General features: G+C 40.7%; 1 protein-coding gene and 1 long non-coding RNA gene across 3 annotated transcripts; both read left to right on the forward strand.

Moving 5' to 3' along the window:
• The first annotated feature begins 271 nt into the window (after window positions 1-271).
• LOC140739282 (pterin-4-alpha-carbinolamine dehydratase 2-like) lies at window positions 272-43,059 on the forward strand. 2 transcript variants are annotated; one of them, XM_073067434.1, is made up of 4 exons: window positions 277-441; window positions 12,917-13,048; window positions 39,661-39,741; window positions 42,394-43,059. In XM_073067434.1, exons 1-4 carry the CDS (start codon window positions 340-342, stop codon window positions 42,490-42,492), a joined length of 414 nt encoding a protein of 137 aa, XP_072923535.1. In that variant the 5' UTR covers window positions 277-339; the 3' UTR covers window positions 42,493-43,059. The 2 variants fall into 2 exon arrangements, with proteins under 2 accessions (XP_072923536.1, XP_072923535.1); XM_073067435.1 differs by lacking the exon at window positions 12,917-13,048 and having other exon boundaries at window positions 272-441.
• Window positions 43,060-44,290: 1,231 nt separating this feature from the next.
• On the forward strand, window positions 44,291-51,660 carry LOC140739285 (uncharacterized). Its single transcript, XR_012101593.1, has 3 exons — window positions 44,291-44,412; window positions 44,985-45,021; window positions 51,379-51,660. It is a non-coding gene; the product is annotated as an uncharacterized lncRNA (long non-coding RNA).
• The last annotated feature ends 1,880 nt before the right edge of the window (window positions 51,661-53,540 follow it).

Consider the following 53,540-nt stretch of genomic DNA (forward strand, 5'->3'; position numbering starts at 1 on the left):
CCGATTACCCAGTTTACTTTTGGACTGCTGATGTACGCTGGAGATTCTCGGTTTGTTACAGGTGGAATTTAAAGTGCAATTTAAGCGTTCCACGCTTGGCTAAGGGACGAAATGTACGTTCCAATTATTCTTTGCACAGGGACGAAAATATGGCACATCGCACTTATAAAATTAAATCGGGTTTCAACTTTTAACGCACTCTTACGCGCAATGGTAAATATAGGCTGGTTTTATGCTCTTGCAGAAGGAATTGAGCGTTCCGGCCCGTGACGGGACTTTGCTCGGTAGAGGCGGTAAGCGGAAGGAGTAACCCAGAGGCCGTAGGTTATTTCGGGAGCGATGAGTTGGTTAATGTTCAGTCGCTCGGCGGGGCCCAAGGTGTTTCCTGCTCTCTTCTCCGTGCACCCTTATATTGTCGTCCTTACGCCGTCTTCAAATATGGTACGTACCATAATAAACCGAAGTGCACGCACAATGAAAGCGGGGAGTGGAGCCCAGCACTGGAAAAGCTAGTAAGGGCCTCACATTTACAGACTGTTGCAAATGAACTTTAGAAGGAAATGTCCGTGTAGATCGGTGAAAATGTCACAACAGCGTCCTCTCTGTTTTTCCTTTGTAGCCTTGATTTTACTCGTAATTCGGACTGCAGAGCCACATTGCATTCAGCCGCCGGGTGAACGTAACGAGCGTTAGAGGGCCCTTTAGACGCTTCTGTGGCTGGTATCCTTAAGACATTGAGCGAGAGAGTTCAGGGAAAGTGTCGGGTTTGATTCCCCTTCCAGTCAGCTGATCGATCAGAGAAGGGCTGGAATCGGGCAATTACAACTCCTGGTTATGTGACCACTGATGCCAGGCAGAGAATCTCTGAGGAGCATTGATAATGGCTGTGGTCGCTCGTCTTGTTAAGACACTGCCCAGAAGAAGGAAATGACAAACCACTTTTGTAGAAAAAATTGCCAAGAACAATCATGTTCATGGAGAGACCACGATCGCCGACACCATACGACAGGACACATAACAAACGAATGAATTTCACCTGACTCCTTGGTGCTTCCAAGGCTGTTCATAGCTTTTGCTGTCTTTTTGCCTAGAGCTGAATTTAATTTCTGTCTTCATATTGCTATAATGTGGGCTGCAGAGCTGATGGAACATCCTGCTTTTGCCCCTTCCAGACTATACTGCTATACACTTCCATTGTAGCCTCTTATTTACAACGACGTTCTGTATCTCTCTGCTTATCGAGTGACTGCTCTTCCCAAACTACAAACCCCATTTCCAGAAAAGTTGGGATATTTTCCAAAATGCAATAAGAACAAAAATCTGTGATATGTTAATTCACGTGAACCTTTATTTAACTGACAAAAGTACAAAGAAAAGATTTTCAATAGTTTTACTGACCAACTTAATTGTATTTTGTAAATATACACAAATTTAGAATTTGATGGCTGCAACACACTCAACAAAAGTTGGGACAGAGGCATGTTTACCATTGTGTTACATCACCTTTCCTTGTAATAACACTTTTTAATCATTTTGGAACTGAGGATACTAATTGTAGTAGATTTGCAATTGGAAATTTTGTCCATTCTTGCTTGATATAAGACTTCAGCTGCTCAACAGTCCGTGGTCTCCGTTGTCTGATTCTCCTCTTCATGATGCGCCATACATTTTCAATAGGAGATAGATCTGGACTGGCAGCAGGCCAGTCAAGCACACGCACTCTGTGTTACAAAGCCACGCTGTTGTAGCCCGTGCAGAATATGGTCTGGCATTGTCCTGCTGAAATAAGCATGGACGTCCCGGGAAGAGATGTCACCTTGATGGCAACATATGTCTCTCTAAAATCCTAATATACGCCCCAGAGTCAATGGTACCTTCACATACATGCAACTCACCCATGCCGTGGGCACTGATGCACCCCCATACCACCACACCACCACAGACGCTGGCTTTCGCAACTTTCGCTGATAACAATCAGGATGGTCATTTTCATCTTTGGCACGGAGAACTCGACGCCTGTTTTTTTCTGAAAACTAGCTGAAATGTGGACTCATCTGACCACAGCACACGGTTCCACAGTCTTTCGGTCCATCTGAGATGAGCTCGGGCCCAGAGAACTCGCCGGCATTTCTGCATAGAGTTGATGTATGGCTTCCTCCTTGCGTAATACAGTTTCAAGTTGCATTTCTGGATGCAGTGACGGACTGTGCTAAGTGACAATGGTTTTCCGAAGTACTCCCGAGCCCAGTTGGCTATAATTGTCACAGTAGCATGATGGTTTCTTAGGCAGTGCTGCCCGAGGGCTCGAAGATCACACACATTCAACAGTGGTTTCCGACCTTGCCCTTTACGCACTGAGATGTCTCTGAATTCTCCGAATCTTTTCACAATATTATGTACTGTAGGTGTTGAAAGACCTAAATTCTCTGCAATCTTGCATTGGGAAATGTTCCTTTTGAACTGACTAACAATTGTCTCACGAATTTTGGCACAAAGGGGTGAGCCACGACTCATCCTTGCTTGCAAAGACTGAGCCTTTGTTGGAGCTACTTTTATACCCAGTCATGATACCCCATCTGCTACCAATAAGCCTGCTTAATGTGGAGTCTTCCAAACCGGTGTTACTTGAATATTCTGTGCACTTTTCAATCTTATTTTAACTCCGTCCCAACTTTTGTTGAGTGTGTTGCAGCCATCAAATTCTAAATTTGTGTATATTTACAAAATACAATTAAGTTGGTCAGTAAAACTATTGAAAATCTTTTCTTTGTACTTTTGTCAGTTAAATAAGGGTTCACGTGAATTAACATATCACAGATTTTTGTTTTTATTGCATTTTGGAAAATATCCCAACTTTTCTGGAAATGGGGTTTGTAGTTTCTGATCCTCTAAGGCAGGAGTTCTCAGACCCCTTGGTTAGTGGTAAGGGTCTGTGCCAGGTTGGGAATACCTGCTCTAAGGTCATGCATTTACAATTTTCATCTCACTTCTAATCTTCACCTTGCCAACTATTTTTGCACTCTGATAGCTTGGACATCACCAGTTGCTCCTTTTGTTCCAAAAAGATTGTTGTGGTTATGGATCCCTGAAACCCTTGCTCTCGAATTACCACAACAATCCTTTTTATGGTATATTTGCCAAGTGCATCTTCAACCTAATCTTAAATCTGCCAGCTTTCAGTATTTTCTTTTGACGATGCCTTTGAAGGTGGGTTCCAATAATTACTGTAGGAGCAGATTAGCTGCTATTAGCATCTTCCCTCCAGCAGTTTGCTTATTTGAAATTTGAGGTCATAGGGAGAGGACAGGGAAGTTGGAAGTGGATCATTCACTTCTCAGTGAGATCCAGAAGTATTTCAGAAGCTTGCCTTTTCAGTGTATATTGCTTTAGATACTGGATTTGTGTATCTAAAGGCTTGCCAAATAATTCAGATTGTAGAATTCTGTTTCAAAGATTATATTGGAAATGATTTACACAATAATCAGATTGTACAATGTACTTTTGTAGTATCATTGCAGCCATTTATATTTATGAAATACTTGATTAATTCAAAAGTAGTTTTTAAGCTTACATTGAATTGTTATAAACATGTAATCATTACATTTCGTAATCAGTTCCTATGTTTTGCTTTGCACATCTTTTGCTCGATTAGCACTGCGACGACAATTGGAGTCCAAGTGTATAATTTTAGATGGCATGTGTATTGTTTACTATGCTTGAAGATGAAACTGGAGAAGCAAAAAGAGTGTTGAGTTCCCTGTCTTCCTTTCATTTATGCCCCACAAATTAAAAAAAAAAGACCCAAAATGCTTTAATTATCCGCTGGAGCAAATTTATTTTGCAATTCAATATGGAAGTCTGGAGCTTGCTAGTGTCATACTGGGTGCACCTGATTGGTTTAATAAAGATTACGGTAAGCATAATCTTTAACTGGAATCATCTTTTATTTGGAATTGATTTTAGATTTCTTTCCCATTAATAATGCAGACTGTATTCTTCTGTAAATGTCCTATAATATTTGGTATTGATATGGCTTGACGTCAGAAATTTCCTGAAGTTTAGTAGAATTAGTCGTTCCAGCACATAGAATTTGCACCCTACCTACTTTCATTTCCGTCATATCTTGCTAAATGGACAGAGCAGAATATGCTATTCTTGTATATAGATATTTATCAAAACAAAGACTAGTTTGAAACAGTGGTTTTCTTCTTAAATGTAATATACATTATGGACAATAAAGCACATCCTCTCCGTGGCCTACTGAATAAGCAGCAGAACACCCTTTTGAACAAACTCATTCAGCTCCACTATCACAAGGATCATTACAGGAAATCTTTCCTACCAAATGCAATAAGCATATACCAGGGGTGATTGATAAGTTCATGGCCTAAGGTGGAGGGAGTCAGATTTAGAAAACGCAGCACATTTATTTTTCAACATAGTCCCCCCCCTACATTTACACACTTAGTCCAGCGGTCGTGGAGCGTATGGATCTTGGACCTCCAGAAAGTGTCCACAGATGGGTGATTTATAGGTTTGTGGCCTACGGTAGAAGGAGATGAGTTATACAGCTCTGGTTACATGCACATGCAGTTCAACCCTTTGAGTGATTATGCAGAAAGTTTGAAGTTAATGCATCTCTTTATACATTAGGCCACAAACTTATCAATCACTCAGATGAGTTATTAACTTAAAACTTTCTGTATAATCACTGTAAGAGTTGAACTGCATGTGCATGTAACAAGAGCTGTATAATTCATCTCCGTCTACCTTAGGCCATGAACTTATCAATCACCCCTCAACAACAGTTCATCTCTGTGTGACAGGAGAACACAGAATAGTACAATAGTGAACACGAGGAAATCTGCAGATGCTGGAAATTCAAACAACAACACACACAAAATGCTGGTGGAACACAGCAGGCCAGGCAGCATCTATAGGGAGAAGCGCTGTCAACGTTTCAGGCCAAGACCCTTCGTCAGGACTAACCGAAAGGAAAGATAGTAAGAGATTTGAAAGTAGTGGGGGGAGGAGGAAATGCAAAATGATAGGAGAAGACCGGAGGGGGTGGGATGAAGCTAAGAGCTGGAAAGGTGATTGGTGAAAGTGATACAGAGCTGGAGAAGGGAAAGGATCATGGGACGGGAGGCCTCAGGAGAAAGAAAGGAGGGGGGGTGGGGGAAGCACCAGAGGGAGATGGAGAACAGGCAAACAACTAAATATGTCAGGGATGGGTCAGGATCTCCCAGTGGCTACACATTTTAATTCCACATCCCATTCCCATTCTGATATGTCTATCCATGGCCTCCTCTATTGTCAAAATGAATCCAAACTCAGGTTGGAGGAACAACACCTTATATACCGGCTGGGTAGCCTCCAACCTGATGGCATGAACATTGACTTCTCTAACTTCCGTTAATGCCCCTCCTCCCCTTCTTACCCCATCCCTGACATATTTAGTTGTTTCCCTGTTCTCCATCTCCCTCTGGTGCTTCCCCCCCACCTTTCTTTCTCCCGAGGCCTCCCGTCCCATGATCCTTTCCCTTCTCCAGCTCTGTATCACTTTCGCCAATCACCTTTCCAGCTCTTAGCTTCATCCCCCCCCCTCCGGTCTTCTCCTATCATTTTGCATTTCCCCTTACCCCCACTACTTTCAAATCTCTTACTATCTTTCCTTCCGGTTAGTCCTGACGAAGGGTCTTGGCCCAAAATGTTAACAGTGCTTCTCCCTATCGATGCTGCCTGGCCTGCTGTGTTCTACCAGCATTTTGTGTGTGTTGTTGATAGTACAATAGTCTCTGTTTTATTATTTTGTACGTTATTATTGTACATCATTGCATATTGGTAAATTATTGTGTATATTATTCTGTACTTTATTAGTTAATATTATTATATTTATTATTGCTAAGTCTGTTTTTAAATGTTGCTGCTGTAATGAAATAATTTCCCAGTCAGAATCAATAAAGTACTTATTATATACTGTGAAGTCATTGTAGTTTTATGCAGTGGCTAACAACAGCGTTTCCCAGCACCCCATAACTTAAAACTCCTTTGAGGATATCTCATATCAAGGAATATTGAAATAGGTTGTTAGATGTAAATGTCAGAGTAGTATTTGCATATACTTGGTAAATAAACCGGTGACTTTGTAATTGGCGAAAACCTACATAGTTCACAGCCACTGACACTGAGTTGGGGTTCACTTTATGAGTCTGGTCTGACATAGTGATGTAATTACATCCAGTTTGGTTACCACGCTTTGTGCTCAGGTTTTGGAGTACAATAAATGAATTGTTAGGGTTTTTCTTAAACATAAAACGCCTCATATCTTTTTATTTGCGAAAACCTACAGTGGAGTCTTTGTTCTGCTGCCGCACTGCTCTCAGGATTTGATCCAAAACTCGGAGTCTGCACTCAGTTGCTCAAGGACAGTTCTCCACCCCTCTGTTATAAGACTATTGACTGGTTCTCTAGTACAATAAGCTGTACTCTTGACCTCACAATCTTGTTATGTTCTTGTGCCTCTTTGTTTATCTGCACTGCACTTTATTCTGCATTGTGATTGCTTTACCTAGTTCTACCTCAATGCACTGTGTAAGGATTTGATTTGTATGGACAGTTTGTAAGACAGGCTTTTCACTGTTACCTCATCAGATGAGACAATAATATTCCAATTCCAATTGCAATTCCTAATTCTGCCACATTGCAGACATGTTGGGAGTTAATAGGTGGGTGGCAGGAGCACTTGAAAGGGGTGGGAGGTGGATAAAAGCAGGAAATTAGCACCTGAGAGATCTAAAAAATAGGTTGTAGGGAAATAAACATAGGCGTGTTTGGGGAGATTTGTTGGGAATGCTCTGAGAGCTGATAAATTGTCACTGGACTGAATGGGCTCATTCTGTTGTAAGAGGGCCTTATGGCTGATGAAGTTGCTTGATAAAGCAATCATTTTAACTTCTTTGAAATATAAAACCAATCTCTGCCCAGAGACAAAAATAGCAAAGCAATCATTCACTATGAAAGGTATTTTTTAGAGCAATCGCAGAAATAGGAAGCTGTAACTAACCATAATTTTGTAAGACTAGGACCAATAACTCAAATAATTTTCGTTTCCTGTAGTTTCAAGAAGATAATAACAAACCATTTGAGCTGTTTTAAGGCGATGAGGAAGGAAGCCTCTTTCAGTGGCTGTTGTGGTTAAAATGATGAACTTGCTTATATCAAAATAAAATAATTAATTGCATCTGCTAGTTTCATCCACATTGGAGGAATTATATCCAGATTGGGTGACTGCTGAGTGGCATACTAGTGTTCAATGCATGGGGTAGACCTGATCTCCTAGTTGTCTTGAGTTTTCAATTCCTGCCTGTAAAGCAACTTGGATCTGCTCCAATTTGTGTACCAGAGTAACAGGCTGACAGCAGATGCCATTTTATTGGCTCTTCACTCAACCGTGGAACAGCTGGACAGCCAAGATGCATACGCCAGGATGAACTTCGTCGATTACAGCTCAGCATTCAATAGCATCATCTCCTCAAAGCCAATCAATATGTTTCACGGCCTTGGCCCAATACCTCCTTGTGCAGATAGGTCCTCAATTTCCTCACCTGCAGACCGCGGTCAGTTCAGATTGGCCGCAACGTCTCCTCCACGATCTCTGTCAGCACAGGCGCACCACGAGGATATGTGTTTACCAAGCCCCCTGCCCACCATTCTATTGGCTTTACACATACAACTGTATAGCTAAGCACCACCCCAACACCATATTCAAGTTTGCTGATGACACCGCTGTCATGGGCCGAATCAAAGGTGGTGAATCAGCATATCGGAGGGAGATTGAAAATCTGGCTGAGGGGTACCACAACAACAAACGGCAGCAAGGCCAAGGAGCTGATTATTGACTTCAGGAGGAGGAAACCAGAGGTCCTGATGGAGGATCAGAGGTGGTGAGGATCATCAACTTAAAATTCCTCGGTACTATCAATTCAGAGGACCTGCTGTGGGCCCAGCAGGTAAGTGCAATTACAGAGAATGCATGGCAGTGCCTCTACTTCCTTAGAAGTTTGTGAAAGTTAGGCATGACATCTTGAATTGCTATAGATGTGTAGTGGAGAGTTTATTGACTGGCTGTATCACAGCCTGGTATGGAAACACCAATGCCCTTGAACAGAAAGTCTGACAAAAAGTAGTGGATATGGCCCAGTCCATAATGGGTGAAGCCTTCCCCACCACTGAGCACATCTACATGGAGCGTTGTAGCAGGAAAGCAGCATCCATCGTCAGGGTCGCCCGCTACCCAGGTCACGCCTACTTGCTGCTGCCATTAGAGAGAAGGTACAGGAGTCTCAGGACTCACTCCATATTCAGGACAGTTATTAGCCCTCAACCATCAGGTTCTTGAACCAGAGTGGATAGCTTCACTTGTCTCATCACTGAAATGTTCCCACAACCTATGGACTCCCTTTCAAGCACTCTTCATCTCATGTTCTTTATCACTACTGCCTGTTACGCCGCTGGTGTTTAGGACAGCAGTGAAGGTCCTTCATCCTGTCAGTAGCTCGTTTTCCCCTATTGTTCAGTCAGGTAAGTTCCGGGCAGAGGCCCAGAAATACCATTGCACTCAGACGTGGAAGGAGTCTTCATTGCTGTTTCTGTAGCAGTTTTGTTTTACCAGTCAGGGTTGTTAGCCCTGAGCTGAACCCCCTGAATCTGGAGGATTGGTGGACCACTCTTGGTCTGTTCTCTACCATTTGATCTGTTTGGCATGTGTGACCTTACCAAGAGTGAAAGCACAAAGCCCTGACTTCAGCCAACGTAGCGCTCTGGATTATTGAAACATGCAGACTTATAAATCCTACGACAAGGCTGTCATCCTCTTGGAGGCCATGTTCTTGATATTTATTGTTTGTTTGTTTATTATTTCTTTCTTATTTTGTATTTGCGCAGTTTGTTGTCTTTTGCACATGGGTTGAATGCCCAAGTTGGTGTGGTCTCTTACTGATTCTATTGTGCTTATTATTCCATTATGGGTTTATTGAGTATGTCTGCAAGAAAATGAATCTCAGGTTTGTTTATGGTGATGTATGTGTACTTTGATAATCAATTTACTTTGAACTTTCAACTGCCCACCCCGACCTTTATTGTCCTCCCCTATACTGTTCCAACAAGACCCCACGTAAGCCTAAGGTATAGCACCATGTCTCTGGTCTGGGCTTATTGCAGCCACTGAACTTCAGTGCAGGACCTCCTCAGGTTACGGCAGGACTTGGTTCCTGTGAGCTGTCTATAATCTGAATAGTTTCCATTGGAAATGCAACTGCAGTGCTCCCACACGGCAGAAGATGCCTGCAGTAGCCAGCAAACCCATCCCACCAGTCTCCCAAATATCCATTTGTATGTATAAGCCCTCATTATGTCAAGCTGTGGGGAGGACCTGTATTGGATCAATTATCTTAAGGGCTTCACTTCTGTATTTATATCCAGCCTATTATTATATTATATTATATCCAGCCTATCCAGTCTCTGCTTACAACTTGGCCAACAGTCCTGGTGACGTACTTTGCTGCGCCCTCTGTAGCTCAGTCACAGCCTTCATGTAGCTGACCAGAGCTTCACACAATACTCTTAAGCGTGATCTCAGCAATCCCTTGACAGCTGCACCTTGATAACCCAAATCATGTATCCCAGCATGCTATAGGCTTTCTTCCCAACTTCTGGGAAACTTTGTACCTGTCTCCAGGGTCTTGCTATTCAATAATATTCTCCAGGGGCCCTGTCATCCTCTACATGTCCTGGCCTGTTTTAACTTTCCAAAACACATCACTTCACACTTGTCTGAGTTAAATTCCCTCTGCTATTCCTTTGCTCACTTTCTCGATTGATCTAGATAACTTTAGTCATCTCTTTCACAAACCCACTAGACTAGTAATTTTGGTGATTTGCATTCTTATCCAAATCATGAATATAATCATTAGTGCAGCAAAAAGTAACATAATAATGACTAGGGTTATTCTAAACAGTGGAAGTTTGATTGGAGAAAGTGTTCTAAGAAAGATTGTTAAAAGGTGAAACAGACTGGAGGAAGTGCTTTATCATTGAATGTAATCTATCACTAGTGTAGTTTTAAATGTTAGTACTTAGGGTGAAGCTAGCCCTTTTGATTCAAGAGCCCGATGGTTGAGGGGTAATAACTGTTCCTGAACCTGGTGGTATAAGTCCTGGGGCTCTTGTGCCACCTTCCTGATGGCAGCGTGACCTGGGTGGGGTGAGGGGTTGGTGGCGGGTTGGTAGTCGCTGATGGCGGATGCTGCTTTTCAGCAACAATGCTACGTGTAGATATGCTCAGTGGCGTGGAGGGCTTTACCTGTGATGGACTGGGCTGCATCCACTGCTTTTTGTAGGATTTTCCATCCAAAGGCACTGGTGTTTCCAAACCAGGCTGTGACACAGACAATCAATATACTCCACCACACATCTATAGAAGCTTATGCCAAACCTTCACAAACTCCTAAGGAAGTAGAGGCACTGCTGTACTTTTCTCGTAATTACATTTACATTCTGCGTCCAGGACAGGTCCTTCGAAATGTTAACACCGAGGCATTTCAACTACACACATGTATACGGCTAAACGAAATGCCGCTTCTCTGGGACCAAGGTGAAAATCACAATGCATATATCACATAAAGCACATAATAAAAAATATTCTGTACATGTCCAAGGTGACAAATTACATAACAACATATAGTTAAATAAACAACAGTATACAGCTACTGGCACTTTCATAAATAATGTATACTGTGTGGTAGCAGGGTGTTCAGAAATCTCACAGCCTGGGGCAAGAAACCTTACCCAGCCGAACACTCCTTGTTCTTGTACTGAGATACCTTCTGCCTGATGGTAGGAGATTAAAGACATTTTGGGATGGCTGGGAGGAATCCTTGAAATGCAGTGGGCTCAGGCTCTGTGAATGCAATGCCTCTGGTTTATGTCATGGATGGGGGGTGGGTTTGAGAGAGACTCTGATGACTCCCTCAGCAGCCCTCACAATCTGTCACAGGGTCTTGTGGCCAGTTGCCTTGCAATTCGCATACCAGACAGTGATGGAGCTTGTCAGAATACTCTTGATGGTGTTTTGGCTTAAGAGTGGGTGAGGTATTAAAGTAGGTCTCGCAAGTCCTTTACGCTTGTCTGCATTAAATTCTGTTTTCGAGCTTAACATTTTTTCCAACTTACCTTCATGTAGGTCACCGTATCCTTTGTTGTTACAGAATTCGATGCTCCAACATGGTAGCACTATGATGTATCTTGAGTAAAATCTAGTTCTCTACATTAACTCTATTATCTACTTAACACACTCACCAAATTCCCTTCCAGATGATGTGATTATCTATCACTGTAGGCTTTGCCAAATATGCATGTAATAAACTATATTTCCAAAGCTGGGCGATTATAGAAAAAATAACATTAGTAGGTAATCATAAAGGAAATAATATTTTGAGCCTACTTGATATTTTCAAATATACAAAGGTGTTATCCAAAGTTAAAGCAATAGATTATGGAGATTTAAAAAAAAACTGAACTTAAATGTGGCTGAATTCTGATTTGAAATGATTTGCCATCTTGTGGTGAAGTTAAGAAATTGTAAGAAGAAAGATCTGCTGCTGGAGCAGTTGAAAATTGATCAAGCCTTCAATGACAAAGTGCAAATAAATTTGTAACTTTAACTGTTCAGGTACAAACATATTTGTATGTTTTCCTGATGGAACGTGGGTAACCTGAAACACTTTATTGTAAGTAGTTCTTTCTTGAGCACTGTCGGCTTGCTACCCTAGTAAATTATTTGCTCTTCTCCAGTTTTATGTTTTAAAAAGTCTGGAGTACTGTATATTGCTATTTCCCAAGTACATTCCCAGCTTTCCTACTAAAAGTTGTTTAAATATCTCTGACAGGATTCTGATTCCTGTCATCGCACAGAAATTACCCAAATTATTTGATGTTCTCGGTAATCGTGTGATTGTGGTGCGTTATTACCTTCTCTGCTGTATAATAGGGGTACAGTACGTTACATACCTATCTCCAACCCCCAAAACATATAAACTGTACCTTTGTCAAAATGAACTGTAGTCCAAGCACAGCTGGACTACAGATTTTTCAGTTGTCTCGATACTGTTTGATTACTTGTCCCTGCTTTACACACAATTTTTTTCAGTTAAACGTGGGGAGAATCAACCTATTATTCCTCAGCTTCCATTAGCAACTCCACAAGACACACATGTTAGATGGTGACGGTTAGGCCAGTTTGTAATGAGGGTGTGTGATTCGACATGAGTTTAAATCCCTATCCTTTTATCACAAAGGTTGCCTGTTCTTCTTGAGTGATACCATGGGGTTGAAGCTGATCACTGGGTTATGAAGGAGTTGATAAGGCCAAGATGGGGCTAGTATACTCTGCATGGGTGTAACAGGAGGTTCTTGACAGGGCAGGCTTGTGCGCAGTTTGGGAGGTGGCGCACTCGTCCCGCCACTTATGCTGGGCCTCTCTATGCACCTTCCAAAGGGACTCTGGATTCTCTGTGATTCTGTTAAGTTGGTAGAAATGTTACACACTTCACATTCTAGTCTGCACACAATGGAACGGTTGTGGAGGCTTTGGAGAAAGTGCGGAAGAGGTTCATCAGGATGTTGCCTGGACTGGCTGGCTATAAACTATAAGGAGATGTTGCACAAACTTGAATTGTTTTCTCTTGCATGTTGGGCACTGAGAGGGCAACCTGATATAAAATATGAAGGAATAATTATGTGGAAAATTATTATAAGATAGATGGTCAGGGTCTTTTTCCATGGTGGAAAATATTTTTGAACTTGTCAATGAACCGTTCCCAACTTCATGATAGTCTTGTACCTTGTCTTGTTCTAGGCTTCACAGAGCCATTGGTTAACTCCAGAAGAAAGGGAACAACTTCTGCCCGAATTAAAAGCAGCAGGTTGGGAAGATGTTGAAGACAGAGATGCACTTTGTAAAGAATTTTCATTCAAGAATTTTAACCAGGTACATTTTTTAGTATCACATAATAGTTATGTGGTTTGGCAGTCATCATTCCCACATACATTTTGGTTTTTTCCCCATAGTTGCAAAGCTCATATAAACAGGGCTTTTAAAGATGCTTTCTTTAAAAAGAAAGCCATATCCACAACTTGGCTAGTGGGCTGTGAAATAACAATTGGTTAAAAACAAATAAAGGCTTGTGTCTGAAATTACTCCAGATAACTTTATGGAATGAAAGCAAATTGAAAGTGCCTTATTTTCTACCAAAGGGGGACAAGAGTGTCAGAGTTGGATGGATGCATGTTCATTTCCCATTTAATTCGACCATAAGACATAGGAGTAGAATTAGGCCATTCGGCCCATTGAGTCTTCTCTGCCATTTGATCGTGGCTGATCCATTTCCCTCTCAACCTTACTCTCCTGCCTTCACACCTTAACTTACCAAGAACCTAGCAACTTCTGCCTGAAATACATTCAATGATCTGGCCTCCACAGCCAACTGTGGCAGCGAATTCCATAGATTCACCACCCTCTGCTGAAGAAAATTCCTCTTTAGCTCCGTTCTAAATGGATTTCCAATTAGTGTGTTCTGTTAGAATAAGAATCTGATTCATTGTGTTTCCTATCGATTCTCTGGATCTGAGACATACTTGGGGGTATGTTTGTGTTAGTTGATCTCACCAGTGGCTTTATTTTCCTCAGTGTTTGTTATGCTGGAGATTAGTAACAGCAGAGTCCTGCACCTGACTTATGCTTCATAATGTAAAGAGGAACATTTGCAGAGGATTAAATTTTATATAATAATTCTATGGCACAGGGAAGATTACTTGATTCCACAGGAAAACTGGGCAAAGTATTCGAGGGTTGTTCCTGTCCATGGGACCGCAACCTTTCAGATGAAATTGGAAGCTTCTTTTTAAAATATTGAAATAAATTTAAGTAAATCTTAGCTAGCAATTATGTGGCACGCGACATAAAATCTTGTCTCTTGCTAACAGCGTGCTGTAGTTGGATATCGATCACTTAAAGAATTAGAGGTTTTAAAGGTACATTTAAAGTCAGAGAAATGTGTACAATATACATCCTGAAACGCTTTTTCTTCGCAGCCATCCACAAAAACAGAGGAGTGCCCCCAAAGAATGAATGACAGTTAAATGTTAGAACCTCAAAGTCCCCCCAGCTCCCCCCTCCCACACATAAGCGGCAGCAAAGCTCCGACCCCTCCCTCCACCAGCAAAAAAAAAGCATCGGCACCCACCACTGACTCAAGCCTGAGTAAACAACAGCAAAGACGCAGACTTGCGGTTACCTCAGAGATGGCTTGTTCACCTGATAATTCGACATTTCACAGGCTCTCAGGGAGAAAGAGGTGTCTCCATTTCACAGTGAGACGCACAACAAACAACTCGCTGGTTTACGATGTTGAAAGTCCATTGCATCGCCTTTTCCGAGCTCTATGCCCAAAGCTCTCGGGTCTCTGGGCCCACAGCCAGAGATCTTCCAACTCCCACGACACAACGATTTCCTGCCAGGACCCCGAACTTTGATCCGCCCATCTCCAGAGCCACGAGATCCCGCGCCTCCGAAGGTGAGCTGATCTCTTGGGCCGCAACCTTGGCACGTCGGATAAAGTGCAGTCGCGAAACCCCGAGAGCAGGTCCCATTCCCGCAAAGAACTGTGGTCAGCGTGCAACTCCAGGTCAGGGTCTTCAAAAGAACCCTGAAAAGGAAAAATAGAGATATTAAAGATGGAAATAGAGCTGTTTCTGAAGATGCAAGCAAAGGAGTCGTCGTTCAGTGCCATCTTAACTAAGCTCCGCCCTCTTTTTCAATATCTTATGAGACCATAAGACGTAGGAGCAGACTTAGACCATTTTTCCCATTGCATCTGCTTCATTTCTTCATGGCGGATCCATTTTTGCTCTTGGCCCGAGTCTCCTGCCTTTTCCCGCATCCCTTCATGCCCTGACCAATCAAGAATCTATCAACCTCTGCATTAAATATACATAAAGACCCGGCCTCCACAGCTGCCTTTGGTAAAGAATTCCACAGATTCACTGCTCTCTGGCTAAAGAAAATCCTCCTCATCTCCTTTCCAAAAGGACGCCCCTCTATTCTGAGGCTGTGGCTTCTGGTCTTATACTCTCTACATGCACTTTATCAAGGCCTTTCACCATTCAATAGGTCACCTCTCATTCTTCTGAGTTCCAGTGAATACAGGCACAGAGCCATTAAACACTGTTTATGTAACAAGTTGTTTAATCCTGAAATAATTTTCATGAACCTCTTTTGAACCCTCTCCAGTTCAGCACATCCTTTCTAAGATAAAGGGTCCAAAACTGCTCACAATACCCCAAGTGAGGCCTCACCAGTGCTTTATAAAGCCTCAACATTACATCCTTGCTTTTATATGCTAGTCATCTTTAAATGAGTGCAAACATTGCATTTACATTCCTCGGCAAAGACTCAACCTGCAAATTACCCTTCAGGGAATCCTGCACAAGAGCTTCCAAGTCCCTTTGCACCTCAGATTTTTGTGTTTTCTCTCCATTTAGAAAATAGTCAACTCTTTCATTTCTTCCACCAAGGTGCATGACCAGACACTTCCCAACACTGTATTCCACCTGCCACTTCAAAGCCCATTCTCCAAATCTGTCAAAGTCCCCCTGTAGCCTCTCCATTTCCTTAATACTACTCCCCCCCACCTAGCTTCATATCATTTGCAAACTTTTCAACAAAGCCATCAATTCCATCATCCAAATCATTGATATCTAACATTAAAAAAAATTGGACCCAATACAGTCCACTGTGGAACTCCACTAGTCACTGGCAGCCAACCAGAAAAGGCTCCCTTTATTCCCACTCTTTGCTTCCTGCCAATCAGCCACTGTTTTATCCATGCTAGAATCTTTCCTGTAATACCATAGGCTTGTAGCTTGTTAAGCAACCTTATGTGTGGCATCTTGTCAACGGCCTTCTGAAAATCCAAGTACACAATATCCACCGATTTCCCCTTTGTCTATCCTGCTCGTTATTTCCTCAAAGAATTCCAACAGATTTGTCAGGCAAGATTTTCCCTTGAGGAAACCATGCTGATTATGGCCTATTTTATCAGGTGCCTCCAAGTACCCTGAAACCCACATCCTTAACAATCGACTCCCAACATCTTTCCAACTACTGAGGTCAGACTAACTGGTCTATAGTTTCCTTTCTTTTACTTCTCTCCCTTCCTGAATAGTGGGTGACATCTGCAATTTTCTGGTCTTCCAGAACCATTCCAGAATCTTGTGGTTATTGAAAGATCATTACTAATGCCTCCACAGTCTCTTCAGCCACCTCTTTCAGAACTCTGGGGTGTAAACCATCTGGTCCAGGTGATGCATCTACCTTCAGACCTTTCCGTTTCCTAAGAATCTTCTCCCTAGTAATAGTAACTTCACACACTTCATGACCCCCGACACCTGGAGTTCCACCATACTGCTCGTGCCTTCCACAGTGAAGACTGATGCAAAACACTTGATCAGTTCATCCACCATTTCCTTGTCCCCTATTACTACCTCTCTAGCATTGCTTTTCAGTGATCCGTTATCAATTCTTGCCTCTCTTTTGCACCCCATGTATCTGAAGAAGCACCATGGAGCTCTGGCCCTTTGAACTTGTGACATCCTTCATCAAGTTTATGGTTGATCTTCCATCTCGGCACCATTTTCCTACAGCTTCCCCACGCACCCGATTCTATTCATGTCTCAAAGTCCGCTGATTTCTGTTTTGAATTAACTGGGTGCTTTGAGCCCTTGTATCTCTCCATTTCAGAAAATCCCGAAGATTAACCCAAAGGTTTCGGTCTTAAATAGCAGCTCTTTATTCTGAGACCATGAGCCCTGTTCTTGACTCAGCCAAGCATTCTCCTAACAGCCACCCATTCAAGCCCTCTTTTTATTTAAAAAAAAGAAAGGAAAAATTAAGTTTCAGTGAGGTAACTTCTCATTTTTCTTGATGCTGGCAAGTACTTGCTTTATCTACTCAATCTCACTTAACACAGCAGCCCTCCCATCCTCGGAACAAATCTGGAAAATCATTTAGATTAGGAGACTGAAACTGTACACAGTACTTTAAGGGTGGTCCTATTATTATGGGCTGAGTCATTTTTACTCCGGTGATCAAATTCTCGTACAGTCAAAACTAACATTGGATTTGTCTTTATGAGTGATTGCTGCAGCCACTTGTTCACTTTCAGAGATTTGTATACAGAGGTATGTTAAAACTTCAATGTTTTTCAGCCTTTCACTATTTAAGATGTAATCTGCTTTTCTGCTTAGTGTATATTGTTGCCCACTGATTCAGCTGGTCCATATTCCCTTCTGTCTGTTTTCTATCCTCCTCTCCACTCCGAGTGCCCAAGCACTGATCCCTGTAATACCCCATTAGTGTCAGTTTGCCAGCCTGTGAAATAACTGCTCTTTGCTTTAAATTTGCAATCGATACCATTTGTACATTACCTCCAATCCCACGTATTCTGAGCTTAGTGACCATTTTCCTGCATGGAACCTTCAGTAGAAATCCTCTTGTCTACTCTACTAGTTACATCCTCGAAGAACTGTGGTACATTAGTAAATGTGTTTTCATCCATGTTGATTCTTCTCAATCCCATTATTCTTTTTGAGGTAATCCTTTGTTACAACTTTCTTCATAAATTCCAGCATCTTGTTTACCACTCATATTATTTTTACAGGACAATAATTACATTCTCTGTCTCTCTCTCCCCGTGTGTGTGTGTGTGTGTCTCTCTCTCTCTCCCCCTCTGTGTCTCTCTCTGTCTCTGTCTCTCTATGTCTCTGTGTGTTTTTCTCTCCCATCTTCTCAAATGATGGAGTCACATTTGCTACCAGCTATTTTGCAGAAAACCTGCTTTTTATTGTCAGCTCAGAAGAATGTAAAGTAGCATAAATCAGTTGATTTAAGATAAGCAACTCCATTGCAAGGTATCCTCTTTATAATATTACAGAAAGACATGACATAACCAGTGGTTCTGTACGACTGGAGCTACAGTACTTACATTCTTTCAAGCTCCGGAAAGAAACCCTCATTGTAATATTACCCCAACAATCTATATCTCTTGCATCTGGGGGAAAAGCATAACAAGAGGGACAGTGGAGGGAGGTGAAGAATTAGAGCATTGGCAGTTCCATGGCGCAGCTATTTTTCATATTACCTGCGAATATGGAATTATTATTTTGCCATGGTAGCGTAGCAGTTAGTGTAACACTGTTACAGCTCGGAATGTCGGAGCTCCGAGCTCAATTCCAACACCGCCTGCAAGGAATTTGTAAGTTCTCCCTGTGACAGCATGGGTTTCCTCGGGGTGCTCTGGTTTCCTCCCACAGTCCAAAGGTGTAGGTTAATTGGTCATTGTAAAAATTTGTCCTGTGATTAGGCTAGGGTTACTGGGTGTGCTCGTTGGGTCAGACGGGCCTGCTACGTGTTATCTCTAAAAAATAAACAAATAAATATTTCACTATAATCGCAAAACAAACATAATGGTTGGCTCACAAGCAAGAGAAAATCTGCATATGCTAGAAATCCTGCTAAAGGGTTTTGGCCTAAAATGTCAACTATACTTTTTTCCTTAGATGCTGCCTGGCCTGCTGATTTCCTCCAGGATTTCGTGTGTAATGGCTAGTAATCATAATCATTGAATATTATTTTTGAGGAAGATGGAAGTAAATTTATTGCAAAGAAGTACAAATAAACTGATCAGATAAACATTATGAAATAAAAGTTAGGTATAAATTAACAGAAGTTCTTTTAAATTTCTACTTGTAATTACTTTCCAATGATGTGATGCACCAGCTAGTGCACTGTCCAGGTAAATGTGATTTTGTTTTCTTGTAAGTGTCCGTGATTATTTAACATGGCAGCTTTATAAAATTAAATGAAGATCGTAAACTGTATTAACTCAAAGACTGATAATGATGGAGTATGTATCATTAGCCTGACCAAACAAAAGGTAGCCAGTGCACAATAATTAGGCCAGGACTCTATAGTCGTGAATGATCCATGAAAATATGTTGGAATTTGCTGGATCAGATGAATCAGATTGCACAGATGTACACATTACTGTAAGTTAATTCTATCAAGTTTTCACTTCCTTCTGCCTTCTTGTCCTTCACATAAGTTTTCATTTTGGTTCGGATTTGTACATTTGCCACCCCTCAGTTCGTTGGAACGTGTGAGATTTTTTACAGCCACCTGGGACTCCCAATTTTCTTAACATGGTGCTTGTCTTTTGGAGTACAATGTGTACACATTCATGTATATACCACTGCTTCGATCAATGTATCATAAGCAAATGCTTTTTGCGGGCAAATATTATGCAAACCGTAAAGTTACCGTGAAGGTCTACTGTTCTATCAACACTGTTTTCTATGCATTAGTATGGCTGATTATAATTGCACTCTACCACTGAATCTTAGCTAAAATCTATTATAATTCTTTGAGAAAAGGCAGATTATTAGTGAAGGGGTTGAAGATACTCTGAATTAAAAAAGCTAAAAGTCTACTCTGACAATTTCTAATGGTTGCAAGATTCCAAAGTATCAATTATCATTTAAAGGCTTCTCTTAAGATGTTTATTTCTCACCTTTAAAACATGACAATTCTGATTTTCATATTTTGGCCTTTAGCTCTCATATAGCTAGGAGGGTGCTTTTGTTTAAATGGAAAGATGTTTTTCCTCTACTCATGATCAATGGTTATGTGACGTTATGTCATGCTTAGATTTAGAGAAGATTCGTTGTTCAATTTCTGAATCTCGTCAAGACTTTCAAACATTGTGGGGACCTTTTCTGAATTATTTTCGAAAGCTTCAACTCGTTTAAGCTCAGATGTTGGCTATTATTAATTTTTTATTATATGAGAAGGTATTTTACCTTTTTTTTCTCCTTAATAAACAGCTTTGGTCTTGGTAGGGGTTAGATTGTTTTCTTTATAATAAATTAGTATATTTCAATATAACTATTGATTAACTTACATGAATACAGGGTAATGAGATTGTTATTATGAACAGATATAATGTAGTTGGTAGTTTTTAAAATCTTTTTTGACCTTTTATATATACTTGTACTATGTATTCTTCTATGTAGAAGCTAATAAAAATATTGGAAAGAAACACAGGAGACAATCAGCCATGGAGTATAAAAACCCAAGAACATTCAACCCTGTGAAAGGTCATGCTTGCAGAATAGCTACTCGGTCTTCTTTGTCAGAGGTTCCAGAAAGGGAAGCCATAGGTATAACTTTATCATACCTATGTTGTAATGATTATTGTACTCCAGCAGAAGGGAAGATCTAACCTATTGCTCCCTGTACTAGAACCATCGTCAAAGGAGAGAGAATCAGGTATTTTGCAAGTACGGGCGTTCAGAAGGATTAACGTCCTGGAGTTTTATCCCCATGGCAAATTGTTTCAGGTTTTAGCGATGGGAAATTATGCCTGCAGGATATCACAAATACACTTTCAGCCTCCATAGTAGAAAGCTTGCAATAGTGTGATGGTGTCAGTGAATAAATGACAAAGTTGCACATCTGTGAAACTCATTGGTTTCTAATGATGTGAAAATTTGAGTTTGTTTTGTGAGTTTTTGATCTCCAGCTGGACATGTGGCAAGAAAAAAATAATTTCTACGCTGCCTTATTATAAAAATGTAACAAGTAGGCGTCCTTCTCAGTGCCTGTTTCAGCGTTCAGTAAGATCATGACTAATCCTACCCCAGTCCCAGTGTCCCAGAACTCTAAATATACTTGATGACTGACTGTACACAGCCCTCAGGCAGAGAAGCAATAATGTTTCACCCACTGATTGTTCTTAAACTGTGGTTATAGCGGTTGGTGCTGAAGATACAGAATTTACAAGGACCCCAGTTCCAGAATGGAACTCCCTACATGCTGATTCACCATACTTACTGATATGGGATGCTGAGGCAAATGAAGTCTGGAGTTGCTCTCCTCCCAAAGAAGGAATAACATCTGTGTCGGTGATGAGGGAATTGTACAGCGCATAACTTTTCAAAGCTAACAACTCTTGATTGTTTAGTGAGGCTAAGCACTACACACAGGAAAAAGTGTATGGATTTGGATAAAGTTTGCTTATTGCTACCTTGGCCTGTATATCAAGTGCTGATCATTAATTTTAACCCAACAAAGCCATCCATAGGTTGCCTTCATCCAGCAGACAACAGCTAATGTTATTTGGTTCTGAACCATACAAAATTGGAAGTGCTAAGTTGGGTCCTTGGCTTGTGTTGAATTACCTGGAAGAAGGTTGCTGCGTTATTGCCTCTAGCAATACTAATGAGCTTTCCTGTAATTGCTAGCTAGTAATTTGTGCTTAAAATTAATCTACACATGCCTCAGTGACTTGTCTGCTGTCCATCATTCAGCTGAACAGCTGCCTGTGTGGAATATCAGAGGCTATTTATGAATGTTGTAAGACTAACTATAGAGTAGTAAGGACGAAAGAGAAACATCATTACCAAGGAATTTTTATTGGAAAATTTTCATTTTGTATCTCTTTCATAGCTCAAAAGGATTGGCAGGACTACAATAGGAAGCCAGGCCATGCGGCTCTCATTTTACACAAATTTGGTCATGGCAAGTGAATCTTTTGCTAATTATCAAAGGCTGGGTGCTGATTGGTTGCAGGTGTAACCTGAGCAAATGGTATTTGACCTCTCACGGTAAACTAAATAAATTCAGAAATTTTAATTAGGTTTGGTTAAATTATATAGACTAACAGAAGTCTGATAAACTATATGTGAAAGTCTTTTATCTGTACTCAGCTCGACTCGCAAAGAATTGTTCCTTTTAATAAAATGAAACCTTGAAGTTGTTTGCAAACGTACTTGCTGATGGAGTATTGCAAGATGTGTTCTGGGATTTAACATATGCTTGTTTACAGTTAACCTTTTTGAAGTTATAATCCTCTTTTAACCTTATCACGTTGTCAATGTGCCTGCATACTGTAGATATTTTCAGTGCATTGTGTAAACAAAAGTGATTATTTCTTGGCTGATTACTTGTAGAAGTTGATGGGCCAAGTAAAAGTGAAGAACTTTTATGCTTTTTTTTGTTTATGTTAATTAAGGAAAGCATCATCAGATTTTCAAAGTTTATGTTTGAACCTAGCTATCATATCTATAGATAGTTTCATCTCTGAGCTGAACAGTTCGCAGTATTAAGAAAAATACTCAGAAAATCTGTAATCTGCTTATCTAAAATTTGTATTGACTATTTGCATGCTCTTGGAACATAATGATGCTTAAAGCCCTTTTTTATGTGGTTCATAATTACATTATTATTTCTATGGCTGGCATATGAAGAAAATAGCCATGGTCTCCTTTAGTGCCAAGATGAGGCCATCCTCAGGGTGGAGGAGCAACACCTTATATTCCAACTGGGTAGCCTCCAGCCTGATGGCATGAAGAGCAATTTCTTCTTCCGGTAAAGAAAACTGTTTCCCTCCCCCTTCTCTCTTCTTCTATTTCCCACTCTGGCCTCTTACCTCTTCTCAGCTGCCTATCACCTCCTCCCCCACGCCCGTGCCCTCCTCCTTCCCTTTCTCCTGTGCTCCACTCTCCTCACCTACCAGGTTCCTCCTCCAGCCTTTAACCTTTCTCACCCACCTGGCTTTGCCTATCACCTTTTAGCTATCCTTCTTCCCCTCCTCACACCTTCTCACTCGGCATCTTCCCCCTTCCTTTCCAGTCCTGGAGGTGGGTCAACTGTTTACTCATTTCCACAGATGCAGGCTGACCTTTTGAATTTCTCCAGGATTTTACATGTGTTGCCTTGGATTTCTGGCGTTCTTTTTATGAATAGCTGTAAATGTTGATATATGAGGAAATAATTGCCTTGAGCTTCCGCACAGAGAATCTGGGAACAGATCGGTGACAAATCATACTTCCCAAATGGTACACAGCAAAGAGGACATCTTGACAATTAGTCTCTTGTATTGATAAAGGATTTATAATGCTAAAGGAGATCTGTTTTGCAAGTGTCCAATGATCCATGGTGCATCATGGGATTTTCTCATTTAGTTTCATATCTGTGGCACTTATTGCCTCTATTCTTGCGCTTTATTTCCTTCTCTCTCTAATTGGTGTGACATTACTTCATTATTTGTGTATGTTTGCTCAAACTTACTAGAATGTCAGTTCTGTGTTTTTATTACAACTGTTTTCTGATGAGAGCTTTATGTGGCCACTCCCTCAAAGACACACTCAGACCAACCAAAAGTGTTATAGTCTTTTTTATTAATGTCTCCTTTCTGATTGCGAGGCGGTGCTGATCATTAAGAACTTCAAATACTGCAAATTTACTCCATCAGTGAGTTGCTCATTGGCAAAGGAGCTGGCCTCCGCGCGGAGCTTGTTGCTGCCCACTAACGAAAATGGGGCTGAGCTGAGGCGCGATGGTGGCATTCAGTCTAACGGCGAGTGGTTGTCTTGTGATCGCAAGACCCAGTTGGACGCTGGGTAATGTATAATACTGCAAGTAAAGTTCACTGGTGTATGGGCGGGGGAGTTGCGTGGCCTTGGTTGTAGTGAGGTCTAGGCCTCGTGCTGTGGGTTGCCTGTTGCAGCCGTTCAACAGAAGGGATGCTGGATCGGGGACTGGCCCCTACTGTCGGTGCTGCCCTCCAGTGTTCATGTGGTGAAGGACATGCTGGATTGCTTGCATGGGTACGCTTGTCTGCGGACTGCTGAGAACTGATTGTTCTTGTCGAACATACCGCCAATATACAGGACAGGTTACTTACGAACTTGGGTTTTATATATATATATAGTTTTTTGTTTGGCTGCATTCATGTAAGGTTGAATGATAATTCAACTTGAACTCATCTATAAGCTAATGTTTACAGAGAGATTTTTAAGATGCAATAGTTTTATATTGCAAAGTTCAATTTGGGGTTAATAAGCAATTCGGCAGGAATCAGAACCGTTTTGCCTCTGCTTAGCTTTTAATTTCTCCAGTTGCTGAGTCTCCACTGTTGCAGCTGAAGTGTCTTTTCTGAAATTAGTGCCAACTGTATTGACAAAACTTGTTTGCACCGTGAGAGTTAAATGGGGCTGAGGACAAGAGATGCCAAAGAACACAGAAACATTGAAATCCAGCCAGTGTAGTATTCTGTGATTAAAAGAGGGCCTTGCTCAGAAGATGTAATCTTTATCGTAGAACAACAGAGCAACATTTGTAAACGAAGCAGAGAGTGGATGCAACCTGAGTAGAGACGAGTAGCGTTCACGTTGGATTTGGTCTAGTTGCGTTTGATCAAATCTAATTTTTTGTTAAAGAAACAAGTTGGGGTACAAAGATGTCTTTTATCTAAAAAAAAAGTCCAAGCATTGTCTCTGAAATTGATGTCTGGCTGGAGCTCTGGGTTAGATATGGTTTGATAGGCTACTTAGTCTAAGATGGAGGACTGACATCAAGATGCTACCTGTCAGTTTGCTGCAGGCACTTTGGAAGCTGGATGTAGTTCATGGTACAAACCTGTCATTAGACAAATGCTTGGGCACACTAACTCAAACGTATTATCCTCGCCACTTATGAAACAATTCACTGATGAAAGAGTGAGACAGGTAGCTTTGCAGTCTCCTTTAACTGATAAAGCAGCGTTGGATATGATTGCAATTTAAGGCCAGCTCAGGCTTTGAAGTTGTTTTTTCACAAGAATAAAATGAGATTGAGTTGTATTTTATTTGTGTTTCTTTTATATCAGCTATGTAGGTTATTTGATAAATCTGAAGATCATACTCAAGCCAGAGAATGAAGTCTGTTGCTTTACCAATACATTGTTTCACTGGAGCCCCATGTTTTAAATCTCAATCTCCAGCTACAGTATTAAGTTATTAAATGCATTCCAGGGGTAACCTGAGATGTTCCTTGTCCCTATGTGCCATATGCACATTCTAATGCATTTTCCATATGGAATGCTGTATTAAATTAAGTTACAGCTGGTCTTAAAGTGGAATCTTATCCTATGTTGTTTTATCTGTTTAAACAATTTGGAAACCCCCTATCTCATTCTACCACCAGTGAATTGTTTCACAAGGGGCAAGAATAATATTTTATTTTCCAATCTATATAATAATGATGTTTTTCTTTAAAAAAAAATCTCCAAAGTTGTTACAATTCCTCGGAGAAGGAAATTCGTAATCAAGTTTGAGCATACTTTGCTTTGGTAATTTCTGTATGCAAAATTATCGCAGATTATATTTTTCTGTATATAATGGGAATGGCTGCAAGTTTGATTGGCGATGACTTCCTTGTAATGCCAACTATAACGTTCTTTCATAGGACCAATGGACCAGCCGCTAGAAGTGTAGGTCAGCTTTGGAGTTAACAATAGACCACTCTTTAGCACCTGTAGTTCAACAGTGGTCACATACAGCTGATCTCTTTTGTCAACGCACACCTTCAAGTAAAGCATGTAAAAAGTGAAGGGGTATTACCTTTCCCAGCAAGCCATTTATTTTTTACTGAGTAGGCAATCCAGGGTTGGAGTTTTGGCGACTCCTCAATTTTACCTTTAGCTAATATTCCTGCAGTAATTTGGCACAACTACAACTCAAGCCATTGGATTCAGAGAGAGTGAGCAACATAACAGTATGGTCATTTTATAGAAATAGCTCTGAACTAGGCTGACATGGTGGTTGCAGCCCACATCCATTTACTGTATAGCAGCAGAGTGGTTAAGTTTAGCCATTATGGTTAGTGGAGTCACTTGATGTCATGAGCCTAGGCATCACAACTGTGTAGAGATATGTATATTAATGAAGGAGATTTCCTTTTCAGGATACTTCCTGAGGGATCAGAATCGGAATCAGGTTTAATATCACCAGCATATGTCATGAAAGTTGTTAACTGGTAGTGCTCATGGGTTCAATGTCCATTTAGGAATCGGATGGCAGAGGGGAAGAAGCTGTTCCTGAGTTGCTGAGTGTGTGCCTTCAGGCTTCTGTACCTCTTTCCCAATGGTAACAGTGTGAAGAGGGCATGTTCTGGGTGGCGGCGATCCTTAATGAGGGACGCTGCCTTCCTAAGGCACCATTCTTTGAAGATGTCTAGGATACCACAGAGGTTGGCACCCATGATGGAGCTCATTAATTTAATAAGTTTCTGCAATTAACTTTGATCTTGTGCAGTAGTCCCCCTTCCATACCAGACGGTGATGCAGCCAGTCAGAATGCTCTCCACAGTACATTTGTAGAAGTTTCTGAGTGTTTTAGTTGACAAACCAAATCTCCTCAAACTCCTAATGAAATATAGCTATGGTCTTGCCTTCTTTAGAGCTGCATCGATATGTTGCAGCCTGTTTAGTTCCTCAGAGATATTGACATCTAGGAACTTGTAAGTGCTCACTCTCTCCACTTCTGATCCCTCTATGAGGATTGGTTTGTGTTCCCTCACCTTACCCTTCCTGAAGTCCACAGTCAGCTCTTTGGTCTTGCTGATGTTGAGTGAAAGGTTGTTGCTGCAGCACCTCTCAACTAGCTGGTAGATCTCACTCCTGTACACCCTCTCATCTCCATCTGAAGTTCTGCCAACAATGGTTGTATCATCAGCAAATTTACAGATGGCATTTGAGCTATGCCTAACCACACAGTCATGGGTGTAAAAAGGAGAGCAGTGGGCTAAGCGCACACCCCTGTGGTGCGCCAATGTTGACTGTCAGCAAGGATCTTTGATAAAGATCTTTGCACGTTTGTTTTCCTGAGCTGTTCAGTGGAGTGAGCTCAAACTGTGACAATCAACTTCATCTGCATCAGTTTCCTCACACTAGTCCAAAAGGCACCAGCTAAACTTGATGTAGTACTGAGCTATAAGAATTCTAGGTTCCCAAGTTCAATTACCAGTGACCATGAGGGAGCCAGTAATCATCTGTCAGATGGGTACAACAGTACAACGAGCATTAATGGCATTGCATCTGGTGCTGATTGTTTCTCTGAAATATCTACTAAAATATATAATCACCTGGACACAATTTAGGCACAGCTGTCTGATGTGGTCAGTAAGCCTGCTGGTAGATAGAAACATAGAAAGCCTACAGCACAATACAGGCCCTTAGGCCCACAAAGCTGCGCCGAACATGTCCTTACCATAGAAATTACCTAGGGTTACCCATAGCCCTCTATTTTTCTGAGCTCCATGTACCTGTCCAGGAGTCTCTTAAAAGACCCTATTGTATCTGCCTCCACGCTGTCTGCGTAAAAAAAAAAATACCCCTGACATCTCCTCTGTACCTACTTCCAAGCACCTTACAACTGTGTCCTCTTGTGGCCATTTCAGCCCTGTGAAAAACCTCTGACTATCCACACGATCAATGCCTCTCATCATCTTATACACCTCTGTCAGGTCACCTCTCATCCTCCGTCGCTCCAAGAAAAAAAGCTGAGTTCACTCAACCTATTCTTATAAGGCATGCTCCCCAATCCAGGCAACATCCTTGTAAATCTCCTCTGCACCCTTTCTATGGTTTCCACGTCCTTCCTGTAGTGAGGCGACCAGAACTGAGCACAGTACTCCATAAGTGGGGTCTGACCAGGGTCCTATATAGCTGCAACATTACCTCTCGGCTCCTAAACTCAATACCACGATTGATGAAGGCCAATACATCGTATGCCTTCTTAACCACAGAGTCAACCTGTGCAGCATCTTTGAGCGTCCTATTGACTTGGACCCCAAGATCCCTCTGATCCTCCACACTGCCAAAAGTCTTACCATTAATACTACATTCTGCCATCATACTTGACCTACCAAAATGAACCACCTCACACTTATCTGGGTTGAATTCCATCTGCCTCTTCTTAGCCCAATTTTGCATCCTATCAATGTCCTGCTGTAACTTCTGACAGCTCTCCACACCATCCACAACACCTCCAACCTTTCTGTCATCAACAAATTTACTAACCCATCCCTCCACTTCCTCATCCAGGTCATTTATAAAAATCATGAAGAGTAGGGGTCCCAGAACAGATCCCTGAGGCACACCACTGATCACAGATCTCCATGCAGAATATGACCCATTTATAACCATTCTTTGCCCTCTGTGGGCAATCATTTCTGGATCCACAAAGCAATGTCCCCTTGGATCCCATGTCTCCTTACTTTCTCAATAAGCTTTGTATGGGGTACCTTGTCAAATGCCTTGCTGAAATCCATATCTATGATGGAGCTGACAAATTTTACAACTTTATGTACTGTGTCTTTCGGTCCTGTGTAGTAGCCCCCACCCCCATACCAGATGGTGATACAGCCTGTCATAATGCTTTCCACAGTATATTTATAGAAGTTTTTGAGTGTTTTAAGTGACAAACCAAATCTCCTCAAACTCCAAATGAAATATAGCCGCTGTCTTGCTATGTTGGGACCAGATTGAATCGTCATAGATCTTGATGCTAGGAACTTGAAATTGCTCACTCTCTCCACTTCTGATCCTTCTGTGAGAACTGGTTCATGCTCCCTCATCTTATCTTTCCTGAAGTCCACAATCAGTTCTTTGGTCTTACTGACGCTAAGTGTAAGATTATTGTTGTGACACCACTCAACTAGCTGGTATATCTCGCTCCTGTGCACCTTGCCTCAATTTGAGATTCTGCCAACAGTGTAAATCATCAGCAAATTTATAGATGGCATTTTAGGTAAGCCTAGCCACACAGTCATTGGAATAGTGGGCTAAGCACACATCCCTGAGGTGAGCTAGCATTGATCGTCAGTGAGAATTAATACCAATCTGCACAGATTGTGGTATTCCAGTTAGGAAGTTGTGGATAGGAATTGCAGAGGTCCAGGTTACGTCAGCTTATTGATCAGGACTGTAGGAATGATGGTTTTAAATGCTGAACTGTAGTCAACGAACAACATCCTAACATAGTTGTTTGTATTATCTAGGTGATCTTTGGGCTGCGTGAACAGCCATTAAGATTGAGTTTGCCATAGACCTATTGTGCAATAGGCAAATTGCAGTGGGTCCAGGTCCTTGCTGAGGCAGGAGTTGATTCTGGCCATAACCAACTTTTCAAAGCATTTCATCACTGTAGATGTGTTTGCTACTGGGCGACAGTCATTAAGGCAGCTCACACTGCTCTTCTTAGCCACTAGTATAATTGTTGCCCCTTTGAAGCAGTTGGGATCTTCTGACTGTAGCAGACAGAGGTTGAAAATGTCCTTGAATACCCCAGTCAGTTGGTTGTCAAAGGTTAGTTATACCTTGTGAAACTTGCAGTACACGCAAAACAATATTTCTGTACCATATATTTGACTTTATTTTCCCATCTCTTGGGGCCTTTCAGTCCATCTCATTCTGCCAAGGAGAACTGTGCTTCTGAAGTCAAACCAAAGAAGGGGAAATGCTCATTAGGTCAGCAGCATTTGTGGGGAATGAACCAAGAGTTAATGTTTCAGGCCTCTGACCTTCTGCTGAAAGGTTATAAACACAAAACATAAACCCTGTTCTTGACCCACAGATGCTGCCTGACTTACTGAGTTGTCCCAGCATTCTCTAATGCCCCCCCCCCCACCCACACACAGATCTCCCACACTCACAATTTGCATCTTTTTGTTTTGTTTTGATTAATCCTCTTGTGCTGTTGTGCATGGTGCTTTGGGAGGCATTTGCAAAAAAAATTATTGGTCTATTATTTCTTTCCATCTTTCTGTTTTTCTTTCTCAGCCCACTACTCCCACTCCTGCTGTGTAGTGTCTGTCGTAAATCAGACAGCACAGCCTCCTTTCCACTGGCAATCATGGACTTGAAATCAATATCCCAACACTTCAGGATGCCCAATGTTAGAATTTCACTGTGGGATATTTGACTATTATTAAAAAGTCCTGCAGTGTCGTAGCAAAGCTAAACTAAAATACATCTGCTTGGACTGATTTCCCCCTTGCAATTTTTTGATTATGGTTCTGTTTCTGTAACATTGAATTATTTTGTCTGATTAAAACACCCAAATTGCTTCAATTATATCCAGAAGATTCAATTATATGTGAAAGACTGCATCAGCATTTTTCTTGCTTGGTTGGTGTTTTGATCACAGATCCTTAAGCAACCGGTAGCCAAATTTTGACTCTTCATGATTTGAAATATAGTCCTTTAGACAAAGTTCAGATGAATAATGATGCATCATGACGGAGCATGTAATAAAACTTTTTGCAGCTTCTTAAATTTTCATTTAATCAACGTTGAAGAAGTACAGATTCAGGCCAAATTAAGGACAGTTTGGTTGCCGGAATCCTACAATTACTTTAATTGGGTCTCAAGACAGATACCATGCAAAGTAATTATACTTAATGATAGATCACCTGACGAGATGTGAAAAATGTCAAACATCATTAAGTATGAAACTCAAATTTAGGACTGTATCCGAACTTTCCTTTTTATAGGCATCTAAGCTCAATGAAGTTGGTATGTTTGTACACTGCAAATATTTAAAGGATAATAAGACCCACTTAAATAATAGAGTACTAATTTACCTGATTAGTGTTGGAATTTGTCTAGAGCCCATTGGTTGGAAAAAGACCCTTCTTGAGACATATTAGACCTGAATTAATTAAGATTGCTGCAAGAATTGATTTGGAAAATTAGTCTTTAAATTGCCAGTGCTTATTTTCTTGGTGGGAGATTTTTTTTGGGAGACTTTTTCCAGTGAATTCAAATATAAACAAAAATAAAGTAAATCTAATTTTAAGGAGCCTGAAAGATGCATAGCACAATTTCTCACTTCGTGAGGCTGAGGTAAATTTAGTTCAGACTTCCCTAGACAGCAGGTTCTCATATATGAAGCGATGCGGGAGCATCTTACCTAAGTTCACACTTCATTGAAAAGTTTGATGTTTAGAGAACTTGCCATAAAGGACAACTAATGGTTTTGTAATTTGGGTTATGTTATTCATGTTTACAAAGATTCATGCTTTTTAGAGTTTTCAAAGCCATTAAAATCCTGGTGACTCAATGTTCCTGAGTTTCATCGTTTTGGATGTAATAGAGAAGTGGGGGGTGGGGAGGGGAGGGTAAAAGAGGTGGCGGTGTTACATCACTGATAAGCAAGGATGTCACAGCTATATTCATAGGGGACTTACTGGAGGGCTCAACCTCAGAGGCAATTTCGAAGAAGCTCTAAAATAAGAAAGGTGCAGGTGCACTGATGGGATTATACTGTAAACTCCCAAGAGGTGAAGATACAGAGGTGCATGTATTTTGGAAAGGTTGTTAGAGTGGAATATTATACATAAGAACATAAGAAATAGGAGCAGGAGTAGGCCATCCAGCCCATCGAGCCTGCTCCACCATTCAATAAGATCATGGCTGATCTGTCCCTAAACTCAGCTCCATCTACCTGCCTTCTCCTCATAACCCTTAATTTCCTTACTATGTAAAAACCTATCTAACTGTATCTTAAATATATTCAGTGAAAAAGCCTCAACTGCTTCCCTGGGCAGAGAATTCCACAGATTCACCACTCTCTGGGAAAAACAGTTTCTCCTCATCTCCGTCCTAAACCTTCTCCCCTGAATCTTGAGGCAATGTCCCCTGGTTCTAATCTCACCTACCAATGGAAACAACTTTCCTACTTCTATCTTATCTATGCCTTTCAAAATTTTAATTTCCCCCAGAATTGGTTGGAACTTCCTTAATACAAGAAGCTTAAATGGGGCAGGAGGTCTTCAGTACGTCCTCGAGGGGTTCTTGAGACAGTATGTAGAGAGTTGAACTAAAGGAGAAAAAGGAGAAAACATACTGGTCTTGGTTTTGGAAAACGAGCCAGCCCAGTGCTATACCTGATAGTGGGAATAGTGGCCACAACTCATTAGGTCAAAGGAAATTTATTTTCAAAGTACACGTATGTCACCATATACACCCTGTGATTCATTTTCTAATGGGCATTCATCACAGTAAATACAAAAAAATCCAACAGAGTTGATTGAAAAGCTGCACACATACAAAGACAGGATAGCAGCCAATGTGCAAAAGGCAACAAATTGTGTAATTTAAAAAAAAAGAAAAAACTGAATAATAGTAAATAATTAATAAATATTGAGAATGTGGGTTATAGAGCCCTTGAAAGTGAGTCCATAGGTTGTGGAGTTAGAACAATGTTGCATGAGTGAAGTTTTATGTTTTAAGATGAACTATCTTAATAAAATTTGATCTTGTGGGAATGTACTAATTTGGGGCAAGGGCAATTTGCACAGAATAAGACCGAAGCTAAGGAGTATTGGACTGTTGGACAAGTCCATGTTTGACATTTGGGAGTTGTTTGAAAACCAATTGATCAGAGTTCAGGATTAGCATATTCCTTTCATTCTTTTCAAATCTTTTTATTGCATTATAATCAGTTAAATGAACATATCAATAATAACAATATCAAGAGAACAGGATTACAATAATAGCTATAACACATACAAACATAAGTTCCAAATATCATATCCAGACATGTTCACCCGATCTCTTGATAACTGAAGCAGGAAAAAGTTCAAAGGATTTGTTCAGAAGAGAAAAAACAAAAAAAAGAAAGAAAAACTGGGCTGTCATAATTTGATAATTATAATTATTCTGTCCTTGACTCCGTTCCTCCTTCCATAAATGGTTAAGTATTAGGAAAAAGGATTCAAATAAAGGAAAAGAAATCAACTTCAGTCGTATGTATGGAAATATTGAATAAAAGCCTCCCAAATTTCCTCCAACTTAATTGAGGAATTAACTGTGCCACTCCTAATTTTTTCTAGGTTTAAACAAGCTATAGTTTGAGAGAACCATTGAAGTGTAGTAGGGGCATCAAAATCTTTCCATTTAAATAAAATGAAGCTTCTGGCCATCAGCGTAACAAATGCTATCAAACGGCAGGCTGAAGATGATAAATAACTAGAATCAATCATTGGTAATCCAAAAATTGCAGTAATAGGATGGAGTTGTAAATCAATATGTAAAACTGCTGAAGCAGGATTGGCATATTCCAGTAAGGATAAGGATAATAAGGGGAACCCTGTTTTTTAAAAAAATAACTTTAGTCAGAAAGAAAAAAAAGCAGCTAAAATCAGACTGGGCCCTTGTAGAAGATAAAGATTACAGGAAAATGTTCAAGCTGGTGATTACCATGGTCAAAGTATGCCATGGTAAGTCTTTGCTGAGCAGGAGCAAAGAGAATCCCAAGGCATTTTACTTGTACTAAGAAAAAGAAGCTAACTAAGAGGGTAGGTTCACTCAAGAATAAATATTTGTGCATGAAGTTGGAGCAAGTCACTGAAGTATTACATGAGTACCTTGTTTTGGTATTTACTGAGGATTGTGAATGCAGAGTAGGGTATGCTGATGTGCTGTAACACTTTGAGAGTAAAGAGGAAATAGTACTAGGTTTTCTGAAAAGCATTAAGATGAATCAGTCGCCAGTGGCATAATGTCATATATACCAGAATGCTAAAAGAAGCAAGTGAGGAGATTGCTGGGTCTTTGACAAAGGTGTTTGTATCCTTACCAGCAATAAATGAGGTCCCAGAGGGCAGGAGAGTAGCAAATGCTATGCCTTTGTTCAGCAAGTGCTAATTCTCTGAAAGATAATGGGCGTAATCTACGTTGGATTTAGTAAAGCATTTGATTAAGTCCATCGTGGTAGTTTGATTCAGAAGATAAAGATGTATGGGAGCCAGGGTGGATTGCAATTTTGGATTCAGAACTGACTTGCTCATAGAACACAGAGAGCAGAATTGAAAGGTTATTATTCTGTCTGGAGGTCCATAACCAGTGGTGTTCCCCAAGGTTCAATGTTATGCTAGGACCTCTGCAATATATATATCAGAGCTATCAGTGAAGGTTGGTCAGACTTGGATTGTTCCTTAGAGTGAATCACAAACAAGAAAAAAAATTACAGATGCTGGAAATCAAAGTAATGCACACAAAATGCTGGAGGAACTCAGCTGACCAGGCAGCATCATCGGAGGAGAGGAGACAGTCGACGTTTTGGGCCAAGACCCTTCATCAGGAGCTTAGAGAGTGGGAGGCTGAGGGGAGACTGATAGAAGTTTTTTTTAAAGTAAGAGATGTAGATACGGTCAACAGTCAGGATCTTTTCCCAAGGGTAGAAATGTCACACACCAGGGAACATCCTTCGAAGGTTCGGTGGTTGTGGGGGGTTGGGGAGGGGGGAAGAATTTAAAAGCAATGTGAGAGGCAAGGTTTCCTTTACAGAGAGGGTGGTAAGTTCCTGGAATATGTCATTGGGTGGTAGTAGAATCAGGCATTTTGGTAGAGTTTAAGAGGCTTTAAGGTGGGCACCTGTATATGATGGGAACAGAGGGATAAAGATAATCCACATGAGGAGGATATTTACTATAAATTGGCATCAAGATTGGCAGAACGTCATGGGCTGACTGGTCTGTCGAGTGCTGCATTCTTCTATGTTTATTATTGAATTGTGAATATGAAGCTAATTCTCTTTTGCACAGATGTTTAGGATATGAGGAAGAGGTGCAGGATTAGAACATGTGGCACCCTTGAGCTTTCTCAGCCATTTTAATAAGATCTGATCAGATCTGATCTGACTTTGGCTTGGCTCCACTTTTCTGCCTAATTACTCGTAGCCCTTGAGTCTCAAATAATCCAAACACTCCTCTATCTTTCCATTTGATATATTCAATGACTGGATCTCCACAGCTCTCTAGAATACAAAATTTTAAAGAGCTGCACACCTGTGGGAGAGGAAATTCTTTCCATCCATTGCCTAAAATAAGCAACTTACTTTTTTCCTGAGTCTCTGTTCCCTGGTTCTTGATTTCCTCATGAGGTGAAACAGGCTATCAACATCCACCTTGTAAAGTCATCACAGTATCTTTTCCTTTTCAATAAGATCATCCTGATATACTTCTACAGTGTAACATGGACTAACCACACTTTTCCTCTAATACAACCTACCTGTCTCAGGAATCAGTGTAATGAGTCTCTGCTTAAAACAACATCTTGTGCAAGTAAATCGCTCTGGGTAATGAGTACTCTCCGTATGGTCTCACCCACTAGTGGAGCTTCCCAGCTTTTATACTCTGTTTTCCTTGCAATACGTTCCAAGTTTCCATTTTGCTGTATAAAGTACTTGCCGTGACTGCACGTCAACTTCCTGTTTGTGTATATAAATGTCATGATTCTCTGTACAGCAGAATCCCATAGACTTCCTCCAGTTAAACTCCGTGCTTTCCCATTGTTCCTACTAAAATATAACAGGCCATTTCCTACTATGATATTCCATCTACCAAGTTGAGGCCCACTCACTTAACCTACCCATATGTCTTTGCAGACTTAGTGTTCCTCCCAACTATTTTTTTTTACTGTCAATCAATTTGGTTATAATCTTGCAATTTCTTCATTTTATTTATTAGTATTCATTACATATAGTTGATCCCCACCAATAAAAAAATATTAATTTATCCTGATTTTATTCTCTATCAATTAGTCTATTTTAATCCATGTTAATGTGCTCCATGGTGCCACAGGCTTTTGGGTCATAGTTACTGAATGTCTTCTGAATTTCTAAATAGGCCATCTCTACTAGCACCCCTTTGTTGGCCCTGCTGTTTGCATCCACAAAAACTCAAAGTATTTCCTTTTCATAAGCGATATTTGTACTGAAGAATTGTATTATGAATTTTCTTAACATCTTTTAGTTGCTTACCTTTCCTGTTCTATTTTCTAATGACTTTAGCTTTTTTCAAAGAGAAATATTAAGGTATTAGTCTTTAATTGTCAGCTCTCAGTTTCTACCCTTCTTTTGAATAATATTAAAGTTGGATTTGCTAAATACAACTACTGTTGTAATCAAGATGAAATATTATATTTATGTTTAAAATTAGTTTAAAAAGAGAGACTGCCAGGAGGCATAGAAAAATGTGATCTATCAGATGTGCAAGTTTGGGGCTAGCACATTCTGCCTGATTCAGACCTGAGGCAAGGTGATAGAAATTTTTGAAACCAATTTTAATTTTTGTTGCAGGAAGAAGCATGTTTTCAGTGATTGTGAGGATGTTTCTCTTATGAGTATAAAGAACAGACTATGCTCTATTCTGTGAGAATGGATTACTGGTCTGATGGACGGGGTCTTGAAATATTACTATTTTTTAAGCAACAGAGGTGCTTGTTCCAGTATTAATAGAGTAGAAAATAGTCATGATTGAATGTTGTGTGTGGGTGAAGAGTGGAGATGGATGGGGGTTTATCTAAAGAATTTTAAATGGAGGTCTGTGCAATATTTTTGGTTAAGAATCAGCCACTTTAAAAAAAATCACCTCTGTAGTCTTACAGTTAGAAATTATTTAGGGAAAAATGATTCATTAGAACTCATTGAAACATTTTTATTGTGAATCAATTTTGATGGAAAACCCTTGTGCACCACATGGGGTGGGTGTATCTTTAGTTAACCAGTATAAATCATCTGAAATTGAATGAGGTGAGGGATATGTCTGATTCTGATAACTAGCCTTTGTGTAGTGCTATACTGGAAGTTAAATGCTGTATTCTTCTTGGAAGTGACCACGAGAGAATATCTGAGGAAGAGCTTGAAATTGTAAATCTGGAGTGAAGTTTTAAAAGGGAACTGTGTGAAAGTGAATTCTTACTAAATTAGATTGTTATAAAAAGAGGATGTGAATTAACTGTTATCATCTCACAGAGTTGTTTAGGACAAATAGAGACAATTAATAAGTTGGATTTTTTTTTGTCCAATGGCTACCAATGCATCTTTGTCACTTTGGGCAGAAGCTTTGCCGTTTCTTCAGTTTTTTTGTCTGCTTTTCAGAAGTCTCAGTTACTAGCTCGATGCTCAACCCAGCACGGATGGAAAGCAGCAAGGATTCAAACCTGGGACTGCTCCTCTTGAAGTCTGGTACAGATGCCACTACACCACCAGCTGGCTCACCAATGCATTGAAATTTGATCTAAATCTTATAAAGGGAAACTCTTTCAGGAATAGAGAATAGTTTATGCTGTAAAATGGAAATTGATTCCATGAAACACTTGAAGGCTTCCTGAAGTATGCCTGCATATCAGTGTGTAATTGCTAGAAGCTTCCTTGCTCAGTAATTGCAGAGCAATCACCGCAGAGCTTGTCAGCTAGACTGAGGGGTTGCAACAAAGACAGAGAAAGATGTATTAATATGTAGTCATTTTGTAACTGAAAGAACTCTTTTGAAGACATTTTTATTTTTGTTTGTGATCATTTCATTTCAATGATTATTAGAGTCACATAGAAGTGGTTGATCAGACACTTAATAGCAGTATATTGTTTGTATCATCTGTGTTTTTATTAAAATGTAACATTAAATATTATTTTAAATAGTAAAACCTAACAGAATTAGCTTAAGTTTTGTAAAAGAAGGGTTAGGTTAAGTGACTTAAACTAGTTTAATGAAATTCTAAATTGAAACTAGCATCTGTCAAAGAATGCTTGGGCACATGTGAAGTTGATTGTGGACTGGAGGATGGAATTGTGCTGAATTTGAACGGCTGCCCGTGCTCGCTGAATACATAAACTTACCTGGGCTGGAATCAGGTGACTGTACTGACCTGCTTGCTGTATGTGGGATTATCTCGTGAGGCCTCAGCAGGATATCAGTAGCTGTTATTAGCTGGCACATTTGCGAACAATGCTGTTCTGACATTGAGATGCTTTTGAATCCACTTTCTAAAAATTACAACACATTCAACCTAAGAAACAATTGAAATATTAAAAAGAGTGAAAATAAATGCTTCTCCTAACCCCCTGACTGGGCATCTCTTTCCAAGTGAAACACAGAAGTACAGAACAGTAAATTACAGGAACAGGCCCTTCTGTCCATCATTTCTAGGCTAACATTCATGCCAAACTAAGCTAATTACCCCTATTCCCTGTCTGTTGAAAGGCCTAGACAGAGTAGACTTGGAGAGGATATTTCCAATATTTGGAGAGTCTAGTACTCGAGTGCATAACCTCAGAGTACAAGGATGACCCTTTAGAACAGAAATGAGAAAAGATTTCTTTAGCTAGAAGGTGGTGAATCTGTGGAATTCATTGCTACAGATGGCTGTAGAGGCTAAGTCATTGGGTATATTTAAAGTGGCGTTGATAGGTTCTTGAACAGTAAGGATGTCAAAGGTTATGGGGAGAAAGCAGGAAAATAGGGTTGAGGGGTAAAATAAATAAATCATGGTCAAATGGTGGCGCAGATTCAATGGGCCAAATGGCCTAATTCTGTTCCTGTGTCTTATGGAAACTGAATCACTCAGGAGATTGATACAGTCACAGTCTGGTTAGAACATTGAACATCTTGCTAATTGGAGATGTTTAACAATAAGCTGGGAGAAAATAGCCTTGTCTTTCTTATTTGTCTAACATGTGCTCAGACCCTGATTACTGGTGAAGTGACTGATTTCTGCAACAGCTAAAAATATTCTTGTATCACATTGGTTAAATCAGAATCAGGTTTGACGTGAATTTTTTTGTTTTGTGGCAGCAAGTGCAATACCTAAAAAAACTGTTACAATAAGAATTTAGTGGGGAGGATGTTTCCTGTGGTGGGAAAGTCTAGGACCAGAGGACACAACCTCAGAATAGAGGGGAATCCTTTAAGAATGGAGATGAGGAGGAATTTCTTTAGCCAGAGAGCAGTGAATCTGTGGAATTCTCTGCATAAGTCTTTATACATATTTAATGCAGAGGTTGATAAATTCTTGATTGGTCAGGGCATGAAGGGATACGGGGAGAAAGTAGGAGACTGGGGCTGAGAGGAAAATTGGATCAGCCATGATGAAATGGCGGAGCAAACATGAATGGCATTCTGCTCCTATATCTTATAGTTATATAAAAATAGTGCCAGTAGAGATTTTCTTCCCCCAAAGATGTTATAGCTGTGGAGTTGGATGTTTTAGGTGCGAGGTTGAGAACAGCATGAATTGTTGGTTTTTGTTGAATTGAATTAAGCAGTGAGTTCTGCTGATCTTTGCACCCCCCCCCCCCCCACACACACGGACAAAACAAAGGTCATGAAATAAAAGAGCAAACACGAGGAAATATGCAGATGCTGGAAATTCAAACAACTCACACAAAACACCAGCATTTTGTGTGAGTTGTCATGAAATAAAAGTCATTTTGGCTTCAGTTGCTTTTGCTTTTACTGTATGTATTTTTGACAGAGTCCATATTCTGTGACTGCTCCATACAATTTCAAAAAGAGCCATGTAAATTTTTTTTTCAAAATGCACTTTTTCATATCATTCAGCAACTTTATTAATTTGCACAATCACTGCATCAATAGTCATTGATTCCTTTTTAATTACGACATATAGATGCTTAAGCAAGGGTTTAATGCAGGAAATACCCCATGAAGGATGGATGTGCTCCAACCGAAAGCATTAGATTTTAAGTAAGATAAGTTTGGGCCCTTTTTTCACTTAGAATGGTAAAAGTCAGGCACAGTTATTTTTACTGGTACCTATTATGGGTTATTAAAGTGTGCTTTATATTTAACTTTTGATAGTTTATAGAACTGGGTGTTTGTCTTGAAGTTGTTAACTTTGTTTAAACTGAATCTCATTCCAGGCCTTTGGGTTTATGACACGGGTGGCGTTACAAGCAGAGAAAATGAATCACCACCCTGAGTGGTTCAATGTGTATCATAAGGTAATGTGAGTTCTCCCTCTGCAGCAATGTATAACTCGCTACTTTCTAAGCCAGTGGTACTTGTATAGGCACACCATGTTTCCTCAGCACACAGAAAACGTGCAATCATTATCTGCACATTCAATTTATAAGGTACTGCAAGCCCTTAGTAGTGTATTCTCAGACGTATAGCTATCTTGGTTAATGGGTTACAGCTAGCTGGGTCTCAGTCCTCTTGTGCAGTTCCACGTAACAGACATCAGAAGCTTAACCATTAGTAGCACTGTAAGGAATGGCTTTTTGTGAGTCCGATACTGTTTTCAGCTCAATCAGACAACTGGCAAGTTAAACTGAGACCAGACCAAATGCTGTCGTTGTTACAGCGTCACAAACTAGAATCCTCTCCCACCAGTGCTCATCCCTCAGAAATTCCTCATTCCCTGCCTCCAGCTGCCACCACAAAGATAACTTCACGCTTCTTCAGCCCTTTACTGGCTTGCACATTTGTATTTGTCCATGTGGAGCGGAGAGCCCGTTTGCAAAGGATGTTGAGAATGGCGAGGGTGGAGTGAAAAGGCAATGAAAGGGAAGTTCTTACATTGATTTAGCATCATTAAGTTCCATTCACATCTTCTTCCTGGGTCTTTTCAGCATTCTATTTTATTTTAGGTTTCCAGTTTCTGATGCTTATTTTTATTTTCCTTTCCCTAGAGAGCACATCAACCAATTTATCCAGAATTACAAACAGCGATGTGCATTGACCAGATAATCTGAAGGTATTGTGTTGTTGAGGGACACACAGTATCTCAGAAACTTGGTATAATGCCCTGCTCTCAGAGATGATGGCACGCAATTTTATATATTTAGCGTTGGTTTCTTGATTTACTCAATGGAGCAATAATCCATCAAACAGATGACAATTCCTTCACCAACCCCATGAATTGTCAAGTTGTGTCTTGTGTTCGTGTCTCCTAGAATGGCGTGTAAACTACTTGAACTCTGAGGACTCAGTTTTCCTGGCACTGATTCACTTTCACAATAGGGTTTAGTTATAGGACTATTCAACCATGGGTGATTATTGTGATATTGTAGAACTATGTTGAATTATCCTGATGATATCTATGTGTACACCTTCCGCAGAACTTTAGTTTCTTGTTATAATCTGGGTTGAATGGTTTTGAACTTGCAATAAGGAACATTGTGGGGCGTTACCCTGTGAAATAAACTGTAAATGCCACTATCTTCAGGTGGAGCAGAACTCAAGATAAAGTGATTACTACTGGACCTTGAAATGAATACTGAGAGATGCATTGATTCAGATTCACATTCAGTTTATTGTCATTTAAAAACCACAAATGCAATGCAGTTAAAAACGTTCCTCCAGAATGATATCAACAAAGCACATGACAAAATAGACTGCACTTGTGGCTATCCCTTATAATATTTTGATTATTATAGTTGTTAAATGAAAATACTTTGCATTTTATTAGCAGAGAAAGCAAAGATCAGTTTGACTTGGATCTATGCTTTCAGTATTAAATGCTGTGGTAAGATAAAACGTTATACCAATTATTATGTTTCCTTACTCAGGTTTTGAACCTTAATCAGCATTTTGAAACCATGGTGGGAGAATTAATGATCATTTGTGGTCCTGAGTGGAAAAAATACGGGCTTTAGAGTAATTTTCTTGAAGGCTCTATGATGTTAAGTAATATGATGCAAAGGAAAATTTCCAAATAAAATTGTATTGGCTAATGAAAAGAAATTGTATCTGTGCATTCACAAATATTGTTAGAAAGAGGCATCTTTCAGAACCATTTGTAACCACTTCCATGTGAGTCAGGAAAGAGTATTAAGTGACCGTTGGGAGATGCAGACAGAAACTAGGGAAGATCAAATCTGGGGTTTGAACTGTCAGGGAACGTTGGAATGAGAAAGGATGGAATGCAGCAGTAAAAGTTGTTTTGTTTTATTAATTAAAGAGCAAATTTTTCAAGAGCATTAGGAGAAATTCCTTGCTGACCTTTTTTTTACATCTGCATGAACAAGCAGCCAAGTGCTCTGCCAAAAACTGGTACCTCTGACAATATGGGAATTCATCAAATCAGCACTGAAATTAATCCAGAACATTTCTGCAAGATTTGAACTGGGATTTAATTGCACAACCTTTTGATTTGTACTGCAGATATTTATGGATGCAAATTGGAGCCAAAAAAGAAGCTTATAGTCACAAATTGGTATATTTAGAATAGGCAAACTTTTTTTATTAGAAATGTTGCTGCACATTACACTTGTTCCTTTTTTTGTAAGAAAATAGTCACATTGTAACAGCAAGTTTTTGCTTAGCTGTCTATCTATTCAGTAGGAAAATAATAAATTATGACCTTTTCTCCTAGAAATTCCCCTGTCACATTGCTTTCTTTTGGAAGAGACTCTTCCAGTCTCTACTTGTGGCAACAACCTCAGTAATGTTTCACCAACTTGTTGTTTTATCTTCTGATGTAATAATTGCATATGATGTGTGAGATTATACAAAGCGTCTGCTCTAGTACGGCAAAAACAAGAGAGTCTGGGCCAGATTCTGAAATTGATTTGTCTGTATCTTTAATTAAAGTGGAATGGTGACTCAATCTTGCTTTTCTTTCCCCCCCCCCCCTCCCTTTTCCCATCCAGGTTCAGATTACTCTTCTAACACATGACTGTGGTGGTCTCTCCAAAAAAGACATCAAACTGGCAAAGTTCATTGAACAAGCTGCTGCTTCAGTAAATTAGCTCCGAATTTTAGGTCTTTTTTTTCTGTTGTTGGAGAAAATAGATTTTGCCTAAGATGTGTTGCCTTTAAGCTCAAGGTGAACATATTAAACATTCCAATTGAGACCAATAACGGAATGTGTAATTCCCACTTTAAATCAATATTTCTTCAGGAATGCAAGGTCATGACTGCTAAAATCAGAAATACAGAGGGTTAGTAAGTTACTTAAGAACTCTGACACCTCAAATCACAAGTATTACTTTTAATAAATATGCATTTTGAATTCAGCATGCTCAAATCATGAGACTTGCACCTGGAACGCTGCAGAGGACGTAGTCAAGAGTTATAAAAATGTTAAAAGCTGGAAACATTCAGCATGTTGGTCAGTTTCTCAGGAAAGAAACAGAGTTAATGCTTCATGTCAGGGATTCTTCTTCCAATTTTACTTCTCTTTTCATAGATGCAGTCTGACCTGCTGATTGTTTCCAGCACTTTATATTCTCATTTCAGATTTCCAGCGTCTACTTTTGTTTATTTACTTATGTGTATGTACAGTACTGGGAATAATAAAGACTAAATAGAATATCCACTCATGTTGGGTGCATTTCTCTTGACATAAGTAAGATGGTATGAATTGCATGTCTGTACATTTCTTGCTTTTATCACAGTTTGGCCATGTTATCCTCGTATAATTAAAAGTTGTGTCATTCAGATTTCTTTTAGCACTTCAGACAGCATCATGGAAAGGGAGAAGATCATTTAGGCCCGGGGCTTTCTCCTCCATTCCTTTAAAACGTGGGTAATTCTTGACCCTGGTTTTGCTTTTCTGTGTGGACATGATATTGTTGGGTTCTTAGGATTCCATCTATACAATGTTAAATATATAGGCTCAATCCTACAGGGAGGGGGGATTGTAACAAAATCCAGCCCCAGTGATGAACTTTCTGCTCTTCTTCAGCCCATCTAGTTGGCTCCTTGGGACTTTGCCCAGGTTCTAGATTTTCTGCTTTGGCAAAAATTAGATAGAGCTCTTATAGATAGCGGAGTCAAGGGATATAGGGAGAGGGCAGGAACGGGGTACTGATTGTGTATGATCAGCCATGATCACAGTGAATGGCGGTGCTGGCTAGAAGAGCCAAATGGCCTACTCCTGCACCTATTGTCTATTGTCATTCTTTCAGCATCTAACCTTTCAAGACCACTCAGCCTTATTTTTCAATAAAATTGCTTCTCATTCTTCTAAGATCCAATAATTGTTGGCATAATACTCTGTGCGGAACTAAATTTCCATTGGAGTGTCTCCAATGCAAGTGTATCTGTGGGGACGGAGATGAAAATTGCACTCTGCTCTCCAGCTGTGGTCTCAACAAAGCCCTCTTTAATTGCAACGAGCCTACCTTCTGTATAACAACCATCCTGGAATAAAAGCTTAAATTCAATTTGCTTTCCTGATTACCTAATGTACCTTTCTGTTAACTGTGTTTCATGTACAAATCTTTTTGACCACAGTTTAATAACTCAGCGATTCCATATTTTGATGTATTGTGCATTTTCCATATCTTTAGTCTGTAATGCAGAGGAACTTTTATGGTTTAAACCTCCTGTTTTCACTTCACAAATGACCACTTTTATTAATATTTACAATTTGGTCTCCGTTCTGCTTGCTGTAAAATGGGAAGTGAATCGCAGTGTTGTGAAACACTGTCACCACCTGTTCTTCACACCTTTTGTGCAGCACTGTGACAGATGAAGCATTAAATCAATTTGCCCAGTAGATTAGGGGAGATTGGAATATACCATAAAACAGTGAATAGCAAGCTGATTCTGCCTCCATTTCAAAAAGCCTCCAATTTCCCGACTAACAATTTATAGATGCTACGAAATATTTTAATCGAAAAATTATTGATGAATACTTGATCTTTTGATTCTACTCTGACCAGGTAAGAAAAGATACTTCTTAAACAACATTATGACTCCAGTTCTTCTTAAAATGAAAAAAGTATTGAAAATTCTGAGCATGCATCAGTTGAAAGTACTTTGCTGCTGAGGTTTGTGCTTGCCCAGTGGTACTTGCAGAATGTAAGTGAATCAAATCTCCTTGGTGAAGGCCTGGATAATGGAAGCACCCTGAGTGACTTGTTCTGGTGATTCGTATTACAGGATAAAGTCCCACAAACTAAACTACTGCTCCACATAAAAATGGTCTTAGCTTTTCCGTTTGTCAAAATTGTTGCATTTGTTTTTTTAAATGTCCCAGCCAGAAGATTGATGCTGGAACCTGGCTGGCAATTCAGCACTTCTGCTTTTGTGATGAGTTCAAAACTCGTAAGTATTTGTTGTGGGTAAATGGTATCTGTTTGCCACTGATTTGTCTGCAGTTTCTTAGTAAGTTATGAGGCAAAGCTCTCTCTCACACACACACACACACTCTCTCTCTCTCTCTCTCTCTCTCTCTCTCCCTCTCTCTCCCTCTCCCTCTCCCTCTCCCTCTCCCTCTCCCTCTCTCTCATAGTTGTTGCCAAAAACCAACAGTGTTCAGCTGCTTTCAGGTAAGAAAGTCTCACGAAAATAGTCATTGGGACATGCACACTGATGGGCATGGCAAATGTATCGCTTGGCTGTTCCACCAGTCTTCACGTTGAAATCCAGCAGTGGGGCTCAATTATGCTGATATTCCCGAGGACTGGAATATTGGAAGTCCCGTTACATTGTCTGAGGATTATTAGCCCGGAGATTAGTAGAAAAACAGTACATTTTTACTTATTTTGATACCTTAAATTATTTGGTAAAGTATTGTTTAAAGTTTTAAACTAACTTTTATAATCATTTTAAGCAATGTAAATAATTTGTAAGTTTTTCTGAGTGTTACAAAGTTTGACAGTTTTGATGTGCTGAACTGCCTACAAAAGACCATAAGATACAGCAGCAGTATTAAGCTATTTGGCCCACTGAGTCTGTTCCACCATTTCATCATGACTGATCCAATTTTCCTCTCAGTCCCAATCTCCTGCCTTCTCTCTGTGGCCCTTCATGCCCTGACCCATCAAGAACCTATCAACCTCTGCCTTTAAAGTATACATAAAGACCTGGCCTCCAAAGTTATCTGTGGCAAAGAATTGCACAGATTCACCACTCTCTGGCAAAAGAAATTCCTCCCCATCTCCATTCACAAAGAACGCCCCTCTATTCTGAGGCTGTGTTCTCTGGTCTTAGACCACCCCACCACAGGAAACATCCTCTCCACGTCCACTCTCCCCCACCACAGGAAACATCCTCTCCACGTCCACTCTCCGCCACCAGAGGAAACATCCTCCCCACGTCCACTCTCCCCCACCACAGGAAACATCCTCCCCATGTCCACTCTCCCCCACCACAGGAAACATCCTCTCCACGTCCACTCTCCCCCACCAGAGGAAACATCCTCTCCACGTCCACTCTCCCCCACCAGAGGAAACATCCTCTCCACGTCCACTCTCCCCCACCACAGGAAACATCCTCTCCACGTCCACTCTCCCCCACCAGAGGAAACATCCTCCCCACGTCCACTCTCCCCCACCACAGGAAACATCCTCCCCACGTCCACTCTCCCCCACCACAGGAAACATCCTCTCCACGTCCACTCTCCCCCACCAGAGGAAACATCCTCTCCACGTCCACTCTCCCCCACCAGAGGAAACATCCTCTCCACGTCCACTCTCCCCCACCACAGGAAACATCCTCTCCACGTCCACTCTCCCCCACCAGAGGAAACATCCTCCCCACGTCCACTCTCCCCCACCACAGGAAACATCCTCTCCACGTCCACTCTCCCCCACCACAGGAAACATCCTCTGCACATCCGCTCTATCAAGCCTTTCACCATTTGATAGGATTCAATGACATCACCCCTCAGTCTTCTGAATTTCCATGAATACAGGCCCAGAGCCATCAAACACTCTTCATATGACACCATTCAATCCTAGAATCATTTTTCTGAACCTCCTTTGAACTGTCTCCAGTTTCAGCACATCCTTTCTAAGATATGGAGCCCCAAACTGCTCACAATACTCCAAATGAGGCCTCACCAGTGCTTTATAAAGTCTCAACATTACAACCTTGCTTTTATATGCTATTCATCTTTAAATGAATGCTAACATCGCATTTGCCTTCCTCACTGAAGACTCAACCTGAAATTTAACCTTTAGGGAATCCTGCACAAAGACTCCCAAGTCCCTTTGCATTTTAATTTTTTGTATTTTTTCTCCATTTACAAAATAGTCAACCTTTCACTTCTTCTACTGAAGTGCATGACTATACATTTCCTGACAATATTCTATTTGCCATTTCTTTGTCCATTCTCCTAATCTGTCTTAAGTCCTTCTGTAGCCTCCCTACTTCCTCAAAACTACCTGCCCCTCCACCTGTCTTCATATCGTCTGCAAACTTTGTAACAAAACCATCAATTCCATCATCCAAGTCATTGACATATAACGTAAAAACAATCTGTCCCAACAGAAATCCCTCTGGAACACCACTAGTCATCAGCAGCCTGCTAGAAAAGGCTCCCTTTCTTCCCATTCTTTGCCTCCTGCCAATCAGCCACTGCTTTATCCATGCTAGAATCTTTCCTATAATACCACGGGCTCGTAGTCTGTTAAGCAGCCTCTTGTGGCACCTCGTCAAAGGCCTTCTGAAAATCCAAGTACACAACATGAACCAATTCCCCTTTGTCTCTCCTGTTTGTTACTTCTTCAAAGAATTCCAACAGATTTGTTAGGCAGGATTTTCCCTTGAGGAAACCATGTTGACTATGGCCTATTCTATCATGTGCCTTCAAGTACCCTGAGCTCTCATCCTTAATAATCGACTCCAACATCTTTGCAACCACTGAGAACGGATTAACTGGCCTATAGTTTTCCTTTCTTCTGTCTCTATCGACGGCTGTCAGGATATTCTTGGGGTGGGTCTTGATGTGGTGTTGACGGAAGTCATCCCGCCACTGAGGTGTCACCACGCTTTGCTGCCTGGTACCTAGGGTGCAGTGAGTTTGTTCGATCAGCCCCCTGCGTCTGATCCACTTACTTGTGGGCAGGCAGGGATGAAGAGCTTCAAGTATTGGCTCATTGAGTAAGCTAAAAAGAAGGAATTTACTTGAGGGTTCTGTTGATTTAAATAGAAAGTACAAAAAAATACTCTGACTGGTTTGAAGGCTGCAGCTGATGTCCCGTGCCAGAGAAACAAAGCTGAGTATTTATTTATAAACCTTTTGGCATATTTGAAAGCTGGTCTAAATCTACTCCCATTGTTTCTCTCTAAACCAGTAATCCATACATTTTTGTTTCATTTAATTTTAGAATGTTTTGTTTGCTTGCTGCATTTTTTTCCCAGTTGACATTTAATACAAAAGAAGGTATTCATCATTAGTGACATCCTTAAAAGGCCCAGTAACCATTTTACATCGGGTTATTGAATAGCAGGAGTTTCTGTCATCTTTGTGCTCTCTGCTGTATTGTGATATTGACCTAATCCCACTGAGCTGTGGGTGGTTCATCTGAAAATTATGATGGAATTTGCTTCTGAATGTGGTAACCAAATTGAGGGAGTTATTTATGCCAGTGCTACAGATTGGACTAGACCTCCTCACATACTGCCTTTTTTGTGCAGTGGTTTAAGCAGAGTGGTTTCCACTCTGTAGGAAAAAAAATGCATTAATGAGTCAATGCTAAAAGACTGTTATTGTAAATGTCGGGGAAGTGTAGCTTAAATAAGTTGACTTCATTTAGTATACTATTACGCAGTTCTCATTAGTGTATAACGTGTTTCTCAATTTTTAAGTTAATTTTAACTCACTTTTTAAACTGGCCTATATTATTTTTTTGTGCTAATGTTTACTTAAAATTCCCATTAAATTCTCTAAATAATTGATAGGTGCTGCTTTCTTGTGGCAGCATTCCATGTAAACGAACTCACTAGTGGGGAGGGCTTTGTCTGTGACGTCCACAACTTTTTGTTCTTGGTGTGTCCACGGTGCAGCCAGTTTGAATCATCTCCACTGTGCATTGATTGGGCGGGTGGGAGGGGATAAAAATGTCAAGAAGGATCTGTAGTTATGAATGCAGCAATAAGCTCATCCTTAATGAATTCAGTTCATTGCTGAGGAAGGAGTGTAGCTTTCCTGCTGGATTTGTCTTCCTGCTGAGTTGCCTCCTCCTTTTGTGTCCTTGTGTCCTCTCTTCAAGTTCAAGATTTTTTTTGTTATTCCAGTGTAGACATGTATATTGCTAAATGAAACAATGTTCCTCTGGGACCAAGGTGCAAAACACAGCACATAAAATAATATTAACACAACAAAATTAACAGATAATTAAAAAAACTCCAAGTTACCCCAAGTGAGCTGCATTGCAATTAAGTATCTATCCATGCACCCAAGGCTGGGAGCAGTCTACATCTGTATTTGAACATAGTTTGATAAGCATCAAGTACTGTAGTATTGTGCCAAAAAGCTCTGCTAGACTGTGACCATTTCCAACAAGAGTCTACCCACCTATCATTGACTGCAGCAATTCAAGAAGGTGGCCAAACACCATTTTACTGAGGGTTATCAATGTGATGGTCTTGACAGTGAGACCCAGATAGATGAATTGGAAAAAGGTGGAGTCAATGAACTGCTGGAGAAAATTCCTAGGTATAGGATATTCCAGCATTTGGAAGCCCATGGCTTAATTAGGGAGAGCCAGTGTGGCTTTGTGCAGGGCTGTTTGTGTCTTACCAACGTGATTGAGTTTTTTGACAAGGTGATGAGAGAGATTGATGAGGTTAGGGCAGTGGATGTTGTCTATGTGGATTTTAGTAAAGCATTTGACAAAGTTCCTCATGGGAGACTAATCCACAAGGTCACTGTAAAATGCATGGACTCTGTGGTGAATTGGCTGTTTGGATTCAGAACTGGCTTGCACATAGAAGATACAGGGTAGAGGCTGAAGAAGCTTATTCGAGTTGGAGGACTGTAATTAGTGGCATTCTGCAGGGATCTGTGCTGGGACCTTTGCTGTTTGTGATATTTATAAATGACCTGGCTGACAATATAGAGTGGGTTTGTAAGATTGTGCATGATAACAAGATTGTTGGAGATGTGGATAGTGCAGAAGACTGGCAAAGAATACAGTGAGATATAGATCAGTTATAGATATGGGCTGAAAATGGCAGATAGAGTTTAACCCAGATAGATGTGTTGCATCTTGGTAAGGCAAATGCAAGGAAACAGTGCACTGTTAAATGGGAAGATCTTTAACAGTGTTGCTGAGCAGAGAGATCTTGGGATCTAAGTTTATAGCTCCTTGAAAGTGGTTATGCAGGGCAATAAGGTGGTTAAGAAGGTTAATGGAATGCTTGCTTTTATTAGTTGAGGCATTGATTCAAATGTCAGGAGGATATGTTGTAACTTTATAAACTCTGGTTAGGCCACATCTGGAGTATTGCATACAGTTCTGGTCACCCCACTGCAGGAAGGATGTTGAGGCTTTGGAGAGGGTGCAGAAGAGGTTCCCTAGGCTGTTGCCTGGGTTGGAGGGCATGTGCTATCACAGGCTGAATGAACTTGAGCTGTTTTCTCTGGAGCGCCGAAGGCTGAGGGGAGATTGGCTAGAAGCCTATAAGATTATGAGAGGCATTGACAGAGAGTATCTGTTTCCCAGGCTGAAATGTCCAATACCAGAGGGCATGCATTGGAGGTGAGAGGGGGGTAGGTTCAAGGGCAATGTGAAGGTTAATTTTTTTATTCAGACACTGATGCCTGCAATGTGCTGCCTGGTATGGTGGTACAGGCAAATACATTAGAGGCTTTTAGGAGATGTTTGAATAAGCACATGGATGTAAGGAAGATGGAGGGATATGGACATGGAGTAGGTAGGAGTGATTGGTGTTTTTGATTTGCTTTTTAGCAACATTGTGGGCCGAATGGCCTGTTCCTTGGCTGTATTGTTCTGAGCAGAACATATACACACAAACGAGAAGCCTGTGAGGGAACCAATGTGCAAGTGCAAAAATAAACAAGTAATGTTACTTAACGCTGGGAATGTAAGTTGTAGAGTCTGTGAAAGTGAGTCCATAGGTCCTTGTGGTCTCATTCTTGACATTGATTGCCACATCTGTGTTCATAATGTGTGGCTTGAGAGCCTCAGTCTAGCCCTGTAAATAGCACATCTCTCCACTTTTTCAACGTCTCTGCCCTTCTCCAAGATCTCCAATGTGTCAGAAAATGACAGACTGCTCCCATGAGGAACTGTTCTGGGTCAGACTTAACTTCAGAACAAGTAAGAGGTACTAATTCCACCTGAAATGGTGCAAGCTGGATATTGGTAATACGGGCTTCTTTTAAATGTGCTAGCAACTCTCAAAAATCGGTCTCCTACTGGGACAATATGCCAGTGAGCAGTGCAATTTTGTGTTGGTAGATGACAGCAACCACACAATTGAGCTGGCTGCGATGAAAGTAACAAGCCACATGTCACTTAAACATTGTGATCTCTATGCCTATTATGGGAGCTATTCAACTTAATCCCAGGAGACCTTATCCATTTAAAAAGGCAATTTAATATTTTTTTGGTAAATGAGATATTTCTGATGTCATTTCTTGTTGAATGCAAATGCTTTGCATTTAGTATATCTTTTCACTGTACCCCACTATGCTGCATAACTCTGTACTAATTTATTTATTCATTTGTAATTGTCAGATAGCTTCTCAGCTATCATTAAACAGTTATCCCTTTCCTGTGTGCTAAGTGTATTTGATAGATAAAAGTCCAAATTACTTTTAATACATGTGGGGATGAAGTATTTTAAGAATTGGAATGAGCCGTGCATCATAGTTTTAATTGCTTTGCCTTTTCCTTTGCATTGGATTTTTACCATTTTTATTCTTCCTCCAGTTCTATTAAACCATCTGCCCTAACAGGTAGTCATATCCATTGGTTAATTGGATCTCATCACGACCTAGCAGAACGTATTCATTACCACCTCGGTTTGGCAGTATGACTCAGTGAAGCAGAGCTCCTCAATCTTGATGGTATTTGTGAATTACTTTCTCCAATCCAGTTTGAAAATGGATGAATACAACTTGATATCAAATGGTAGCAACCTGAAATATTAACAGTTTCTCTCTCCTCTGTTAGCACTCAGCCCACTGATAATTCCAGCAGTTTCTGTTTTTATTATTGATGATGTCTAGTATTTTTATTGTAATATAATTAACAATTGTATAAATAACAATTGTAATATAATTATAGAAACGTTTTGAATTTAAGTCTGCTGTAGATATTTAATAGAGTTTGCTTGTGGAATTTTACTGCTGCTAGTGGTCTCATTGCTAATTTCCTGTCCACCTCATGTTCAGATCCACTTAGTGGCCAATCCCATTCAGTCTGCTGAAGCTTGACTATGTGATTTCTTCTTAAGAACCTTTATTTTAGGATTTTTTTTTGATTCGGAGCAAGAAGGCTGTGAGTGGAATGGCTAAGGATTTCAGGAGTGAAGGCAGTTTTACTACTCGGGGTAAAAGAGAGGCAAGACTGCGCAGGCGCGTGACGTCAGCCAGTAGAGCGGGAGAAGTTTAAAAAGAAGACCGCCATATCCAGCAGGCAGTGGAGGGAGAGGGTAGCAGAGCGATAGGGCTTTGGCGGTAACAAGGTGAGGTAGATTTACCTGTGCTAATTGCGGAAAGGAAGTATGTGTGTGAGGCCGATTTTCTGTGCTCAGTTTCAGATGTGGGAAATCCTGGAGTCTCCCAGCCTCCCGGATGGCCATATTTGCACCCGGTTTGTCGAGCTGCAGCTCCTAAGGGACCGCGTTAGAAAACTGGAGTTGCAGTTCGATGACCTTCGGCTGGTCAGGGAGAGCAAGGAAGTGATAGAAAGGAGTTATAGGCAGGTAGTCACACCAGGGACATGGGAGACAGACAGACAAGTGGGTAACAGTCAGGAGAGGGAAGGGGAAGAGTCAGGTACTACAGAGTACCCCTGTGATTGTACTCCTTGACAATATGTACTCCTGTTTGAGTACTGTTGGGGGGGTGACAACCTACCTGGGGGAAGCAACAGTGGCTGTGCCTGTGGCACACACTCTGGCCCTGTGGTTCAGAAGGGTAGGGAAAGGAAGAGGATGGCAGCAGTGATAGGGGACTCTATGTTAGGGGGTCAGACAGACGATTCTATGGATGCAGAAAAGAAACTCGGATGGTAATTTGCCTCCCAGGTGCCAGGGTCCGAGATGTTTCAGATCATGTCCAAGATATCCTGCAGTGGGAGGGAGAACAGCCAAAGGTCGTGGTACATATTGGTACTAATGACATAGGTAGGAAAGGGAAGAGGTCCTGAAAAAAGACTACAGGGAGTTAGTAAGGAAGTTGAGAAGCAGGACCGCAAAGGTAGTGATCTCGGGATTACTGCCTGTGCCACGTGACAGTGAGTATAGGAATAAAATGAGGTGGAGGATAAATGTGAGGCTGAGGGATTGGAGCAGGGTGTAGGGATTCAGATTTCTGGATCATTGGGACCTCTTTTGGGGCAGGTGCGACCTGTGCAAAAAGGACGGGTTGCAATTGAATCCCAGGGGACCAACATCAATTTCTCCAAGTTCAGGTAATTTCCCCCCCACCTTCTTTTTCAATTCCCCACTGTGACGTCATGCCTCTTCACCTACCTATCACCTTGTAGGTTGTCGCAAGTAAAACTGTGAGAGGTGTTTTATGTTTAAGAAAAATGGGAACAACTCACTTATTGTCCTTCCAACACAGAACTTCACATAATACTTCATCACGTTAGACCGGTCTCTTACAGTGAACCCCAACTCAGTGCTGGTGGATGTAAATTATGTATGTTTCCACCAATTACTTTACACATCCCCCCAGAATTGTGAGCCTGTTTGGAGCTTGGATGAGCCACCTGGGTGGAGGAACAACAAGTGCCTCTGGCTCATCCCAGAGGCATGTTGACACAGTCGTGGCCATGTGATAGCAGGGACGTGGTAGTGGAGTCCTCTAAATCTTGGTGGGCCAGTTTAAGCTGATCTACTAAAACACGTTTGGGTTTACCCC

Source organism: Hemitrygon akajei, chromosome 15 (assembly GCF_048418815.1).
Source record: "Hemitrygon akajei chromosome 15, sHemAka1.3, whole genome shotgun sequence".
NCBI classification, from domain to species: Eukaryota; Metazoa; Chordata; class Chondrichthyes; order Myliobatiformes; family Dasyatidae; genus Hemitrygon; species Hemitrygon akajei.

Bases quoted from the DNA above. Each gene is read 5' to 3' on its own strand.
- LOC140739282 (XM_073067434.1), top strand. From the start codon at position 340: ATGAGTTGGTTAATGTTCAGTCGCTCGGCGGGGCCCAAGGTGTTTCCT. The intron at 442-12,916 runs GTACGTACCATA...GTCTTGTTCTAG, and splicing joins TTACGCCGTCTTCAAATATG to GCTTCACAGAGCCATTGGTT. The intron at 13,049-39,660 runs GTACATTTTTTA...ATCTCATTCCAG, and splicing joins CATTCAAGAATTTTAACCAG to GCCTTTGGGTTTATGACACG.